Raw genomic sequence first — 55,157 nt, forward strand, 5'->3', positions numbered from 1 at the left:
CCACCTAGGCTATGTATTTGAGTATCTTGATATCTATCGTCCTGCCACTGCTAATAGGATTAAAGTCAGGCAGGCCCTGGTGTGCTGAATCCTGAAAGCCAGTGACTACTGTCCCACTACAGTTCAGTGACAAATCTTAAGAATTTGAAAATCTGTACTCTCTAAATGAATTTACATATTTCTGTAATTTCTTTCACAATTTACCACAATGAGCTTATTTTAAAAGGGTGCGCCGATGTTGTGAGAGCTGGGCTGGACTAAGCTAAGAGGAGGGAATCTTTTTAGGGCTTTTTCTGCACTGGGACCAGGCACTACAGCTGCCTGACCAGTTGTGCAAATCCACTGGGCTTAGAGAGACCAGGAACCTGGGAAGCTCAAGTTTGCCTCTCATCTGAGATTTCCGTTAGGGAACCCTAAAGAAAGTTAAAACTTTAATAAGAAACCACATATGATCCAAGACACCTATGCATAATTCATTGGCTTTTACAGTCCTTACCAACTAATCAATTAGCGGTTAAACAACAGTATGGGTTTGGTGTCAGATTTAATTCCTTCACATACCAGTTTTATGTCTTGGGGCAAGATCCTTAACTTTTCCAAGCCTAGTTTTCTACCCATAAACTAGAGACAATAAAACATGCCTGATCTGCCTCTGAGGTTGTGAAAAGTAAGCAAACAAGCATACAAATGCTTTTTTTATAAACTGTGAGGCACTGTAAAATTTTAATTATCTCTATCAGCATTCAACTTCACTTTCTAAATTAAGCTCAGTCTTAAATTTAGTAGTGAAATGAACTTAAAACTCTGCTCTGGGGAAGGTACATGTTACTAATGTCAATTTTAAAAATATAGACTACAAAACAAATTCCTGAAGTTACAATTATGTGCGTGAAAATAATTGTTCTTTTTAAAATATAGTTTCTTTCTCTTATCAAGCGAAAGCTTAAAAAAGAGCCACTGGGCCGAGGTGATTTTTACTCTCATATTTTAAGGAGCAATTTTTACTCAGTTGGTCCATCTAGAATAGAGCTACAGCCCAACTCGTTCTCAGTAGCCACTGCCCATCCTTCAAAGGGCACGCACACTTTGATGACAAAGAAAATCTCATTCTTTGGATCCTGTACTTGAATTTTCCACCAAAGAAACACTTATTAGTTGGTCCCACATTGTATGAAAACCTTCTTTGCTGCGATAAGCAAAGCTCTTCAACTTTCAATCACTTTGATCCAAAACGGATTTTACAGATTTGGCTGCCAGGACAGGTTGACGGATAGGCTGATCTCCATTAATGCACAGGAGCGAGGAATAGCCTGCCAGTGTAATCATTCTTAAATCCACATCTGCCAGCCTCCAGGGCATAATTAACATTATTTTATTTTATTTATAAAGCTGCAGTCTGTGCAACCCTGCCCTTGGGTGTTGGTAGAGAAAACGAGCATATTATAACAAATAAAATATTATGGAACAACAAGTTATAGCTTATACTAATTAAACATGAGAACCATAAAATAGCCTTATTGCCAGGCAGCTGGGAGAAGAGCAAAGTCCTTTAACCACTAAGACTGGGACACATTGAAAGAAGAGATTTTTCCTGAGCTATTCAAGAGACATGGGCATCGGTAGAGGGAAGAACTGGAGAACAGTGAGCTTTAGTAGGAGTAAATTACTCCCCAGCCAAGCTCACAAAGGGTTGCTGAGTAAGGTAATAAGCCAGTGCTGCCCCAAAGACCACAGCAGGGCAAGGTCATATTTGATTCCTAAGATGTGTAGTCCATCTTTAAATCACTCACTGAAGCTTTCCTATCAGTCTTATATGATGTTATCTTTTTCATTTTCCAAAATAAGCAGAACTATATATATATATATTTGAAACCAGAGCCTTGAGCATGCTAAGCAAGTACTCTATCATTAAGCCACACCTCCAGCACCCCATTCTTTTTTATTTTATTTTATTTTTTGTGTGTGTCTTTTTCCTTTTCATCGGTACCAGGGATAGAACTCACGACTGCCTGCTTGCAAGGCAGGCGCTTATGCCGCTGAGCTAAATCCCCAGCCCCTCCCATTCTTTTTTATTTTTTGACTCAATATTATTTTAAAACTTAAATACTACTTAACTGCTCCATGTATACAAATCATAACACTAAAAATACGTATTACAAATAAGTACACACACATATATAAAAGCCTATACACAGACTAATACATTATATGCATGCACTCACAAATATATCTGTGAACTTACAGGCCCTTCCACAGATGGAACAACATAGGGAAACTATTTACCTACAATCCCAAATACAGACCCAGTCTAGTAGGCTTCCTTAAAACAAGAGTATACTCTAATTTTTCTTTAAACTTCTACAGTTTTGCATTGCTATCAAAATATTTTTGGAAATTCTGTAATGTTTCTCCTTTTCCCTTGGCTTCTTATTTCTGGCAAGGACTAAGCCCCAAAATATCTTTCCTCTGGGACACTGAAATAACGGTCCCAAAGCAGCTGCTTGAGCTATAGCTATTCAGAGATTGGGGCCGAATTTCCAAGGAAGGCCGCTTGTAACTGAGTCAAAGCCCAGCCTCCCAAGACCTTCAGAGACCAGGTGTGTGTGTGGCTTTTGTCTTTCTGGATCCTCTCATTTTCGTTTGCAATTCTGTCTGTTGTTTCACTTCTCCTTCTTCTCTCTTGTTGTTTCTGCCCTAGCCCTTGTCTGGGTTTTATTTTAGATGTGCAGAAAGAAATCCTCCAGCCCCACCCTGGAACCTACTTCCCCAAAGCTCCCTTCCTGTCATGGCGCACAGTGCTGGATTCCTGTCATCCTCGACCACCTCCCTTGAGTTTAAGAGCAACTTCAGAGCACATCTGGCCGGTGAAAGAGGCCACCACCATCAACAAGTACATCTGCCTGGTGACCTGTACTGAGTCTGCCTGCAGACCAGCAAGGCTTGGGGTCCATTATGTGGCCCCCTGGGGCCTCTTCTGCACTGGAGCCTGAGCCACACACCTTGAGCTCAGCAGCTCTCAGCTAGAATCACCTGGGAATTTTTTCTACAAATACCTTTATCAAAAAATTGTTTTCCAAACAAAAACAAAAAAACCCCTTTGTTCAGGCCCATTGAGCTGAATCTCTGGGCCCTCGCTTGGGCGGTGCGATTTTTTTTTTTAACAGCTCCCAGATGACTCTATTGTGCAGCAGGGCTAAGAGCCACTGATGCAGATTCCGCTGTGGAAGTTATCCAACCCAAGCTCACTCCCTTCCTTCCAAGTACACCCCAGGAGATTCCTCTGCCTGTTCTCACACCAGAGGTTTCTGGGAGCCAGGAAATCAGGAGGCTTGGGAACACAGGGTGAGAAAGGAAGAGGGCTGAAAAGAGAGAGGTGCCAAGGTGGCAGAAGCAGTGTTCGGGGCTCTCCCTCCCCTTGCCACATGTGGACCGCACGCAGCTGGTGGACATAAGCCCACCTCCTTCTTCCGGGGCCTGACCTTGCAAGATGTCGGGGACACGGTGCTTGCAGTATCTTCTACCCTGGGATGAGAGAGGGAACAACAACACAAGTACTGGGGGCTCAGAAACTGAGATTGGGAAACTCTGGGCAGAAGACTAAGATCTCTGTGATTGCCTTTGTCCAGCCAGCAAAGGACAGTTTTAAAACTAAGTGACACTATGCTGCAAGGGGTGGGATACAATAACAAATATGATTTCACATGCAGAGGAGCTGGAGAGGCAGGCAGCTGCTCGCATATATGATGCAATCCGTTCCTGGTCACACCAAGGCCAGGGACTGTGCTGGCAGGACTTCTGCGAGTGTGTGCGTGTATGTGTGTGTGTATGTGTGTGTGTGTGAGAGAGAGAGAGAGAGAGAGACAGAGACAGAGACAGAGACAGAGACAGAGAGACAGACAGAGAGAGACTCAGACCTCCAAACCCCGATAATCCCAACTGCTCACCACAGAGCTAGGAAAGAGTAAGCAAGGCCCCACTTGGACCCCAGAACTCAGATACACAACCCCCCTCTGGGATTTAAACACCCCTGGTTGCTTAGGCAACTGGTGGGCCCTTCTGAAGTTTCTAGGCCAGTGGCCTGCTGGGAGAGGGGCCTGCCCGGCCGCTGAGCTTCTGCTCAGAGCTTCTTGGCCATCTGCCTGCCTTCCCCTGGCACGCTGGAGTTTCTGTTGTGCTCTTGGCTTGTTCCAAGCAGGGAATGTCTCCCTGCCTCCACCCCTCTTTCCGTCTGTCTCTCTCCCCAGATGTCTCAGGGCTTGTGGGAAAGCATGTTCTTACAGCCCAGCAGAGACTTTCAGAGACAGGCCTTCCCTTGCTGCTGTAGGAATCTGTTGCCCCTGAAACAGGAGGGGACCAACAGGAGAGTGGAGCTGCCCTGCCTTCTCTGATAGAGCAGCTGAGTGGCTCCGGGTTCCCCTTTGCACCACCAGGGGAATTCACAAGCATCTGGAACTCAGGCCCTTGCCCTGGGAACAGGCATGATGCAGGCAGGCGTGTGACATGGATGAGCTCCAGCTATGGAGGAGCAAGAGGCTTTCACATTCTCTTATGCAATGAAAATCCTCCTGTCACACAACCTCTGTTACCTGAAATTTTAGGTCTCTGTCTCTGTCTGTCTCTGTCTATCAGAAATTCAAACAAACTGAGCCTGGTGGTGCACACCTGTAATCCCAGCACTTGGGAGGCTGAGGCAGGAGGATCACTGAGAGTTCAAGGCCAGCCTCAACTGTATAGTGACACCCTGGTCCTAAAAAAAAGAAAGAAAGAAAAGAAAAAGTCAAGCAAAGACTTGAAGCAAGTGATATCCAATAAACAACCAACTTGCTGTGCCTCCCACCTCTCACCCCACTCCCTGCTGATCCATTGTGTGATCACTGCCACTCCTTGCTACACCCAAGGCAAGAACACAACTTCCAGGGATAAATGTGTGTACCTCTCAACTTTAAGAATAGTGTTTAATGAATTTGCACTCTGATCTAATATTCAGACCCAGCACTCCTGAAATACTGACTGTGGCATGGCTTTAAAACTCGCCGGGTGGGGGTGACGCTGGTGGCTGGGAGCAGGAATGCCCTACAGGCAGATCCTCCCACTGGAGGAGCTGGCAGGAAACTCCTAGCTGGAACAAATCCTCCTGCTGCAGGGGCTGCCTGCCACTCTCATTTTTAGAAACCAGAAAAACATGAAATGTAGAAAGGGTTCCAGTTCGACCCATCCCACCCAGGCCTGGCCTGAGGAAAACTAGGAAAGAGGCCAGGCAGGACAGGCCAGGCTCCCAGCGCTGTCCACTCCTGTGAAAGTCAAGGACCCTGCTCCCCAGCTCAGTACAGACTGAAGCAGCTCACAGCACACGCAAACTGAAATCTTTCTATACAGCTCAGCACAGAGGAAATCAGAATTATGTCAAGGAGTCAATATAATAATCATCCCAATAATAATAATGGCTCCAGAGATTCTTTTTATTATTTATTTTATTTTTTGAGTGTCTCACTACGCAGTTCAGGCTGGCCTGGAACACACGATGTAGCCCAGGCTGGCCTCGAACTCACAGTGATCCTCCTGCCTCAGCTCCCAAGTACGGAATCACAGGTGTGTGCCATCACACCTGATGACTGCTCCTGGGATTCTTGAACTACCTGTGCAACCTCAGGCAAATAATCTAACCTCTCTATTATAAAATGATGGTCTTTATATACTCTACCCTGGCCTCAGGCTTGTCATAAGCATCAGATGAGATCATGTGAAAGCTTTTGTGAAAATATAAAACTTGATTTGAAACCCATGTAACCTATTAATTCCAAAACAGATGCCACACCTAAAGTTTATGCCTGGTAGACAGTATCTTAGTTATCTGCTGATGACTAAATATGCAGGATTTGGTAGTATTTGCCATATTATATTTTTCTTAGGATATTCCCAAAATGCAACCAGGGATATATAAACAGGCTCACAGCAGATAACCAGTTATCACTGCATTTACCGCAGCCAGTGAGTGGCCACCTGGAGATGCAGTAGGGTCCCTAAAGGGTGCACTGCACAGCTCAGAATGGGTGGAGCAAATCTCAATTCAAATACATAAAACTCATATCTATTCTCATTGAATGCGGCTACTTCAATGATTTGTGAGCAGGCTATTCAATGAGTTCACAAAAACATTTCCCTCCAGCTCCAGCTGGCAAGATGTCAAGGCAAGAAAACACATTTTCTGTTCTCTCTCTTGCCCCTATCGGGGATGGATAACCCTAATTCTCACCACCCCATTTCCTTAGGCCATTCACAGCAATTGAATCGCTACCCATCCCAATGAGTCTTATGTAGACAATTTTAATGCACAGTAGCATCCATAATAGAACCATGTTGTGAAATTTCAGATTTACTTCTAATTCCGTCTTTGACAGACCAAATTGAAGCCACGGGTTATGCTCTGCTATGGCCATTTAACACTAGTGGGAAATCGAGGCGCCCTGTAGTTTGTGGGAGTTTCCTTCTCCCATTGGCCTCAGATCAGACCGAGGCATGTCTGCATCTATCTTGGTGGCTGTCGGTCCACAGGAAGGCCTTGTCTTTACTAGGAGAAGGGCATGGAGAGGACAGCTGGTGTTCCTGAGGTCCTGGAAATGCAGGAGATGAGAGGTGAGGACACTGTGTTTGTTCATTACGCACTGCAGTCAAGTACTATGCAGCTCAAAGGTGTTTCTCTAGATGCATAAAAAAGGCACAGACTCTACTCACTCATTCTTAAGTGACCAGGCATCCTCACAGTTACTTATAAATAAGATTATCTATTTACATTTTTTTGCAATATGTTTTCAGAGATGGTAGCAATATCACTATTAGTTATTATCTCTACTCTCATGACAAAACCCTGAGGTAATTATGATCTCTATAGATAAGAAGCTTAAAAAGATTAGGGAACCTGCCCAGTGTTCCACAGCTACTTTGTGGCCAGCAGATTCTGACCTACCCAGGCATTGTGGTACCCACCTGTAATACCAGCCCTCCAGAGGCTGAGGCAGGAGACTGGCTACCCAGTCTCAAAAAATAAAACAAAACAAAAAAAGCAAATTCCAACCCATGTGTATCTAATTCCTAAATCCAAGTCTTTGCTCTTTACCAGAACATTCACCTGCTTTCCTGAGTCAAGCAACCTTTGGGAAGAAGAGGGTTAAATTGAGTCCTGAAGGTAGAATATGACTTGGATTGCCTTGAATTGAGGCAGAAGGGCAGAGTGTACCCCAAATTGCCACGTTCATATCCCCAGGACCCCAAACACAGCCCACGACGTGAATGGATGGGTGGTGGGTAGGAAACAGCATATGAAGGTAGAGAGACAGTATCAGAACACAAGCCAGGGAAGCCGACAGGAGAAAGGGGAAGGGGAAAGGGACAGAGAAGCAGACTGCAGCACAGTGCTCATCCCATCAGGCAGGAGCCAGCGCGCTCCAAATCAGCAGAAATCACCACACAGGAGGACTGGCAGAAGTCTTCAGGGAGCAGCTTGACGTAGTTCTGTGAGCTGTTGGGAGTGAATTTCTCAAGCTGGATCTGCCCAGGCAAAGCTACAGTCAGCCTGGTGTCGATGTGCAGGTGAGGACAGGCAGAGGGACCAGAGTGAGAGAGGATGACCCTGGGGACTGCAGCAAGGACGCAGGAACAGGCTAGGCAGGGCATGGAGCTCCCGGTCAGAAGCAAGGGGAAGTGTCGAGTGTACAGTCAGGACTTAGTCAAAGGACAACACACATCTCTCGTGACTGAATCATTGACAGGAAGAGAAGAAGCGGCTCCTCTCATCTGCACAAGGGTACTCAGATGCAGAGATACTATGAAAATACTCAGTTCAGCTCTCCTGCACAAACAATTGCTTTTAAAAATCTTTAGACATGGTGATGCACGCCTACAATCCTAGTCTCGGAAGGCTGAAGCAGGAGGACTGCTGTGAGTTCGAGGTCAGCATGGACTACATAGTGAGACCTTGTTTCAAAAAAGCAGAACAAAGACAAAAAAAAAGAATCTCTGGTCATCAGGTCAAAGGAACTGGCTACTGGTCTGAGCAAGAAGATGGAAGTAATCTTCATGGGACTAAGAGGAAAAAAAGCTCCTCAAATTAGAGTAGTTCTTTTGCCAAACCTACATGATCCTCTTGCTAGTCAGACTCGTGAACCGAAAGGGGACCACTGCGTACGTTCTCCTTGGAAGAACCTCACAGTCGGTGGAGACCGGGTAGCCAGAAGCAAAAGCGTCTGAACAATGAGTTGGCTTTACTTTCTAGAAACAGGGAGAGCTCTGATCTTATGCCCTCTGCAAAGGTGAAAGGTGGCTCTTTGCATCTTCTAAAAAAAGGCTAAAACAAATGAGGTGTGATGGCACATGCTTGTAATCTCAGCCCTCTGGGAAGCTGAGGCAGGAGCATCACAAGTTGAAACCCTAGCCTGACCAACTTAGCACGATCCTAACTTAAAATAAAGAATAAGAAAACGGCTGGGGATTTAGTTCAGTGTAAATGCCCTGGGTTTAATCCCTTGTATCATACACACACACACACACACACACACACACACACACACACACAGGCACGCAAAATAGTAATAATAATAATGACCTATGAAGAGTGACTAGAATTCCAAATATTTGTGACTCAGCACCATTACTGTATCAGTACTATAACTATACTTTGGTCACTTATATCCACAAGGATTTTACCTTTAAGAAATGCACCTTAGGGGGCTGGGGATTTAGCTCAGCGGCATAAGCGCCTGCCTCACAAGCAGGCAGTTGTGAGTTCGATCCCAGGTACCAATAAAAAGGAAAAAGACAAAAAAAAGAAAGAAAGAAAGAAATGCACCTTAGGATGCCAAGAGGTTGATAGTATTTTTTATTTTATTTAATTAGTTAATTAAATTGTTTTTGGTGGGGAGGTCTCTTTGTGTAGTTCAGGCTGACCTGGAACTCACTAAGTAGCCCAGGCTGGCTTTAAACTCACAATGACCCTCCTGCCTCAGCCTCTGAGTTCTGGAAATAATGAACTCAGACCTGGCTGGGGTGGGTAGTATTCTACAAACAGTAGAGAGTTTGAAAGCCCCAGGCAGAGACTTTCATTCAGCCATTCAGCAAATATCAGACATCGTTTCTAGCACTAAAAAAAAATCTATCAGGTGAACAACACAAGCAATGCTGTCTTCATAGAGCTTCCTTTCTATTAGAGACAGCTAATAAATAATATAAAAGTAATATATAAATTCATAGGTTATAAGGGGATATGGGCCATGTAAAAAAGCAGTGGGTATCATGGGTGGGACAGTGTCACAATTTAAAATAAGGTAGCCAAAGCCTTATTGACATGGTGACACTGGGCAGGGAGCTGGAAGACACAAATGTGCTGCTCCTCAGTTACAATACAGGACCTGCACATAAAGTTTTCCTTAACAGTCAAGTCAAGGCAAAAGCAATGCATCAACTGGGCACAGGGCTGTGTGTTTGTAATGCCAGCACTTTAGGAAGCTAAGGCAGAAAGACTGAAAGTTCAAACCTGGCCTGGACAATTTAGTGAGACCTTGTCTCAAAATTAACAAATAAGGCCAGTATGATGGCACACGCCTATAATACTAGCACTTGAGGGTTGAGGCAGGTAGACTGCTGTGAGTTCAAGCCCTCCCTGTGAGTCAGTGCCATGCTCAGGCTGCTGTGGGGAGAGCCAGACGCCAGCCTTTTCCTGTCAGTTGATGCCTTTCTCAGACTGCAGAGGAGGAAAACAAGATGCAACGAGAAGCAAGACCTCCCTGCAAGTCAGCGCCATGTGTGGGCCACTGTGGTGAGAACGAGACACCAGCCCCTTCCAGCTGGTGGGCTGGAAGATAAGAAGAACCGAGGTGTCCCTCTTCCGCAGCTGTAAGTGACCAGCTGATCCAGAGAAACACAGGTTGTGATGATGGCTACTGAGGTGTATACAGCTTAATGCTTGTAGTGTTTAGAGTTTCACTGACTGCAGGGGTAAAGCCGGTGGTCTGACCATCTACTCAGTGGATAGCAATGTGCAATGTAGCATCTGTGGGGGATCTTCTTCTGAAGGTGGTAGCCATTGTTCATTCCCTATTATCTTGTTGAAGTCCTATATTCATTGTTTTGTTGGGTTGACTTTTATTCTGTTTTGTCTTGTTTGATTTTATTATATCCAATAGCACGGGCAGTTATTTCAAAGATAACAAGATATTTGGAGCCAGGGATTTAGCTCAGCAGCATAAGTGCTTTGCCTTGGAAGTGCATGGTGAGTTCGATCCCCAGTACCCATTAAAAAATAACAATAATAACAAGATACGTTATGGTAGCCATTTGGATTTATTTATCTTGTTTTGAAGTCTTTTATTTCATTCATTGTTTTGTTTTTATTGGTTCTATTTTGTTCTGTTTAATTTTTACTATATCTGAAGGTATGGGCAGCTATTTTGAAGACAAGAGACATTATGGTAACTATTGCTGACTTCCTATTACCTTGTTTTGAAATCCTGTATCATTTAAAATGTTTTGTTTTGATTGACTTTATTGTTTTATTTTGTTTGGTTTTATTCTTTTTAAAATAAAAATTTCAAAAAAATAAACTACATAGCAAGACTGTGTCTCAAAAAAACCAAAGCCAAACCAAAATAAAATGAAACAAAGCCTGAGGATATAGCTCAGTGTAAATGTCCTGAAATGGGTTCAATCTCTAGTCCTGCCAAAAGAAAAGAATAGTAAAGAGAAAAGAGAAGAGAGGCATTTGCTTATATCTGGTATAAGCAGAGCTGGGGAGGAAATGTCTTGTCACAAAGCTAATTAGAGACACATTCGCACACTTGCATTTTAATAACAAAAACAATTATAAATCTTACTTTTGCTGAGGCATAATGTGCTAAACTACTATCCTGTAAAGCCTTATTTTTGGAGACAGGGTCTCATAATGTAGTTAGGCTGGCCTCAAACTCATGGCAATCCTCCTGTCTCAGCCTCCCTAGTGCTGGGATAACAGACATGCATCTCCACGCCTGGCTTTAAATCCTTTCTATATGAGAAAGTTTCCCCTTGTTAAATTCTGATCCTACTTATTCATGTCTCTCTCCATGCACTATTCTCTCTCTGAAAACACAGTAACCACTGCTATCTTATCAAGATTAAAAACACAAACCAAATATTTGTACGGGATAATTCATAGCCACCAGCAAGTCTTAGCATTACTTTAGTAGTGTATGAGAGGAAGGGCTGCAGGTATCTCTGGGTTGGAGGGAATTTGGTTAGATTTTGAAAGATCCTGGGTTTGGTGGGCATCACAGAGGGAAAAAGAAAAAAAAGCTAATTTTAAAAGTTAAACTAAGAGCCAGGCGTGGTGGTTCATGCCTGTAATCCCAGCACTCGGGAGGCTGAAGCAGAAGGGTTACTCTGGGTTAGAGGCCAGCCTGGGCTACATAAACAAATTCAAGACAGCCTGAATTGTAAATTGAAATAAATAAATAAAAATTAATCTAAGTATTGTATGAAAGTTATCAAAATCCTCTTTTCCAGAAAAACAGTCAGCTGTCCTACTGCACCGCCATCAGCTTTTATCTCCCAGTTGATGTTATATTTATGACTTTTATCTGGAACAAAAAGAGGCTGGGGATTATGAATTAGATACATTTGACAGGTAACCAATGATAACAACTCACCTTGAAGTGCACATTGTGAAAATTGGAAGGCCTTGTTCCAGAGTCCAGATTATTAGAATATATTGATTTTTAAGACTTTGGAATCCCAAAAGTCTCTCACAGGTAGGAAGTGATCTTACTGGTGGACAGGTCAGGGGTGTGACTGGGAACAGAACCCACTTTGAGGAAGTTCCCCGCAGAGCTTCCCACATTCCTAAACTACAGCATGCATCTGACCAGCTGACGCATCAGCAAGTCCAGGACTCGCTTCTATCGCGTGGCTCCCCTGGGTCTGTCTCCTGCTACACAGCAGCTGGGTGCAAAGACACAGCCCCTCACCCTCCAGCCTTCTGCACCCGGCTGCCCCGATTGCTTCCCACTTCGCTCACCTAGCATGGCATGAGCTGCCCAGACCAGCATGTGCCGCCCCAGTGCCTAACAACTCATGCGACAGGAACTCCACTTCTGCTTTTGGGGATTTACTGACAATTGCATTATTTCCTTTTCTTCTCTTAAGCAATTCTGCTTGTGCAGAAAAACATGATCAACAAGTGACAAAACAGAAAAGTGATGGTAATAACCACACCAAACTTGGACAGAACCTCCTAGCAATGTGTGTTCTCGCAGAAGACTAGCAGAACAAAAACTATCTTCACAAAGAAACGGAAGCATGGCTTAACTTTTTTTTTTTAAAGAACTAAGAATCGAACTCAGGACTTTATACTCGCCCGGCAGGCGCATTGCTGCTGAGTTATAACCCCAGCGCAGCATAGTTTAATTGTGATTGAAACAGATAAGAAACAGTTCCTTTCTCAGGCAAAAATACCCCAGACTCCTGGGCACATTAAACACTGCAGTATCAGGTTAATGATATGTTAAATATGCTTGTTTCTTTCCCACGTCTTACAAGATCCTCGACTCCAGGCCTTGGTTTAGAGTAGGATTTCCCATCGAAGCACAGCAAGAATGGAAGCTTCCTCCCAGGCATTTTCTCCTTGACCTGTCCTCACTCTGGGTTCCATTCATGACTTTCTACAGCCCCTGAGCAAGCGTAGCTGTCCTGATAGCCTCCCCGTATGTGTAGATGAATTAATTGCAATGAGATGAAGTGACCAGAGCTAGAATTCAAGCCCTTGACTCCAGCTGATGTGTTTTTGCTCATCGTCACCCAAGCGATTCATGAAAGGCGGAATGACTGCCTGTTTTGTGGATCCCAACAATTCCTGGCTCCCCCAACTCCCCTCACTCCCTCAATGCCCAGGGAGACCTTTGTGCTGCTCTGGGGTGCATTCGTATCCAGCATCTCTTCTCTGTCCATTGCCAGAGCGCTGCCTCTCCGGCACAGGACTGATAGTCATGCTATTTAACTGGCTGTCCCTAGGCACCGGCCAATCAGAAAGAAAGCTGGCTTCCTGCTGGTCCACAAGGGTGCAGACAGTGAGGAGGTCAGAAGGGTCCAGTCTTCTGTAATTTGTGTACAGTATACAATACTTCCAATTTATTATTCACTTTACAAACACTCAGGGCCTACAATGGACAGAACTTGTGAGAAGAGCCAAGCCGATTTGTCCCACCTTACTTCCTCGTAAGGTAGGTAAGAAATGCTCATCAACAACTATAATAAAAATCAGAAAGTCATTTGTGTTTGAAGAGGAGTCGAGGAAAGTGAGTATGGGAATTGAAAAACAAAGGGTGGTAAATCAGAGAGGGCTTCCTGGAGGGGGCCTGGGGTGCCCGGGGCCCTCAGCTCTCTCCCACTATGTCTACAGCGGTCTGCATATCACTCGTTCCTCTCACAGCTTCCCGCCAACAGCCTCAGTTGAGCCGGTGCTGGGACCTAGGCGCACTCTGCCCACTGCATGTGTGCCCTCTGGGCCAGGAGCCAGGCAAGACCAAAGCTAGGCTGCAGCCAGCTGCCTCCGAGCATCCTGGGTTGCCCGCTGTACCCGGGTGGCCATCTGATCGTGTGGGCAGCGTTCAATGCCAGCTCCCCCCCAGCCCTCAGTGCAGTCCCTTACCCCTGGCAAGTGCCCGCTTGTTCTCTGGGGCTGGGAACAAAGTGGGGAGTGGCGGGCCTGCGAGTGGGCCCTGGACCTAGGAAGCCTTGCCTTGAGCAGGAGGGCTGGTCCTTCCCTACCTTTTGGCCACATCCTGTCCTCCCCCCCTTCCTGCCCTCCACTCCCCTTCTCCTCCCCTGTCCCAGGGGGCCACAGGACAAGGAACTCAGTTGAGGTTTGAGGTGGAAAAGATCTGAGAGGAACGGGAGCTGTGCAGCTGCTGCAGACAACGCTGACTGAGAGTAAAGGCTTTCCCTGAGGCCAGGGGCAATGGCATAAGCACCTGTGGCAAGAGTGAGTTTGATCCCTGGTACCAAAAAAACCACTGCTTTCACCATCACCTATACTGTGCAAGGGTCCCTTGTAATTTTAATTCAAGGACAGAAACAAAACCAGATGTGGTGGCACATGCCTAAAATCCTAGCACTCCAGAGTTCAAGGCCAGGCTGAACCACAAAATGAGACTTTGTCTCAAAACAAGACAAACAAATAAATAAATAAAATTTAAAAGGTCAGAAACTAGTGATGTGCTAGGTGGAGAGAGCATGGCTGAGGAGTTCCGATGATCTGCCCAACTCTCCTCCTTGTAAGATGAAGGCACAATTCCTATTTACCTACAACTGGTGATTTGACAGGGAGGCTCCTCAGGAGGTGAGTGAAAATCTGAACAGGCTTCTCTGCATCATGCAAGAAAGAGGTGTTCTGTGCTCCACGGCAGCCACCGCAGCCAGGATCACTCGCTGACCTCATGTCCTGCAGATTTCTGAGAACGGCGGACTCCTGTCCATCCTGCACGTGCACATCTGCCTTCTAATCTGCAACCTGGTTTCCTGAGAGAGCTCGCTGGCTTTAGAGCATCCTGTGTGTTCCTCCAGCCCCAGTCTTTGGACAAAGCCGCCGCCTATTGCAGCTTTTTGAACTGGAGTCTGGACTCATTTGCAGAGGCCCTGGATTCTGAAGAAGAATCTCTGTGTTTTTTGTTTTCTCTTTGAAGAGATTCTAAAGACTTTAACACGAACATCATTCACATCATCACCTTTTTACAGAGCACTCTGTTATTCATGTCAGTGGCTGGACAGGACCTGCATCTGTGACTGTGTTGGTCCAGTGAGCGCCTACTCTCATGTGTCACTCAGATGAAATGTTTGTCAAACTGAGACACACTCAAGTGTCTACAGATGCTCAAGTGTGTGAAACACTTTCCACCATAAATAATCTGACAGCTGGATTACACATCACTGTCTCGTAAATTTGGTCATGATGAATCGATCCTTTTCCGAGTCATCATAATCTTGAGTGAAGAAGCCCAGAACTTACTGGAACTGTAAAAGCTGAACCCTTTTATCCATCCTAGTATACTGTAAATTGGTGAAGTAGCCAGCCAGATAGTGTCCTCCTGAAAAGCTCACTTCTGTGTGATAATATATTACAATGAATCAGCCAGGTGAATCTTAAATTTGAAACAGAAGGGTTCTCTGATCCTGGGTAAGTTCCTTAATCTCTGCTCTCAACTTTGTAATATATGTGATATATGTCACTTACTGCTGTCAGTGGCATATATCACATATATTGACAGATATACATCATTGCACATTTGCATTTGCCCAAACCCCTAGAACATGCACCACCAGGAGGGGGCTCCTGGGAACCCTGGGCTTTGAGGATAACAGAGTGTCAATAGAGATTGTGCATGTATTGGGATGGGGTGTATGGGAAATCTCTCTACTTTCCTTTTGATTTTCTGTAACCTAAAACTACTCTAATAAAGTCTCAGAAGTTTCTTTAGGAAAACAATGCATCTAAGGGATTTCTCAAGTTTGAGTCACAGAAGCAGTAAGCATGCTTCTAGATACAAGGCACAGAAAATAAGATAACAGAGGGGATTCACTGGTTCATGTGATTGAAAATTCAGTAGTAGTTCAGCCTTGGGATTGCAATCCAGTGGCTCAGCACGAGTCTCAAAACCAGTTCCTTTCTGCCACTCTGCCCTGCCAAACACAGCACGGTCTCCACCCTCACTCTAGCTCTCCTCATGGGGATGGTATGGTTGCCAGAAACCTGCCAGCCCCACACTTCCTCTGTGAATGCTTCCTTCTATTCAGCATTCCCAGCACGAATTCCAAAGTTTATTCAGATTAGAATTCTCAGACCTATTACCCCATCACTATGGGAGGCCGAGGCAGGAGGATCACAAATTCAAGTCTAGCCAAATGCCAGGAAAGAAAAATAAGTACGTTAGGCCACATGTGGTGAAACAGATCCAAAATCCTATGACTTAGAAGATGAGGCAGAAGCATCACACAGTCAAGGCCAGCCTGAGCAGTTTAGGGCAATCCTATTTCAAAGTTTAAAAAAAAAAAAAAGCTGAGGATGTAGCTCAGTGGGTTAGAAGGGAGAACAGGGAGGGAAAGGAATAAGAGAGAAAGGAGGAAAGGAGAGGGGAAAGGGGCGAGGAAGGGAACAGGAGGAAGGGGAAGAGAGGGCGGAAAGGGGGAAGGAGGGAGGAGAGGAGTAGAAGGGGAGGGAAGTGGAGGAGAAGGGAGGGGAGGGAGAGTGGGGGAGGGGAGGGAGGTGGAGGGGGGAGATGAGGAGGAGAGGAGGGGAGGGGGAGGAAGTCAGACCTCCTTACTGCTCCACCCCCAAGCCCCCCCCCAGCGAAGCCCAGCCCCCTCGCGGTGCCCTCGCGGTGCCCTCGCTGGCTCGCTGACTCCGCCCACGCTGCTAACTTTAGCTCCGCCCTGCTGGCTCTCTCCCTGCCGCGCAGCCACCCCGGGCTCCTCACCGTTCCTGGAAACAGACCGCACGTGTTCCGCTGCTGGTCAGGGACTTCGTGCTGGCCGGCCCCTCTACTCTGCCGGAGGCGCTTTTCTAGACAGCCGGTTGGGAGCCGCGGTGCAGAGAACCCCGAGAAGGCGGCCTGCGGCGGCGGCCAGCTCTGCACTGCGGCCCGCCGTGCCTGCCCTCACCTCACCGCAGCCTGCTAGCTGCTTGCTCTAGGTATTGATTTACTGTTTTCCTCCAACTAGAATGTGAAGTTTGTTTGACTGATGTGTTCTCAGGCCTTAGTACTGTGTTTTTGTGCAAAGTGGCTACAAAAAAGAAAAAGAAAGAAAAGAAAAGAAGACTGGTGAATGAAAGAGTGAATGGAACTGGCTCCCGGCTGCAGATCTACATCTGAGTTCTTAGGACATGCGCAATGGCAAAGCTGCGAGCATTACAGAGCAGGAACAAGTGGGGTCCAAGTTTGGAACTTAAGTTGCTCTCCAAGAACTCCTTAAGGACCAACGGCTAATCAACAGGATTAGCGCCTGTGGTACTCATTTAACATGCTTATTCCTGTGCCACCACAGTCCAACCATAATCTCTAGGGAGAGAAGCCATAAATATGATTTTCTTTTTCGAGACAGGGCTTGCTGTGTAGCCCAGGCTGACCTCCAACTCGCTGACCTCTAACTCACAGCCTCCTGAGTGGTGGGATTGCTGACATTCACCATCCTGCCTGGCTTTCTGTCTTTTTCTTTCTATAAAAAAAAAAAAAAAAAAAAAAAGCAATGGTGGGGGGGGGTCCCCTATTCACTAGAACTGAGCATAGTGTGAGGACTGTATAAAGGCCTCAGGGGAACAACACAGCCTGAGATATAAACAGAATGTGGCTGAGCGAATCGGGATCTAGTGGAGGTATTAACACATCAGAAGAAAAGTCTTGGGGCTGGAATTTAGCTCAGCGGCATAAGCACCTGCCTTGTAAAGCAGGCAGTCGTGAGTTCGATCCCCGGTACCGATAAAAAGGACAAAATCTGGGGAGCTTTTTGCCCGGTACTGACCAAGAGATGACAAGGGCCAGGCAGCCCTGTGGTGCTCTACCCTGTGGAGCTGTCCTCTGAGCCAGCTGTGTGTTTGCACGGAGGGCTGGATGGCTGGGGCTCCCTGTCCCACAGTGCTGGGGGCTGGGAGTCTGGAATCCAGGTTTCGCAGCGGTGGCTCCTGAGGGCCCCAGGCAGCACTGGGCTCTCCGCCGGTCCCCTGGGTCCTGGAGGTGCTGCAATCCTTGGCATTCCTTGGCTTTCCCAATCTCTGCTTTCATCTTCACATGGTGTTCTTCCTCTGTGCATGTCTGTGTCCCAATTTCTCTCTTTATTAGGGCCACGCCCTACTCCAGTACAACCTCATGTTAGCTAATTACATCTGTGACAACTTTATTTCAAAATAAGGTCATATTCTAAAGTACTAAGGGTTAGGACTGGGAGGACACAGTTCCACCCCTACCACTGTCCATTTCTGTTTTGAGATTTTGAGATTGCCAAACAATTTTGGGGGGTATGGGTGTCTAGCTCAAGGGGAGAGTGCTTGCCCAGCATGTTCGAGGCCCTGGATTCAATCTCTAGCTCCAAAACAAAAGGACAAACAAAAACCCTGTGGTCATGTTGGCCATTTAATAATTAATCAACTTTCTGGTTACTAGACTGGTTCCCTGGGTGCCAAGGGCTCAGCAGTGCGAGTCCAGGAGAACATGCTGGAGAAGAGCGTCCCGCAGTGAGCAAGAGTCTGCTCACTCTCAAAGTCCGCAGTGAGTGAGGATGGCTCGAATCAGTTTGGAGAAGCTGGGCACTTTGATGCCGCAAGTTGTGAGAGCTACAAGACGGTGCTCATTCACCTATGAGGTCTTGCTGTGACTCGACTGTGTACTTCAAAAGTCCATGCATGGGAAATTTAATCCCAAAATTTATATGTTAATAGCAATGGAGCAGAGGCCTCCAGGAAGTTGTCTTGGTTATTTTCTCATCACTGAGACATGATACCCATCACTCACAACTCTAAGGCGGAAAGATTTATTTTGGCTCACAGTTTATAGAGGTTTCTGTCTGTAGTCAGCTGGCTCCTATGCAGGCTGACGTGGCAGAGGGCCTGGCAGAGGAGGACGGCTCATGGCATCACAGCGGGAAGCAAGAGAACCATACAGGGAAGAGGAGGAGATATTCTTCCAGGCCACACCCTCAGTAACCCACCCCTCCTCCAGCATCATGCCTAGCTATAAAGTCGCCAGTGCCCCTAATCCATGATGCACATCACACCCCCATGACCGGGTCTCCTCCCAAAAGCCCCACCATGAGGCTTTGGGTGTACATCCAGGACAGACACCGTCCCACAAGCGATAAGGATTAAATGAATCCACATGGATGGAGGCCCCAGGAAGGCGCTGGTGGCTTTATGCAAAGAGGAAAAGAGATCCTAGCTGGCACTCTGGTTGGTCTTGCACTGTCGTGCCCCCGCCATGTTGTGGTGCAGGACAAGGCCTTCGGATGCCAAGTAGATGCCAGCACCATGCTGGCAGACTCCTAGCCTTCAGAACCAGGAGACAATCAAGTACTGTTTCATGGGCCAGGATTGTAGCTCAGTGGCACAGAGCCTTCCTGACAATTGTGAGTTCTTGAGTTTGATTTCTGGTACCCCCTCCCACCAAAAAGACAAATACTGTTCCTCATCAATTACCCAGCATTAAGTGTTTTGTTATAGCAACAGAAATCAAACTAAGATACACTGCAGAATTGGTTGATTTTTTCCCTTGGACATTATGGATTCTCTGTAGAACTGCAAGAGGGTATATCACCTTAGAAGATTCAGAAAACTTCAGAAAAACAGAGAAGCCAGGAGACACCCTGCTTCCTCCCAGCCTCCACATCACACCTACTTTCAAGGGCCCAGGCCCAGCATCTTCAAAAAAGAAGCTGTCATAATATGTGACCTTATTAAAAGGGATTAGACTGCTGGGAGTGGGGGTGTACATGCATAATCCCAGGACTCAGGAGACTGAGGCAAGGAGGATCACGGTGTGTTCAAGGCGAGTCTGAACTGCATATAGAGACTCTGTCTCACTAATAATAGTAATAATAATAATAGAATAAAAATACTTGAGTCACAAGCAAAGATTCCTGGTATTTTACAACTGATGATCCATTCTTTCCCAGGCGTTCTGCAAAGGTGAAGTTCTGAGACCCAGGCTTAAAGACTTGGGTAAATAAAGCTGCCGACCCAGGGGAACATCTACCTGCTTTGACTGTGCTAACAGCACAGCCCCAGTTGATGCCTTTCATGTCTGGGAGCCTCCACCAAGAAGAAATGTCCTGATTTCAATTTATTTTATTTTTTAAACAAGAAGTTTATTTAAGCAACAAGACACTTGACTTAAAGGGAAAACTAGGAATCTGTTTTTTTAAAGAATAATTTGCCCTACATCTAACAGCTATGTACAAAAAAAGTTGCAAAATTGTCCTTGGTTTTACAATGATAAGTGAAAAACATTAAGATTCCCCAATCAAACAAGATATATAAGGATTTTTGTGTTGTTTTTTCTGTTAAAACAGTGGGAGCAAAATAACTTCACTGGAATATAAAGATAAGAGCTGATGACCATTCCACTAATGGAGAAAGGGGATTATTTTCACAGAACCAGTAATTCCTCACTTCATCTCCATTTAATGTCAATCAAAACACATTATTGGCCATTTAGTAAAATAAACTGCAATATGCTCATGCACATACATTAGATACTTTATGTATAATAAAGGAATGGGAAGGGGTGAATGAAAGACTAGAGAGAACTGGATGTGGTGGAACCAGATGGTGGTGTTCTTGTTGAGAATGTATGCTTGATCTGTAAGAATGGAGTTCTGGAGTAGAGTTGGTACAAGTTCCCTTTTTAGTAGACACCTCCTGTCTGCTGCTGGAACACATCAACTGTATCTTCATCTTTCAACTGTGCAGCTGTGCCTGTTTCATTGATTGGCTGTCCATCAAATCAGAATCTGGTCTGCCTCATTGATAAACCCTGTCGTCACAGTAGGCTGCCGTCAGTTTACTAAGTGATGTGTGTCTCTTAGTCCTAAAGTGAACTGCAGAACCATCCTGCCCGGCCACCTCCAAATTAATATGATCGTTGTTCTCGGTCTTGACTCCCTCCTTGGGGTGTTCATCGGCCACAGCAAGTTCCCAAGTCGTCTTACCTGCTGCTTCACATAGATTTCAGTTTAGATATTCTTGCTTACTATATCCTTTCCTAGCTCCATCAAGTATCTTTCAAGTTCTGTGTCCTTGAGAAAAATACAGGGGTAAGATTTAACTGGAGAGTCTTAGAAACTTCAAACATTGCCACAAACAGGGAAAAATGTTTACTTAGATTATCTTAGACTTTTTATCAATCCACAGGTTCGGTGATGGTTGCTTCAGCTATGTAATGTGAGCTTTGTGGGCCATTAGCATTGACTGTATGCTTGACAGCTTTAGATCCAGGTCAGGCATCTTTGAAACTCAACCCATAACAGCCAACGTCAGAGTGCAGTGAGATTCCCAAATTCTTGGGGTGGACCCAGAAATGTAATCTCGAGAAACTGAAATGCAGTAGAAGCTCTTAGCAGAGCACTGCCTAACACCTCTCCGGATTAACCTCGGATCTCTGTCCCTCTCTGACAGCCCCTCTCCCCGCCCCACCCACCCTGCCTGCTAGAAGGCTGCTCAGGAACATGGCGGTTTTCAAATTGGAGGTCCTTGGACAGATTTACTGGAGTGAAATAAATTCACTGGGTCATGACCAGCATTGTAAAAATGAAGCAACAGTACAGTTCAGCTGAGTCACTTGTTTAGACTCCGTTATTTGTTCTTAAGCATGTCTATGCCTATTACTTAAAACAATGAAATGTGAGCACCAAAAAAAAAAAAAAAAAAAAAAAAATCCCTCGAACCAAAAAACCTCAGATTAGGAAAATAAAGTTAAGTGCTTTGGGAAGACTATAAAAGGCCTCTAAAAAATAAACAAGAAAAACTGCTGACAAATGAAGTCATGGGCTAGAAAACTATAAGATTAGGAAAATAAACTTCAAAGGCAAACAGAACTGCATGCTGAGATTGTGGCTGTTTTCTCACTGTAGGAAAACAAAGCATAGAAACCATAAAGCTAGAGTGAGAAGGGTGGGGCTAATCTATGCCAAAAAGGGAATTTCAGATGACGACACACCGAACCTGACATCTACTGATGGGGAATGAATGTACAGTTATGTGGCTTATGCAAAAATAAAAATTTGGAGGAATGTTTGTTTTATAAATCTCAATCACACCTGATACAAAAACTAACATATTTGTAATACTTTTCTAGAGTAACTCGATAACACATACAAAATATGTATATACAGCATGTATTCCAGGTGTAGAAAAGATCAAAAGTATAAAGCAGGAAGGGAAAAATCACTCAAAACCCCACTACAGTGAGGTATCCACTGTAGCACAGGGTGCGTTCTCATCCGGTGGTTTTTACTTTACATAGAGCTACACGGCGGTGGGGGGCGCAAACCAAAGGCGCATGCGCCGCAGCTGGCACACGGAGCTGTCTCGATCCGCACACGAGCCAGGCCGGCCCAGCAGCCTTGCATCAGTTGTTTTTTTTTTTTTTTTTTTTTTTAAAGTAAAACTTCACTATTCAGATTTAATTGCAGTGCTGGTATTTGGTGATAAATGAGTGGGTTTTGGGTTGCAGTTTGGGCACTCGGTCTCTGAAAGGTTCAGAGACTTGTAAGCTTCTGCCTGGCTGTCCCGCCTGCAGGTATGTCCACAGAGGACCCTAGAGGGGGCGTGGGGATGAAAAGGAACAAGAGACACAAAGGGTGGAGACAAGATGAAGTCCAATTAAGTCTCGTTTATTCACGGAAGGAGAAACAAATATATAGGGTATCGATGAGGAGGAGGGATTTGGGTTCTGAGACAGCAGCCGGTAACTTAGCAACAGTGGCAAGACCAAAGGTTATAGGTCAATTCAAATTTCCCAGCACGGCTCATAAGGCGGGCTGACTAACATAATTGCTGAATAGGCCAAACAAGCTAGGTAGGCAAGGTGCTGCTTAACTACCAGACTTAACTCCTAGAGGGAGCTAAGGTGGTGCGGCCTGCAGATGTTAAGGTGGCAGCCAACTACAGGGCTTCCCACACCTGGCAAGTATGAAGTTGTGAGTTTGAAATCCAGTACCAAAAATAAAAGGAATATGACCTGTGTGCAATGTACTGAGCTAGTGGCTTTAAGTATATTTAGAAGTTTCTATGTTTGTGGGACATGGTGGTGAATATCTGTAATCACAGTTACTTGGGAGGCTGAAGCAGGAAGATCACAAATTGAAGGATATCTAGGGTGACTTTCTCCAAAAAAAAAATTAACTGGTCAGTAGTCGCATGTCCCTGAGTTCAATCCCTATCTCTGAAAGAAAAAGTGACTATGTTTAAAATATGTAAAGATAGATTGAGGAAACTATTTATATACAAAGGAAACATACTGTCAGGCAACCTCTTTGTAATGAGTTAGGAACAGGGAAAAACCGAGGGCAGCTTAGGAGAAAGAGGGCTCTTGACTCTGCTAGATAAGACTAGATGGTTTGAATGTATTTCCCAAAGTTCATGTATTGAAAACTTACTGCTCAATGCAACCATCTTGGGAGATTGAAAAACTCACTTTTCTTTGCTAGGACAAAATACCCAACACCTACAACTTACTTTGGCTCAAGGTTTCAGAGGGTTCAGTCCATAGCTGGCTGGTTCCAGGTAGAAAAGGCCCTGTGAAAGGGCATGGTGGGGGAACTGTGGCAGCCAGGAAGCAGAGAGAGGGGACTAGCTTGGAGACAAATACCATTCTGGTCACACTCCCAGTGGCCTGCCCCCTCAGGGCAGACTCCAGCTCCTAGGGGTATGCTCAGCTAGGCACTCAGCAGTATGTTAACCCACTGGTGAGCACAGTAGCCCCTTATGACTGATCCAGTCAGCTTCTGAAATACATCAGACTTTGGGGGACATTTGAGATACAAATCATAAGTGGAGCCATGTTGGGCGCAGGCGCTCAACATACCATACCCCACCTGGGACTAAGGACCACGTCAGCTTCCGCAATGCGTTACATCCCTCTCTAAACTAGCCACCTCGTGCTCACCTCGTGCTCACTCCGTATTCGCCCCGTGCTGACTCTGTGGCAACCCCTGATTGGCCACAGCTGGGTATAGTAGCCAGAGCCTGCGTCCCATTCCCGCCCTGCTTCCTTGTGGCAGCCTGTGATTGGTCACGGCCAAATATATAAACCAGAGCCCGCGTAAATAAAGCGGCAGTTCCTGTTACCCACAAGAACGTCCTCTGTCTCATTGGGGGGCTGCGCCGGTCAGAGCCATATCAAAGGTAGTTAGGTCATGAGAGTCCTGTCCTTATTAATGATTATTGTTCTCGTGGGAGAGTAGATTATCATAAAGAGTGGCTTTTCTGTCAGAGTGGGTCTACCCCTCTCTTGCTCCCTTATTCCCATCCTCTTTGCCTTTTGCCCTCTTCCCGGGGTTGGCACAGCATGTGGGCCCTTACCAGACACCTGCACCATGCTCCTGGTCTTTTCAGCCTCCAGGATCGTGAGTCAAATTTCTTTATAAATCATGAAGGCTCAAGAATACTGTCATAGCAACACAACACACGCTAAGATACTGGGTAGGCTCTACTTAAATAGTTTCATTCAGTCCTCTAGTCAAACTTGTGAGGGTATTATTTTTATCACTCCAATTTTACAGTCACACACAGTGTGGTAAGAAGGTTAAATAACATTCAGCAAGTCTTAAAACTAGTTAGTGAAAGTCTGCCTCCAGAGTCAGGCTCTCAGTGCAGCCTTCTAGGAGAAGCCCAAAGGCCCAAGGAGAACGCACAAAGAAAGGGGCATCCAGTCAAGTGTTAGTAGAACATGTCTGAGTTTGTACCCTGGAATTGGGAGTGGAGGGTAGGCGAGAAGGAGAACAAACACAGCGCGTATCTATTTTTAAGCACCCAGGGGCTCAGCTTGGGCAGGGCGGCACAGAAGGCCAGGCTGGTGTGGAGCGCTCCCATGGCTCGGTGCTGAGTGGCTGTCTTAGTCACTTTTCTCTCCGCTAGGGCAAAATACCTGACACTCACAGTTTAAGGGAGGGGAGGTTTATCTTGGCTCACATTTCAGCCCATAGTTGGCTGGCTCTGAGGCAAGAGGCAAGGCAGCTGGGCAGTGAAGTGAGGAGCAGGAAGGGAGTGAGCACTTGCTGGTCACCCCCGGTGACCAGCCTCTTCCCACCAGACCCCACTTCCTAATACAAGTCAGCCATAGCCGCATAACCCCATCACCCAGCCCCAAAACCTGCCTACAAACACATGCAGGGACATCTAGAGCCCCTGTCCTGTGGGCCCTGTCCTACTGAGCACCACCCAACTGTCCCCAGGAGTCCCCAGAGGGTAGTGAGGAATCTGCTGAACTGTGTGCACCCCAGCCCCATCATCCTCAGCTCTGCGGGCCCAGGCCACAATGCCCAAGACACCCTCTGACCTTCCTTTGACCTCTAGGGAGCTGCAGGCAGTGATGTCTGGGCCCCACACCCAGGTTTGCTGTTTGTAGACCCAAAATCTGCACAAACAGCATGTGGCATGAGTGGACAGGACCCTTCTGCATCTCACTCAGGACCAGGAAAGTGAGGCGTGCGTGGACCTAGCAGCTGTGCCTTCCTTGGGAGTCCTCAAGACTTCACTAGGAAGCCAGGCACAGTACACAGGCCTGTAATCCCTGTGAACAGGAGGCTGAGGCAGGAAGATCTGGAGTTCAGGCTAGTCTAGGCTACACAGAAATTTCAAGGACAGCCTGGACCAGGTAGCTCCAGCCCCACCTCAGAAAACCAGAAAGAAGAGAAGTCTTTGCTAGACAGCAGTAGAGTCACTGCGTCAGCTTGAGGGCAGGAGATTAGGACCCCAACACTCTATTTGACCAAAAAACTAAATACTGTGTGTGTGATGGGAGCGGGGTGGCAGGAACATCAGATCTGGAATAGATGATTTAAGCCCAGGCATCGCCTGGCCGACTCTGGGAGGCAGGCAGACAGAGCAGTCCCTGCACATTTCATGTCTAAAATGAAATAACAGTTCCTTCCCTCAGGGTCATTGTAAGGAGAAATTGAGATAATGCATGTGACAATGTAAACTACTAAATACCGTACAAATGCAGGTGTTAGCTCTTCAGAGATATAGGGTCCAACGAAGAAAAAGAAATGTGATAGTTTAATCCTAACTCCCCAACAAGACCACAGTGAAAGCTGCGTCTGCTGCTGCTGTTACAGCAGGGCCTTGGGAGAGACCCCCAGACTGTCGCCAACTGGGACATTTGCAGTCTAGCGTCATTTAAATAGAGTTGTGTCTGCACATCCGAGAGGAGGGGATGTTACAAATCCAAGATGAGGTGTCAAAATGAAAAAGGAGATGACCGGAAATCATCTAGTTAAAGCAAGTCAGGCAGATCTCTGTTGCTTTACTACAGAACTCCTTGGGTCTTAGGGGGTCACCGCTGCAGGACTGATCTTTCTTGGCCCTTGATGGCCAAGCCCACTCTTTATCTATGTGAGGGACACTGTCTCCTCTGCTTCCCAGTGCTTCCTGTCTTTGTCCACAGGGTCATCAGTAGCTCTCAGTCATGCTAGAGGCCCCCATCCACAGACACATTCAGATGTCAGGTGACAGCGGGTGCAGTGACTGTAACTGCACTTCTGTCCCCTTCTCCAGCCGCCAGCTCCTGTTCCTCTCTGTGTCTCTCCAGACAAGTAAACAGCACAGCCCACTTCACGGAGGAGCCTGCGCACCCTCCTCTCCCGCCCTCCTCTGCTTCAGCGTCAGGTCTCCTGTGTCCCTGCCCCAAGCCACATCCTGCCTGGTCTGTCACCTTCTACCCTCATCTGCCCACACAAACGGCTTGTATCAAAGTTTCTAACGTCTTTCCTTGGGTCAAACCCTCTCAATGGCTAATTTTCATTATTTTTCTGAACATTTAACATTGCTTACCAAACCCTCCTTTCCTGACATTATCCTCTCTCTGGGGTGCTGTTTCCCCTATTTCTCAGATTTTCCTCTCTTGGCCTCCTTTTTAGGGCTCCTTCCCCTTCCTTACTTTATTAAAAGTTAACCCCTTGCAGATGACCCACTTGTGCATCAACCAATGAAAGGACAAACTAGTAGACCTACATCGGCCATAAAAAAGAAAACAGTACAAATACAGAGGACAATGTGGAAACCTAAAAATATTATGAAATGTTTCTGGCTGTATAAATGAAATGTGAATGTGTATTCGTGGATGCAAAAGTGGAAAAAAAAGCCAGGCACCCGAGGCCACACATTATATCATCCCATTTACACCAGATGTCTGGATTAGCAAATCGGTACAGACAGAAACAGATCCGTGGTTGCTAGGGCTGAGCGAGGGATGGGGAGGTGAAGTCTTACACAATTTCCTGTTGGAGTGGTGAAGATATTCAAGAACTAGACAGGAGTGATAACTGTAAAACACTAAGTATATACTAAATGCTACTGAGCTGTGTACTTTTAAGACTGCATATGGTGATTGATTGTGTTTTTTCAGTACTGGAGATTGAACCTGGGCCTTCAATGAGATATATTTCTAGCCCCCACCCCGAACTTTTTTTTTTTAAGACAAGTTCTTACTAAGTAATTAACTTGCCCAGGTTGAGCTCATACTTGTGGTCCTCCTGCTTCAGCCTCCCGGAGTGCTGGGATTACAGGCATGCACCATCACATAAGCTAGTATGGTGATTCTTAGATGAATCTTACTACAGTACGAAATGTACGTTATTTTATTGAAAAAAAGCATGGATGAGGTCACCTGTGCCTGCTACTATCTTGTGGACCCTGGGACTCTCAACTCCATTTCTCAAGCCCTGCACCCTGAATTCCATGTCACCAGATCTAAGGAGCAGATATCTCCAAGAGGGTGACAGCTGCCTCCTGCTCATCATGTGAGTGACCAAGTGTGTCCCCTACCCTCAAATCCTGCACTTCCTCCATTATTCCTGCCCTTGTGTATGTAACTGCTACCTACGCCAGAAACCAGGGCCATCGTAAACCGCCCTTCCTCCTCCCCATGCAGGTCCAGTGGTCTCGGACATGTTATCTCCCTGGACCTCAGGGAGCTGCCCTGCTTAGCACTCTCGTCCAGATGCTGCATCAGTAGTAACTGCTTCCTCCTTCAGTCCTGAAGCTCCTGAATCCTCTGTGCAGCCACCAGCATGGCTGAGGCACAAATCTGTTCATGTCACTCCGGAGCTTCCCATTGTCGCTGGGAGTAGGTCAAAGCTTCCCTGTTTGTGTCTTCCGGTCCCCTGGGGCCTGGCCCTAACAGGCCCTTCCAGCCACAGTAGAACCTAACCTGTCCAGCTGGTGTCCGGGGATCTAGATGTTTGTCACTTAGCATCTTCATCTGCTTTAGGCCTGCCAAAGACAAAATAGCAACAGATTTAGTTCAAAGATCTTCATTGGCTTTTATTTGCCAGCCTAGAATTAGACAAAACTTCAGCCTAGTGCCTCAGTGAGCAGAACAAAGAAATTTGGTTTATAACAAAAACTAAGGGAAGCAGAATCAGAAAATGACATGCAGGATGGTTACTTCAAAGGCACTTTGCAGGACTAAAGCAGAGGGAACCTTTTACCATGCCAGCTAAAACTGGCTTATCAGGGAATTTCACTATCATTTCTCTCTGTTCTGATTTCTCAGAAAGTCAGGTAAGTATTTCGTTTCGGCTCGGTGATGAGGAACTTCAGCAGAAGTGGCTGTGATTTGTTTTGGCCATCTGAGCTTAGTGCAGGCACTCAGTCCAAACTAGTGGTCTCATCAGGTCTGGTGGCACATGCCTGGAATCCCAGAATGCAGGAGGCTGAAACAGGAGGATCACTGAGAGTATGAGATCAGCATACACTAAATAGCAAAGCTGTGTCTCAAAAAATATATATATCAGACATTGAAACCAGTGCCTGATAGAAATTTTATTCACCAGTCTTTGATGCTGAAAGACTTGCATCTTCTTGACTATGACAGTAACCAAGCCAGAGATTGTACTTATGGCTGTGCTTTCACACTGACAGTAAGAAAATCCCAACATTCTTGAAAGAAAGCCCAGTGGGAAGGAAAGCGTTCTCATGCCCTTCTGTCCTGCACTTAAGACAGAGCAAGAACTGCCTTCAGACATTTAGTTGTGATACACAGTGGAGAGGGCCACAAGTATTACTCAGGGGCAATAAATTGCCAATTTAATTACCTATTAATGTCCTGCAAACTGTAAGGCATTTGATAAATCTGAGAAAACATCTTCAAATTGTCAGCAGTCTCCCTGGTGTCCTAATTACCGGGTCACTAACTGTTTTGGTTCCATTTCTTTCTTCCACAAAATGGGTCCCTCGGCATTGGCTGATCACAGTTATCATTTTTAATAGCTAAATTTGATGGATTTACAAAGAGTTTCCCCAAAGCCACTGGCCATTCGGGCCTCATGCATCAGTGTGAGACAAATATAACTAAGTAATTTTGTCCGGGCCATTTGTCAACACCTCGGAGGAGAAGGTGTTGGAGGCGCAGGGCGGTGATCAAACTAGTGAGTCTGAATTCATCTATTCTTCCTTCTAAGGATAAAAATGCATGGCGTTCACCATTATTGCCTTTAAACATCATAGTTTTTTAAATCAAGAAAAATGAGATAGTTTAATTTGTATTACCATAATCCTTGGCTTACCGTTTTGAAGGTAGGGTAACACCAAAAGAGCCAGAGGTTTAGTGCACAATGGAAACAATGACAGCTAACCATCCACACGTCTTCCCACCTGCTGGACCCTGTTCTCGTGCTTAGTGTATCCTGACTCCTTCAGTCTCTAAAGCTCTATGGTGTAGCCATAGTTATTTCTCTCATTTTTTTTCCCTCAGAAGAAAACACCTCTAAATCATCAGTAGATGGGGAACTGAGGCACAGAGAGTGTTACTGAGGTTACACAGCCAGGCAGTCTGCACCCAGAGCTGGTGCCCTGGAAACCAGCTCCCCTCACCGGAAGCTGCAGGTCTCCACCATCACCAGCACGTCCATGCCGAGAACTGCAACAGATGACAGGCGTGCGGCTGCCTCCCCCGCCTCCACCTGTGATCCTTGCAGCCAACCCTTCTTCTGGAAGCACTTTTACTGTTATTCCTCATTTCAGAGAGAGAGCTTGGGCTTCCTAGAACAAACTGTCCAAATTCACAAACTCTGAAATGCAAGGGCCCTACTGGACTCTGCCACTGCAAGAGGTGCTCATGAGGCCAGGGTCTGCTGCAGGACCTAAGTGGCATAAGCAGCATCCAGCAGGTACACTTAGAAGGCCCCGGAGGCCCTTGGCAGAATGATCGGGCCTGGGCCTGGGGCAGCAGGGGCTGCAAAATACACACGGGGCCTGGAGTCATGCTGACAAGAAGTAAAGTAGTGTACAAACCAACACACACATTTACACAATGCAAAACACAGAAAAGGGAGGGGATCATGTGCAAAGATCATAGGATCAAGGCTGAAAAGCTCCCTGTGTCCAAAACTAGAATAATTTGAGTAATAAAATAATGACAGCATTGGATTAAAAAGAAAAACATACAAATCCATCAGTGCATGCTGATATAAATAATTAACTGAATAAAGAAATAAATACAAGACTAGGAGAGACAGAGTGCCCTTATGGAAGACTGTTCTTCTGATCTTAGGGAACATGAAATTGTTCTTTTTTTTTTTTTTTTTTTGGCACCAGGGATGGAACTCAAGACTGTGTGCTTGCCAGGCAGGTGCTTATGCCACTGAGCTGAAACCCCGGCCCTCTTATGTTCTTATGAAACAGCCCAAATACAAAAGTAGAAGAATGAAAAGATCAGAAAATCACCATTTGAGCCAGGCATGGTGGCACATGCCTGTAATCCCAGCATTCAGGAGCCAGAAACAGGATGATCACTGCGAGTTTGAGGCCAGCCTAGGCTACACAATGATTTCAAGAGTAGCCTGAACTGTACAGCAAAAAACCAAATAAATTTAATTTTTAAAAAAAGAAAATCATCACTTGACCTCCATAGTAATAACTGCCATAGGACAGGTTCACCGATGTCTGCTAAATGCAGTGGATAAAACTACCAGGAGAAACAGAACCTTTGTGTAGTCTGAAAGTACCTATTTAAAAATAGTAGTTAATAGCCTGGTGTGGTGGTCCATAGCTATAATCTAATACTTAAGAGGCTGAGCCAGGAGGCTCTCAAGTTGAAGGCCAGCCTGGGCTACATAATGAATTTAAGGCCAATCTTAATTACAAAGTGAGACCCTGTCTCAAAAAAATCCACAAATCCAAAAATATTACTGCGGTGGCTTGAATATCTAAAACTTCTTTGATACTAGGTCTTCCAGAGAAGGAAGGACATTCCTTCTCCTGCCCATCCCAAGTATGGGCTGAACTTAATGACTTACTTCTAACAGATAGAATATGTAAAAGTAAACTAATAACCTCAGAGTAGTGAAACGTGGCAGACACCACCTTAACCCAGTGACAAAGGTCAACATCAGCTGTCTGTTGTGGTGTCATACCCTACTGATACGGTATCGTGAAAAAGGGACATTCCCTGTCCTTCCCCCATGTGTTCAGGGACGTAAACACCACACAAACCCTAATGGAAAGGAAGGGTTTGATAGTCTACAAAATAACCAATCAGAACTTTCGCAAAGTGTCAAGAAACACAAGGAAACCTTGCAAAACTGCCACTGATGGGAGCTGACTAAGGAAGCCTGATGACAACAGCATATTCTGTGGCATCCTGGATTGGTTTCTGGTGCAGGAAGAAACATATGAGCGGGAAAACTGGTGAAATCTAAATGAAGTCTGTATGTTAGTTTGTCGTCTCCTGTCAGTGTTAATCTCTTAGTTTGTATCACTGAGCCCTGGTGATGCAATTAGAGCACATCAGGGGAAGGTGGGGAGGCTCTGAGGGACTCTGACGGCTTTCAGCAGGGACACCCAGAAGTGGTGGACGGCTGGCCTCTGTCACTGGCACTCTGACTGCCCCGGGCTTCCACTGCACCACAGAGTCAGGATTTTTCTCTATTAACGTTAGCAACCCTAGAGGAGGAAATTAGAAAAGCAGGTACTGACTGGGGTTAGGGAGTGGCCGAGCAAACACGGATAGAGGTCTGTTTGATGGTTACAGCTCAGAAAATCACTGGGGCGTTTCGGTTTCAGCAAAAAAATGTTGCTATTAACATGTATAAGTAAAGTAAATGTGACGCTAACCTCCAGAAGAACATCTTCTAAAGAGCAGGAAAAGAAAATAAAGCATTTTCTGACATTTAAAATAAACTCAGAAAAAAGTAAACTAAGAAAATCAGAATAAAATAAGGTTGTAGTAAATACGTCATAATGGGCTCATTAATTGTATCAAGCATCCAGCTCTCCTGTGAGATATTAATAAGAGGGAACGTTGGATGTAGGGTATACGGGAAGTCTCTATGCTATTTGCTTCTTTTTTTCTATGCTAAAATTAATTTTTTTTTTTGTCTTTTTGAGACAAGGTCTCTCTATGCAGTTCAGGCTGGACTTGAGCTCACTTTGTAGTCTAGGCTGGTCTCGAACTCACAACGATCCTCCTGCCTCAGCCTCCTGAGTACTGGCATTACAGGCATGAGCCACCACGCCCGGCTTGCTAAAATATTTTTGTTCTAAAAATAGCATATTCATAGCAAAAAATAAAAAAATTGCCCCCCCCCATGTAAAGTGCAGCACAGAGACTCCCTGACCGATGAGCAGAGCCGCACCCAAGGGACCGGTGAGTGGCCTGCAGAGAAGGCAGCGTGTGGCAGAAACAAGAGCCAATGATGACAGACATGAGGGGAGACACTGTCCTTACAGAAGAGCGGAGAAGGAGGGGAGTGGGCTGACAAAGGCAGTCCTGTGCCTGGGGCACTCTCCCTATTACGACCTCTCACCCAAGTCAGGACTTGGGCTTCTTAGCCTGTCTGCTGCCTTCCAGCACCTGCTGCCTTCTCCCTGACTGCGTGATCATGCGGGACACTCTGTCCCTCCGGACTGGCCCTCAGCTCTTTCCCAGCCTGCCTCTGGCTCCCCTCTAGGCCATGGGTCGCAAGGGGAGGAGCTCACTGGCTGTGTCTCTACAGCCCCACCGCACTGCCTCCCGGGAACCAGCCTTGCTCTTTACCCACTGGGACAGCAACTGAAACTGACCTGTTATGTGTATGGTCTGTTTTTTATCTCAATCTTTTTGGTTTTTTCTTTAACTTCTGAAAAGGGTAGGCATGATGGCACACATCTATAGTCTTATCTCTGGCAGGCTGAGGCAGGAGGGTTTCAAATTTGAACCTAGCCTGGTCAGTTCAAATCACAAGACTCTCTCAAAAAGTAAAAAAGGAGGCAAGGTTTGGTGACACGTACCTGAATTCCAGCACGTGGGAGGCTGAGGCATGAGGATCATCATGAGTTCAAGGCTAGCCTGAACTACACAGCAAGATCTTGTCTCGAAAAATAAATAAATAAGTAAATGAATTTTGAGACAGGTCTTACTAGATTACTAAGTTGCCCAGGGTTGACTCCAACTGACAGTCTTCCTGATTCAGCGTCCCAGAGAGCTGGGACTACAGGCGTGAGCCAGCCTGTCCAGCTATCGTCTATTTTTCTTCCTCTTTAAAACATGCTCTCCAGGAGGGCAGAGATTCTGTATGCTTCGCTCATTGCAGTGGCACCTCACACACTTTTGTTAAAGGAATCTACTGTTTCTGTATGGCTGTTGATAGCCATGTGCACACTTAAAATTGGTCTAGTGAAACTTAAAGACTGAATTTTAAATATAAATATGCACAGCCACTGGGGCTAGTGACCACAGTGCCATCTAACTGAATTCACTCGCTCTTAAAGTCCACTATGGCCTGCAGGGGTGGAGAAAGTTGCTCCAGGCTGAAGCAGCAGCAAAGTAACTGGCTTGTGGGGTGCACGTCCTGCATGGAAATGTTTGCATTATGTGCAATCAGAGTTGCCAGGTCCTTCCAACTGTGCAGCTTGTGAGAAAGAGCTCTGGCCCCTGGCCAAGGGAGTCTCCAGCTGCTGACCGACCCTGCCTGGAAAGTCAACTTGGAAGGGACACAAATGTCCTAATCCTCTTCCAAACCACTCTAAGTAGGTTTATCCAGTGACCTGTAAAACCAAATTAGTAAAGGGACACTTTAATTCCAGCTCGTTAGAGAGCTCCTGAAATCTTTGAGAAAGCCAGCACAGCAAATTCAGTGCAGGGGAGTCGTGAAATACATCCCATTTTCAAAAGTGAAATGTCTTTGCTTTTTCCTCTGGGTTCTCTTACCCACGTGATTCAGCAAGCAGAAGACCCTTTCTGGGGCAGCATTTGCAAAGATCCCCAGGGAAAATGAGAAGTGAGCTCTCAGAATGAGGAAAGCTACGGTGGCCCAGTGAGGTCAAGTGAGTTTTCTCTAAGTTCTGCCAAATCCAGTCCCAGCTCTGATCTGCTGACTCCAGCCAGAGACCATCTGCCCTGTTCTTCTTCCTACCTCTGGAGCTGGCTTATTGCACAATCTCAGGAAATAGTCCATATGAAATCCTGGCCCACAGAGTATACATGTTCTGGTTTTTATTCTGCAACTTTTTTATAATGCGTGTTTTCCTTTCCCATAATGTCATCTGGAAGCAATTCCTCCCAACAGCTGGATTTGCTTTCACAATTGGTAAACACATAAAATGGAAGGCCAAGGGAGATTCGAGACTCACCAGAGCAGCCTCGCCCCCTCCCGCTTGGCTCGCCTTCTGAGGCTTATCTTGGGTCTCCACACAGACTTCATCAAAACTGAGAATGTCTTCAAACAGGCGACCCACATTTCATTCCCTCCTTCAGAGGGTCAACATGTTCTTTGGGGGAGAAATTTTCAGAATACTTTACAGATAAAATTGATCAGATGCAGGCCAGATTGCCAGCTGCCAAGATCTATGTACTTCTCATGGAGGCCAGCAGAGCAGTGTCTTCCCAGTGTTCCCACCACCATACAATCAGGACCCCCAGGTCTCTGGGGGCCTCCCTGAGAGCAGCACCTTCCAGTGCCAACACCACCTGAGCCCACAAAGAGAAGACACAGACCAGAGGGCACTAAAAGGTCATCAGGAAAGACAGCTGGCCCCCAGGCATACTGCATATTCAAGCAGAAACACTGGCTGGGCTCTGGAAAGTGCCCAGACAAGAGCACAGCTGTCTTCACCTGCAGGGTCTTTGGGGACCACTGCTCTGGGAGCTCAGCAACATCACCAGATCTGGCCCTGTGTAAGCTGTAGTACAGCATGGGGGACAAAGCTCAGGCCCCAGGGTCCCCTTTTTGATCAAAGTTTCCAGTACACAGGAAACCAGCTGAGCACATGGCTGAACTCTCACAGGGCCAAGAACACCCAGGCCGGCTGCACAAACAAGCACAATGCCATGTGGTCCTCTTTGGGGTGGGTGGGAAGCTCTAAGTAGCCAGAGGGGCCTCCCAGAGCCACTGACCCTGGCCTGCAAAGCTCTCCAGGGAGAGATGGGCATCCTACCCACTGGACAAACAAAAGGGGCCAAGCCCCTGGGAGACCCCAAGGAAGATGACTGCCCTTCCTTCCTCAGCACGAGCCCCCTACATCTTTTTCTGTAGCTCCAGTGCCTCTCTCTCTCTCTCTCTCTCTCCCCTCCCCCATGACTCTGGCCTAGTAGAAGTTTTATCTTATTCAGGACCAGGGGAAAAAAAACATTTCCCAACCCTACCCCCCATTTTGTGGTCTCTTGCCTGGAATTTTGAAAATCCATGAGTTTCTGGTTTCAAGCCAGGGCTCATTCCTTCAAACCCTGGTCACTAATCTCTGGCCATCTGGGCTGCTAGGGAGGGGCCTGGAGGACACTCAGAGAGGCTCATCCAGCCTAGGGTGACACTCAGAGGGTGCCTAGGTAAGTGAAGCCATTGGCTGACACTGCACAGCCATCCTCCAGATGACAGGGACAAAAGAGGCAGCAGCCAAATGCTGGGTGTAGGGGCTGAGGATTTGGCTCAATGATGTAAGCACTTGCCTGATGAACTCAAGGTCATGAGTTTGATCCCCGGTACCAAAAACAAACAAACAAAAAAACAAATGCAGGGTGTAGACCTTGCTTGCTTCCTGATTCAAACAAACCAACTGTAAGGAGACATCTGGGGATAATCAGGAGATTTGAGGATTAGGAAGGTGCCTTACAAAAGATTAAGAATTATTAATTTTCATATGTGATTTTGTCATTATACAAGAAAATGTCTTTATCTTTTTGTTTGGTTGTTTAGCATTATGCCCTGTATCTAGATGTCCCCTCAAAGCCTCATGTAGTCCTAAGTGGGCCTTTTTCAGAGGAGATTGGATCTAGAGTACATGATTGATTCATAGTGTAATGCTAGGATCAAGGTGTGAGTGCTACCCACCTGGATAAGATAAACTATAAGGGATAGAAAGAGCTGTGGTTACTCCCCTCCTTACTTGCTTGTGCTATCTGCAGTGTGTAATGAACTGTGAGTTCTCTGAGATGCCCCTCTGCCCTGTACCACTCTGCCTTCAAACCAGCCAATTATGGATGGAAACCTCCACAGTATGAGCTAAATAAACTTTTTCTCCTTTAACTTTGTGTGATGGGTATTTTGTCTCAGCAATAAGAAAAGTAACTAAGACAGTTGGTTTTTGGTTTTTTGAAACAGGATCTCATTACATTGTCCAGACCAGCCCTGAACTCAGTATATATCCCAGGGCAGTCTCAAACTTTAGGATCATCCTGCCTCAGCCTCCTGAATACTGGAATCACAGGCTTTTTTTTTTTAACTCATGACCTCACGTTTGCCAAGCAGGCACTTACACCACTGAACTAAACCCCTGGCTCTAATCACAGGCATTTTGTCACCATACTGTTTTAAAGGTGTATATTAAAGCTAGGTGTGGTGGCTTACAGCAGTAATTCTAGCACTTGGGAGGCTGAAGCAGGAGGAACACTGTGAGTTTAAGGCCATCCGGGGCCACACAGTGAGTTCAAGCCTCAAGTACATACTGAGACCCTGTCTCCAAAACAAAACAAGACAAACAAACAACAACAACAACAAAACCACGCTGAATTTTAAAGCTGTATATTGAAGCATTTACAGGAAAATGTAGTGTCTGGGATTTATTTTTAAATACTTCAGAAAGCAAAGCAAAGCAAAACACAAAAGGAAAGAACACAAAAGAAAAAGGAAGGAAGGATAAAACAAAGAAAGAAGGGCCAGGGATCTAGCTCAGCGGCATAAGCTAAGGTGGTGAGTTATGCTCGGTACCAAAAAAAAGGAAAACGAAGTAAACATACCAAAGTGTTAATGGTTAAAAGTAGATGATGTGTCTATGGGATTCTTTATACTGGTCTCTCTACTTTTATCAAAGCTTTTTTTTTTATAGTAGAGTCTGAAATACAGAGAGAATCATCACAACTCATGGAGAATCAAATACTTATCTGTTTTTGTGCCTTGGTGGTGACTGAATCCTCCCAGGGACACAGTGGGGAAGGGACAAGGAGGGGATAGGACAAGTCCTGCAGTTCGGGCCTGCGGCTTCCTCCTGCACGGCCCTGGAGGCTGCGGGGTAGGACACGGACCGCGTGCTGCTGAGTGACACCCACGTGCAGCTCCCTATCGCAGCGCTGGCCGCTCCCGCAGCCTGGCCCGGGTTTCTGCGCTGTCCCATCTGTGTGCTGAGGGTCACCCAGCAGCGACTCCGTGCCAGGGTGCTCCCCCAGCACTGAGTGCAGAGCAGGGGAGACGCCCGTCCGTCCTGGGCGTAGGGACAGAACCTGGTGAAAAGAGCCAAAGCCAGGCCTGGTGCGTGCGTGCACGCACACACACGCACACTCACGTACACACACGCACACTCACGTACACTCACGTACATACACGTCCTCGCGCGCACGCGCGCACACGCACCAAGAACATTCGCGCGCTCCTTCTGGCCTGGCCTGAGCTAACTTCTATTTTCTCTTTCTGGCCCCTAACAGAGATTTGTGCTTTTCCCTTCTGCCTTGAAGCAGGCAGGCTTGCTTTTGCTTATGTTTTAGCTGTGTGCTCCGCTTGCTAACGGAAGGGCCACAGACCCCTTTCTGCCGTGTCACAGCCTCGCAGCGGCCAGCGCTCCGGGTGCACCGGCCGTGCATGTCGAGGCTGCCTCTGGGAGTCCTAATTGTCTTCACAGAGTTCCACGCCCAGGCCATTGGCTGTTCAGAACAGGCCACAGCTGTTCTTCCGTCCTTGACATCCTTCTGTCTGTCCCAGAACCTGTGTGGGACATCGCAGTGGCGTGGATTCTGCGTGACACTGTTCGCACGTCCCGGTGACCCTCGGCAAGCGCTCCTGCCCCCTTGGCGAACTCGCCAGATGTTTCATCTCCCCCTGCACCCGCAAGTAAAAGATGTGCAGGGCCGTGCTTCTGTCCTTTCCTGTGCTGACCACGGCGGCAGCCCTCCAGGGAGCCGAGGAATTAGTGTGTAGTGGATAGGGCCCAGGGAACTGCTTGCTGGTCTTGTGAGAGTGATGAGGACTCATAAGGAAAGAGTCCTCTTGCAGGAACAAAGGGTGAAGTTTTAAAATCCCAGTTATGCTTTCTGTCAGGTTTGATGTTCATACAGTTTTCCAACAGGGATCTCCAGCTTTGTTTTGTTTTGTTGTTTTCTTATAGGTTCCATCTTGTCTCAGTCATAAGATTAAAAAGAACTACAAGTCTTTGGATTCAGCTTCTGAACTTGGGAAGCTGAAGCAGGAGGATTGCAAGTTTGAGAAGAACCTAAGCAATTTAGCAAGAGCCTGTCACAAAAAGAAAAGAAAAGGCTGAGGATGTAACTTAGTGGTGGAGTATTTGCCTACCTTGTATAAAATCTCTGGTCCCCTACCAAAAAAAAAAAAAAAAAAAAAACTTTACAAAAGTTGAAAGTAACACCCAGCCCTAGGTAGAGCCCAGGTACCTTGTAGGCAGGAGCGTCTTCCGCCTTGTATGATGCTGTGGCTCAGCGCCTACCCCGGGGGCTGGCACATGGTGGATACCAAACCTCACTGCACACATGGACCAACTCTGCTGTGTGGCACCTGTGCCTGCCTGTCCCGTTCTATCCCATGTTACCACTGTGCATTTGACTCCAAGACTGAAAGTGTTTTGAAAGAAATGAATCTTCTCTCTTTAGAGTAGTTGCTTCATCCATAACTGTAATTCAATTCAGGTAAATTAGCAAATTTAGCTAATGACTAAACAACTTTAAAACAAAGTCCCAAACAGATCATGAGAAAAGCCACGGCCCATGCAGTAGAAACCGACAACTGCCGGAGCTCCCAGGAGGCCTGAAGCGCTGGGTGTCGGGGAGGTTTATTTTCTGCCCCACAAATCTGGCAAAAGAATTCTCTTGAGATTTAAGTCTCAGCAAAAGAGAGAAAGAAAAAAAGACCCAAAGGAGACATAGAGGGGAGGTCTTTTCCAAGGCCCACAGATTAAGGGTATTTAGATACCACTTAAGAAAAGGACCCGGTGCCAGCCGGACTTGTGCTTCAGTTTAACCAGGTTCCTGCAAACTTGCGCATGGAAGGAAGATCAGAAGCTCTGGCAATCGTTACTGAAGGAGATTCAGAGAAGTTAGGGCCCCTCCTGCTTCAAGAGAGAACAAGTCCCAGTCTTTTTTTTTTTTTTTTTTTTTTTTTTTGGTGTCAACTTCTATTGAAATGTGCTGTTGTCAAATCAAAAAAGGGATTGATTCAGAATTTTACAACTCTGATGAAAGTGAAATAAAAGCCGATCTGTATCATCTTAATCAAAGCATGTGCCACCTGAATCAGCTCCCTGGCTCGTCCCTTGGCCTTGGTGATGCTCATATGCTGGAGGTTAAGGGTTTGTTAAAGAAGAGGGGTTTTGATTAAGTGTCACATTTAGTGTGATGTGACATGCTCTTTATTATTGCAAGGGAAGATTGGGGGCCAGGGGAAGCTTTATAGCTAGCTCCCAATATAAATTAGGAGCCTTGGGGAATGGGTGCTTTGCAGTTGGCCTTGATCTTTCAAGGGCCCAAAGAACATTGCATGTGAGAGTGTGCACACACGTGTGTGCGTGGGGAGAGACAGCAGAGGAGCCAGCTTTCGAGTGCCTGCGCTAATGAATGGGCTAGTTACAACTCTCAGAGTTTGACTTGCAGTTGTAACACAAGGCTTCAGTTCTAAATTCGTTCGTGTTCATGAGGTACCTGGTGAAGGTCTGGCGCCTCTTTACGCCTTTGGAGTTTCAGCATTGCCACTGCACTGATCGGAAGTTGGAGAAGTGGGATTTGATGTCTGAGGCATCAACCAAGTTCTCTAGGAGCCGGTCCCTGCCCTTGGGGCCTGTTGGGGTGATGGTGGATAGGTGATCACAGTCTGGCCAGGAAAACGCTGGGCGTTTCCTGTTCCTTTTAGTCAAAGAACACAGCAGTAGAGGGACTTGCCAGGCCTCTGGGTCAGGCAAACATGTGCTAATAAAACTTAAAAATTCAAAATAAATAAATACCTTTCTAGCTCCCAGAGGTAGGGATGTTGAGGAACCTGGATCAGATGTCAGTGGGGGGAAGGACCTGAATAAAAGCTCGTTTTGGAGCAGCCTGAGGGTGGGATGGAAGGACTGTTAGTCCTGCCTAAGGACTCTCACGTCCAGGGAAGACAGGAGGACAGCTTTGCTTTACAACCTCCCAGCCTCAAGCTCTCTTACTACCCACTCCCCATTGGCACAGGCTTTAAATGTGTGCCTGTTCCACATTGTACATCACTGTTCTGCACTGTTCTGAGATATCCTATGTAAATTTGCTTTTTAACGTTATTTGGGAACAGTCAGGCATATTGGTGCAGGTCTCTGTAGGCCAGCACTCAGGAAGCTGTGGCAGGAAGATCACCTGAGGAGCTCAAGACCAGCCTGCGCAACACAGCAAGACCCTCCTCAAAAAATAAATAAAACGGGTGGTGGTGCACACCTGCAATCCCAGCACTCAGTGGCCGAGGCAGGAGGGTGGGAAATGCAGGGTCAGCCTTCGCTGAGCTTCTGTCTCAGTAGGAACAGAGCTTGGGATGCAGCTCAGAATGCTAGAGCATTCTGGACTTGATCCCAAGCACTGTCAATAAGTAAATAAAATTATTAGTCAGGCACAGTGGTGCACACCTGCAATCCCAGTACTCTGGAGTCTGAGGCAAGAAGGTCACTGTGAGTTCGAGGCCAGCCCAGGCTACACAGTGAGGCCAAGGTCAGCCTGAACTACACAGCGGGACCCTGTCTCCAAAAACCTAAAGAAAACAAGGAGAGTTTCTGACTATGCGTGACTTTGCAAAAAATCACGGTGAACACAGATGAAATTCGTTAGCAGGGGGTAATAATTTTTTTATTTGATTTTTTTGAGACTTTCTTTGGAGTTCAGGACTCACTATGTAGACCAGGCCAGTCTCAACCTCATGATATTCCTCCTGCCTCAGCCTCCCAGATGCTGGAATTATAGGTATGTGCTACCATGCCTGACTCAGAAATTTTGTTTGTTTGTTTGTTTTTGATACTGGGGACTGAACTCATGATTTTGCACTTGCCAGGCAGCCACTGTGCTGCTGAGCTTTATCCTTGGCCCAGAAACTCTTTGAGTATGAGAAAAATCTAAGCTCTAGTTTACTCTCAAATGTAATGAAATTTTTATAAACTCAAAAGCTAACAATTAAGGATGATGACATGATTTACATTTTGTAACCATCAAAATAAATATTTGTTAGCTTTAATTTTACACTGTTCATGTATTTGGAGCCCATCCTCTCCCAGCTCATCTCAGGCAGACCATAGCAGACCTGTAGTCCTAGCTGTGAGCCATTAGTTCACTGGGAACTAAGCCTGCCTCAGCCAGGATGGAGAGGAGAGGTCCTAAGAAAGAGAAGACAAAGTGATGGGATTTAGTGGAAAAAAAAATCAGATATTGTGTAATTTTTGGTGGCTAGTAGAAATCAAGACAGGAAGAGAAGAGAAGTTTGTTCTGGGTAGCTTATCTCCAAGATGCTTGAAGGAGCTTCAAGAGGCGGTCTGAGGGCTTTGGATGCCTGGGTCTGGGTGACCACCATACCCTGCAGCTATAAAAGGCCAGCAGTGTGTCCTCTTGACAACCTTACTGTCCCCTCCACATTGCTGATGAAACCGAGCTGCAGGAGGAACTTGTCTGCCTGAGTCTACCTCCCTCCCATCTGTGAGTGGTAGAGCCACTCAAATACTGCAGGTGTAAAGGAATGGGGAAGCTGAAAGCCCAGGGGTAAAGGTTAGAGGCCCTGGAGAGACGAGGTGAAGCTGCCTTAGTGACTTCTCTTATTGTTGAGACAAAATACCCAACACCCAAAGCTAAAGGGGGACAGGTTTATTTAGCTCACAGTCTGTAGCCACTTCAGCCCATAACTGCCTGGTGGTAAAGCAGGGTGGCTCCGCAGAAAAGAAGCAGTTCATGGCAGGCGAAGGCAGAGGGCAGTGAGCAGTGAAGCAGCAGCAAGTGACAGCACCAAAGTCCTCTGTCTGTCCCTCATATTTCCTTCAGGCCACATGCTCGTAGGGGACGTAGCACTCACACCCAGGGTAGACCTTCCCGTTATCCACCCCAGAACTAGGCCAAACCCATCAGTGGACCCATTTAGTAATCACACATCCCCGACCCCAGCCTCGCACACTTAGTCCCAGCATCACACACTCTAGATCCAGCCACCTCTGAGAAGCCCCTGTGTGACCACATGACGCTTTGGGGGGGCATCTAGCCACAGCCATAACAGGCTTCAGAGGGCAAGGCAAGTACCTTAAGAGCATCCATGAGGGAGAAGTAGCAAGAGAGTTCTGGGCCCTGGCTGCCTCCTGGGTGCTGCAAGGGAGCAAAGCACAGCTGTCAGTGTACCAAGGTGCCAAGGTGGCACTGAAGATTTGTTCGGCAAATGAGGTGGATAGCAGGGCTCCACCAGGGGCTATGGGAGCCCCTGACTAGAGTCAGGCTGAGAGCTATAATCCTTCTTCTGAAAAATGTCTATTCATTTCTGGTACCCATTTTTTGTTTGGCTCTTTTATTTTGGGGGAGTCTAATTTATATTCTTGATATATCCTAGATACTGGTCCTCTGTCCCAGGAATAACTGACAATTTTTTCCCCATTCTTCACTCTGTTGTTTCCTTCACTGCACCATTTTTTAAATACAATATAATCCCATTTGTTGATTCTTGATATTATTTATTGTGCAATTGGCATACTAATAAAATTTTTAAAATACAGTCCTGTCAGTGTCCCTCTTTGCACACCAGGCACCATGGTCCTGCCCCACCCCGGTCACATATGGGCCAGAGCAGCTCAGGGTCAGTGGTGAGGATGGGGTCAGGGCAGGGCGTGGGGATGTGAAGGCGGACTTTGAAGTTTGTCAAAGTCTTGTCTCACAGTTGTTTTGCTGGAAAGAGAGGACTGGAAGAAAGTGGCGTCTGGTTCTCACTAAACTGGAAAGGCCAGCTGACAGGAAGACAGAAGGAATGCGCTAAGTGGCTCCATCACCCAGCAGAGGACTTGCTAACTGAGCTGAAAGAGGAGAGGTTTATTTTGGCTCACAGTTCATGGAGGTTTCATCCACGGTCAGCTGGCTCCAAGGCAGGGCTGCATGGCAGAGGAGAAACAGCTCATGGCAAGGGGGTGGGGAGCAGAGAGGGACCAAGGAAGGAAGAGGGAGGTGGACCCAGGCCACGTCCCCATGGACCTCCTCCTCCAGCCAGGCCAGCATCACATTTAGCTATGACACCCCATTGTCCATCACCTCACAAAGCCCTACCTGCGAGCCCACAAGGTTTAAGGGTAATACGGACAGCTAAGTTAGACAGACATTGACATACAGTCAGGGAGGGACTGAGCTCTCATGGAAGTCAGCATATAAGATAGAATTGTGGCTGGAGATGGGTCTGAAGAAGACCAGGCCTCAGGATTAGGATGCAGTGGCCAGGCCTGCATGCCTCTGTACATACAGGATAAGCAGTAGCTTGGAATTATACTGTAATTAGCACCACCTGCTCCAGTATATCAGATAGGCATTATCTGCTCAGGGTGAGTGCAGGACCAGAGCATCTGGACCCATCCATTCCCCAAAATACCTTTATTCTGTCCACGAACCCTTGCTAAGCTACTTGTTTCCTGACCGGCGCAGCCCCCCAATGAGACAGGAGACGCTCTTGTGGGCGACAGTTAACTGCTGGTTTATTTACTCGGGCTCTGGTTTATATATTTGGCCGTGACCAATCACAGGCTGCCACGAGGAAGCAGGGCGGGAATGGGATGCAGGCTCTGGCCACTATATCCAGCTGTGGCCAATCAGGAGTTGCCACAGAGTAGGAGTGAGCACGAAGTGCGCACGGGTTGGCTAATTTAAAGAGGGACGTAGCGCATTGCGGAAGCTGGCGTGGTCCTTAGTCCCGGGTGGGGTATGGTATGTTGAGCGCCTGCGCCCAACAGTTTCCTTATTGGATCAGTACTAGCTAAGCAGCTATACTTGTAACCCTACAGGTTAACTATAGTTTGATTCACATTGTACCCATATTGTAACTTTGCTGTATAAATTACCCTGACACAGGGCCTCAGTGGCCACCCCATTCGGGACCCCTCCTGGAAATCTTCTTCTACTTATTTCCAGCAAAACTCTTTTAACTTTTTCCTTTGGTTCGCGACTTTATTCCTCGATGTTGTAGAACCACGAACTTGGCACATCTCACTGCTCAGGAGAGACATCTCAGTGTACACCCTAACAGGAGCCTTCTATATCAACCACAGAACAGAAGCCGCAGCCTGAGTCCCCTACATGGCACATCAGCTTCCCTGGGGTGACAGCTTTCGGTCAGCTCTGCAGAAAGGAGGAAATGAGGCAGGCAGTTTGAATAATGCTGGCTCCACCTGGCCTGGCCTGTGACCCTGCACCAACCCACAGACTGCTGAGGGCGTGGGCGCCTTCTGAGAGGGTGGGCGGGCTCCCAACACAGGACTCACTGTTGCAGCACCCTGCTCCACCAGAGCGACCCAGAAGTGTGTCCCCCCAGCCGTGTCATCCGGACATGGAGCGCAGCATCTCTCCCTTTGCTGCCTTCTGTCAGCTGACTCTGTGCAGGGCTGTTATTTATGCTGCTGCTGTTATGTTGGTGGTTGTGGCAGTGAGTGAGTGTGTGTGTGTGTGTGTGTGTGTGTGTGTGTGTGTGGCCCTGGGGATTGAGTCTGGGGATTGAGACTGCAGGAGCTACTTCCCCAGGGCTCACCCTGCCCCTTTATTTTGAGATGAAGTCTTGATTAAATGCTGGGCTTGAACTTCAGATCCTCCTGTTTTAGCCTCCCAAGGTGCCAGGATTACAGGCATGTGCTGCCATACCCAGCTGCTGCTGCTTCTTCTTCTTCTTCTTCTTCTTCTTCTTCTTCTTCTTCTTCTTCTTCTTCTTCTTCTTCTTCCTCCTCCTCCTCCTCTTTCTCCTCCTTCTCCTCTTCTTCTCCTTCCTCATCATATTCATAAGTGTACAGTGCCACACCCAGCTTTTTACTTATGTTGCATCTCCTGTTATTATTCACTTTAGTTTATTTTAATGATTCAATAAAATGTCATCAGGTGAGAGTTTCCAAATTTACTTAACCATTGCCCTATAGTTGCATATTTACATTGTTTTAGTGTTTTGCTACTATAAGTTTTTTCTTGTTATGAATGTTTTCTCAATGTATAGATGTACATAAATCTTCTTCAGCATTTAGGATCATTAACATAGTAAATCAGTGTGAATGTTTCTAAGGATTTTAAATTCATGTTGTTGAATTTCTGCTCCAAAAGGCTGCATTAATGTGTATTACGACTAGCAATGTCTGAAACTTTTTCAGGTTTATGATAACTTCAACTTTGTAGGCCATGATCCAAATGCATACATAGCACAGGTAGAAAGTGAGCTTTTTTATGTAAACATTATCATCCATTCAAATGACATACTCACCTTAAAGAAGTGAACACCTTGAGCCCAGCATGGTGGTGCATCCCTATCATTTCAGCATTTGGGAGGCTGAGGTAGGAGGGTTGCAAATTCCAGACCAGTCAATTAACAAGACCTTGTCTCAAGGAAAAAAAAGAAAAATTCTGAGATACAGCTCAATGCAAGGGGAGGGGTTCAATCCCAGGGCAGGGGTGGGGTCCAGATGGACCTGTGTAGTGTACCACCCAAATCAAGAAACCTTACGACCACGCTCACAGCCTCTTTCCCCCTCCTCCGCCCACCCAAGGGTCATCACTATTTGACCTCACAGCAGAGATTAGCTTTGGAAAGTGGCTTTGTTACAATTTTCATTTCCTGGATTACAAGGTGAGCCACCTGTTTCTCCAAGTCTTAGTGGGTGAGTTTAGTTCCTCTTTGCTCCATTGTCTTTCAAGTTCTTTGTCCAGGAAATGGTTCACTCTTAAGTAACTGCTTAACGTCAAGTTTGACTATCCCGACACTGTTCACAAGTGGAGAAGCATGCCACAGGGTGTGCATGTGCCCGCACACTCTTGAGGCCTCTCCTGACCAAATGCCTTCCTCTTAGGTCTGCAGAGACCACAGGCCGCTCTGAGCAACACCTGGTGAGGGCACTGTTTTCGGCGCTAGGGCTGAAACTAAGCAGATTTTGCTGTCCTCTCAGGGTGTACGAGAATTACAGAAATAGGTCACTGAACCTCTTTAAAAATAGAATTGACACATTTGGGGAAAGCATTTTTTCTGCTGAGGTAGCACACAGGACAAGATAGCATGAGCTCTGGAGGGTAGATGCATGTAGACATTTGGAATTAAAAATAAACATTTCGAATGATGGGCTAGGGATTTAGCTCAGCGGCATAAGCGCCTGCCTTGCAAGCAGGCAGTCGTGAGTTCGATTCCCGGTACCGATAAAAAGGAAAAAGACAAAAAAAAAAAAAAAAATTGGAACGATAATGACAGAAAACATAAGAAAGATCTCTAAACATCATCGCTTGGACAGTCTACATGTAGTTAACCTGCTTCAATTCCAGGCAGGGGTGTTGTGCATGTGCATGTGTGTGTGCATGTGTGTGTGTGTGTGCTGGGCATGGAAACCAGGGTCTGGTACGTGCTACACAAATGCCCTACCACCAAACCACAGACACAGCCCCTTATGCGTGAAGTCTAGTGTGGGTTATTCTGAGACATAGGTGATTGCTTGCTAAGCCCTGCTCAGCCACACTTGGCAATACCTTGGCAGAAAGGAGAGGGCCACATCATCAGTTATGGGCAGTATTTTCTCCCTTCCCAAAACTGTGCTTTCCTGTGTCACTGGCCCTGCTTTCTCCCCTCCTCTGTTACAACACAGCCCGTCAGCCCATCCTGGACTCTTATCCAGAGCAATGCAGCAATACTGCAGGGCAGCAGGGTAAATAAGGTAAGTCTCGGCAACTGTGAGCAGTCCAGCTCTTCCAAAGTCTGAAAGACCTGGGGGGTCTGACCCCAGCATCCTTGGCCCAGGGCTCCCCAGAGGTGTCTGAGGCACAAGAATGGAGAATAGGTTGAAGGACTTGGCTATTCCTGGAGTAGGAGGTACGAGGAACCAGGGTGGAGCAGAGCTTGGATTGAGCAGACTGAGTTTGAGGAAGGCCTGACAATAGGGACAGAGGGACAGGGCTGTCACTACCCAGGTATCCAAGCGGTGGTCTTGGGAAGGGAGTAGGAAGGACAAAAGGACAGAGGGACAGATGTGAGATATTTTTTGGTAGAATACACCAGCTGATACCTAAATGAGAAAGCACCAATCAGCAGAAGACTCTGGGATAGAACATTCTAGTAAAATAAAAGAGCTTCTGCAAAGACCCTGGGGTAGGAACAATCTTGGTACGTATGAGGAATAGAAAGAAGACCATCGTGGAATGACCACAAGAGTTCTGCATGGCTGAACAGTGTTTCGATACATCTGCTGAGTTGTCTTTGCAGTAATCCTATCTGCGAGTTTCATCTCGGGTTTCTCGGTGCTGCGCATCCTCCCCACATCTCTTTGCTCTTTCTCTCCAGACCAAAACTACACACAGAAGTGGTATCTTGTAGCCAAAGACTCCACCTGGGTTTGAGGAGGAACTAGACCCAGCTCAGCCCTTCCAGAAGCAAACTGGGGCAGAGGCTCTGAGGTGGCCTGGCCTTCTTGTTTCTTGTGTGCTTTACTACTTCGAGCCATAAACTGTCAGCAGCTAAGATATGAAAAATACACACGTGTAATTCTGTATCCAACTGAGGAGGCCTGGTGACTAGGAAAGCCCTTCTCCTAGGATCCACACCCCAGGACACCTTTTCATTCAGCCTGTGAGCCTTTTGCGACAGAGAGGATACAAGGTGGAATCACCCTATAAACAGCAAATCAGCCTTTAAAGTACAAGTTCTTATGACCATTACATCTTCCAGACAGACATAGCCATGAGTGACAAAACCCAGCCATATCACAGGATTGGTTGTGTGTGCGTGTGTATTTTTTTTTTATATCGGGGATCGAACTCATGACTGAGTGCTTGCCAGGCAGGTGCTTACACCACTGAGCTAAATCCCTGGCCCCTCTGTGTGTGTAATTTTATTGGTATATTTTATTTTTCTTTTTTTTCAGATTTATCTACTTCATTTTTATTTGTATTTTACTGGTACATTTTAGTGATCACATTCATCATAGTGATCACATGCATCGTAGAGAATTTGTACCTGTACATGATATATCTTACTGCTTCTTTTTTCCCCCATTCTCATCCCTTCCCTTTGACCCTCCCCCCCTTCTTATTTATACAAGCTTTGTTTCCATTTTTTTCCTTCTATTCCTGTCTTGATTACTTTTCTTTCATTGCTGAGACAAAATACTTGACACCCAAAATGAAGGAAAGCAAGGTTTATTTAGCTTACAGTTTGTGGAGGTTTCAGTCCATAATCAGTTGGTTTCAAGGCAGGGTGGTGTCGCTAAGGGGCAAACCATCTATGGTGGCGGCAAGCAACAAGACTGAAAAGGTCAAAAGGATCAAAAACAGAAGAGCATGACTCCTTCCCTTCCTTCTACTGTATGCTGGCTCCCTGCCCAGGCAGGTGCAGCACTCACACTGCCAGTCCCTAGCCAACAACGCAATCACAAACACTAGACTCAGCCGTCTTCGAAAGGTACCTCCCCACCATGACTGCATGAGGCTTTGGGGCACCATTTAAACACAAACCATAACAATTCCCCCTTTTTTAGTCCCTTCTTTCCTTTCCTCCTCCCTTTCCCTGCCTCCCCTTCTCATTTGAACATTTTCTCTCATTTCCCAATAGGATATATTTTTTGTCTTTACTTAAACTTTCAGTTTCTCACACCAGACAAATAATGTAATACTTAAACATGTGTCTGATTTATTTCACTTAAGATTATGGTCTCCAGGTACATCCATTTAGCTAGGAATATTTCAAGTTCATCCTTATTTATGGCAGAGCAGGTCTCCACTGTATAAAAAAAAACACATCTTCCATATCCATTCATCCATTGATGGGCATTTGGGCTGTTTCCAAGAGTGAGCTGTTACAAACTGCTGCTGTAAACATGGGTGTGAATACATCACTGTTGTATGATGCCTTTAATTGTTTCAGGAAGATACCAAGATGAATAGCTGGGTTGAATGGAACCTCTAGTTTTAATTTTTTTTCTGTTACCAGGGATCAAACTCACGACCTCACGCTTGCCAGGCAGGTGCTTATGCTGCTGAGCTAAATCTCTGGCCCTTCTCGTTTTAATTTTTTGAGGACTCTTCATACTGATTTCCACAATGATTGCACCAGTTTGCCCTTGCATCAACAGTGAAGAAGGGTTCCTTTTTCCCCGCAGCCCTGCCAGTATTTGTTATTAGTTGAATTCTTAATAGTAGCCATTCCTTCTGTGGTGAGGTGGAATTCTAGCATTTTTAAAATTTGTATTTCTCAAATAACTAGCGATGTTGAACATTTTTTCAAATGTGGCATTTATTTGCATTTCTGCTTCTTATTCTGAGAAGTGTCTATTCATTTCAGACAGCTATTTTTTGAGTGATTCTTTAGATTTGACAGATTTTTTAAAAGTTCTTTATATATTCTAGACATTAGTCTATTGTCTAAGGGCCAGCTGTCAAAAAAAATTTTCCCCCTATAGATAATTCAAGATAGGTCTTGTCTTATGTGTTAGAAAAGGTCAGATTTGTAGTGGAGGTGAATCATGGAATAGTGAAACATACATAGACAGGACACTTTCTTCTCATGGGTTATCTCTTTTGATGGTTCCTTTTGTTATGGAAAAGCTTTTTAATAAGATGAGACCCCACTTGTTGGTTGTTTTGTGATACTTCTTGTGCAATCCAGGTTTTATTTATAAAGTCTTAGCCTACACCAGTGTTTTCAAGAGTTCTCCCTATTCCATCTTACTGCAGATTTAATGTTTCTGTTTTAATATTTAGATTATTGATCCACCTTGATTTTAGTTAGTGCATGGTGAATTTTAATCTTCAGCATGTGGAAAGCCAGGGTCCAATTTTAATCTTCAGCATGTGGAAAGCCAGTTTTTCCAGCACCATTTATTTAAAAGGCTGTCTTTCTTCTAGTGAGGATGTTTCGCAGTTGCCTCCTTTGTCAAAGATAAGGTGGCTGAGTGCATTTGGAGTTGTTTCTACATATTCTAATCTGTTCTGTTGATCCTTGGGTTTGGTTTGTTGTTGTTGTTTTTGCCAACACCATATTGTTTTTATCATAATAGCTTTGTAGTATAATCTTAAGTAAGGGATTGTGATGCCTCCTGCATTGGCTTTGTTGCCTAGATGTGTTTTTGCTATTCTAGGCCTCTTTTGGTTCCAAATACAATTTAGTCTTGTTTTTGCTAATTCTGTGATATACTACTGGTATTTTGATCATGATCACATTAAATCTAACGATTTTGGGAGTATGGTCATTTTCACTATATTGATTCTTCCTACCCATGAACAGGGGATCTCTTTCTATTTCCAGATAACCTCTTGGCTCCCCTTTTCAGAATATCTACATTGGTTTTTATTGTGCAGCACATGTAGCTCATTTTGTCCCATTGAAATCCATGGCGCACAGGAGGAGGGGCAGGCATTACTGTCCCAGTCTACAGATGAGATAATGAAGAGGCGAGTTAAGCACCAGGTCTCCAATAATGGGGCCAGTTGGCAGCAGCACTAGAAAAGAACCGAGGTCTTGTCATTCCCAAGTCCAGGCTCCCGAGAAGCATGAGTCAGGGCAGTGAGCGCTGTGACTTCCTTTTCACTGCAGGCTCCCATTTTTACTCCAGGGCACGGAGACATTCACACACAGGCTGCCACTGTGCACACGCACACCTGGCCCCTTGGGCTTCCTAATGGGAAACCCAGGGAAGAAAGGGTGTTTTCTAACTGAGGAAGAAGCACACACCCCGCCTGCTAAAGAGAAGATTGCGTAGGGAGGAACTTTCTGCTAGAGTTTCATCTTGGCCAATTACCCCTAGAGTCATTTCCTTTCCCCTTCTGAAGATTTACCACACTTCTTCCTGCAGTTCTTCCAAAAGGACCCAGGAGCAACACCACCTAGTGGCCCAGCCTCCACCTCACACCCGACCCGAGGGGCCACCTCCCTGTAAACTGGACCTGTACTTCTTGCCATCCACCAGGATAAACTCTAAATAGATCAGAAAGCCTGGTGAAGCCCCACACATGTTAGAAGAAACACGAGTGGATTTATTTCTGTCCTGGTTGTGGGAAAGTCTTTCTACAATTCCAACTCTGGATGCAAGAAGGGCAGCTATGGGTACCTGTTCCTCTAGCTGAGACATGGAGACATGGGCAGTTTTTGTCTTCCCCCAGGAAGAGCTAAGTGACCCCAGCCAGCATTCCTTCCCCCGAAAGAGGAAACATAGAAAATCAACTGGCTGGGTCCACTTTCCCCTTACCTTCTCGGCCGAAGAGAAAGGTCTTACTACCGTGCCTCAACAGACACTGGCTGTCAGGGTTTTCCTCATGACATCCCACCCTGTGTCCTCCTGGGTGTACTCTTACCTTGTTTTTCCCTCTTTAATCAACCCCAGCTTGTTCTGCAGACCCAGTTTCTCCTTTACTCTTCACTTTTACTTTTTCAAATAAACTTTATTGTTGATTTTTGCTCATTTCAATAACAAAAAATCAAACATCAAACAGACACTGCCTGGCTCAGTAACCACTTCTGTGAAAAGAGAAAGAAAGAGAGAGAGAGAGAGAGAGAGAGAGAGAGAGAGAGAGAGAGAGAGAAGGAAGGGGAGGGGAGGGGAGGGGAGGGGAAGGGAAGGTGAAAGGGAAGGGAAGGGAAGGGAAGGAAAGGAAAGGAAAGGAAAGGAAAGGAAAGGAAAGGAAAGGAAAGGAAAGGAAAGGAAAGGAAAGGAAACAAAATGTGGAGGGGAGATGCTTAAGACACAAGAGATAAGGAAACCAGTCCAAGACCAACCCAACTCCCAAATAAATGATTTCTAATAAGAATAAATTCTATAGGTTCAATAGAAAAGCATTAATCAATTCAACATAAATTGAAAAAAAAAAAACTGCTACAACAAAAGAACACTGGCCAGGTATAGTGGCACACACATGTAATGTCCCCATTTGGGAAGCCGAGGTAGGAGGCCCTGAGTTTTAGAGCAGCCTTTACTACACAGTGAGATCCTGTTTCAACAAAAAGCGAAACAAAATAAGCAAACAAAAAGAAACAAAAGAACTATGTGAGAAAATGCTTCAACATTATCACAGATATAGGTTAATTTGTAATATTAGGAATATAAGATGTATTTAAATATTGAGGAAAAAGATCACAACTTGACCGGAAATTGGGCAAAAAGTGTGAACAGATGTTTCACACAAGCATATACAGAACTATGAGTAGATAGAAAGGTATTCAGTTTTATTACATTATAAAGATAAATTAAAACTACAGAGATACCAGTTCATCGAACTTTCAACATGTCAAAAGTTTGACAATTCACTCTGCTAGCAAAGCTGGAGGGAGGGAAGGGACTGTCTCATGAAGAGTGGTAGGGTTGTAAACTGGTACAGCCTCTGAGGGGTGTGGGGTAGAAATATTTAACAAAACTCCATATGCATTTCCCCTTGGATCCAACAATCCCAAATCCATAAACTTACTCCGAAAGAACTCTTCCATAAATAAAAAGCAACACGTCTCTAAGGTTACTCTCTGACACACTACTTACAATAGCACGATGTGAGAGACAGTTTAAATGCTTTAACAGAATACTAATTGAATAAACTGTGATGCATGCACACAATGGAGTCCCATACCACTGGGAAAGGCTGTAAAAAGCCTGAAGAATTTATCTATGATATAATAACTGGGGGGGGGGGGCACCAAAGTAGTAATGAGTGCATATAGTATGCTACTTATTGAATAAGCCAAAAACTAATTTAAAAATGATTGCCTGTGGGGTGCTGGTAGGAATGGATGGAAGAAATAGGACAGGAGCGACTTCGGAGCAAGCTGTTTCATACAGTTTTGACTTCTGTACCATGTTAAAAAGTTTCCATATTTAAAAGAATTTAAGTTTTAAAGGATTTGAAAAAAGAAAACGCTAAAACTAAATGCAAATAGGAACAAATGACTTAACTGTATATGAAACTGATAATGGAACCCAAAGGGGGGAAACAGGAACGAAAGTCCGAGCCAGCACAGTATTCCCACTACGTCCCGTTTGCGGGACGCACAGACGTAAGGACGTCGCAGCGGGGACTCCGGAAGCACGTTGGATGCACGGCAGCCTGGAGCCAGCGATGAAATGGATCAGTGCTGGGATGCAGGGTTCCCTGTGCAGAGGAAGCAACTTCAGATCTGGAATGGGAAATTGAAGAAGCTTGAAGTTGGATTTGAATCAGACGAAATCTCTTTATTAAAGATTATTTTTTAAAGAAATGCATTCCCTTGCCCTGCCCACTAAAAGGGTCTCTACAAGTAGTGCCAGCCCAGGAGCAAGGAGCAACCCGGTGGCCAAAGCGTCTCTTCTGAATGCCATGCCCCACACAAAGAAACTTTGGAGAATCCATGGCTGAGGCCTGGGCTGGGCCCGTAAAAACAGGCGGTGAGCGGGCAGTCAGAGACTGATGGGGCTGAGGGGAGGCACAGACATCACTTCAAAGGCGCTTACACCAACCAAATTAGAGACAGTCTACTTATTAAAAACAATTTTGGTGTTTTTTTTTTTTGTTTTTTGTTTTTTGCGTTTTTAAAGTTTTATCAGCACCTTTGAGATACAGATCGTGATAACATTCATCCTAGGGACTTTGTAGCTGTATATGATATATTTGGCTTTTTTTCCCATTCCTTTCAACCCCCCTACTCTCCTTATTTACAAAAGCTTTGCTTCCATTTTTTCCATCCTATTTTTTTTTTTTTTTCATGACCCTTCTTCCCTCTCCTTTCTCAAAAACGATTTTTTGTTGCTTTTGTTTGGGTCTGGCTTGGTAGCTCAGGCTGGCCTCAAACAGAAAACAGGCCTCAATCTTGCTGCCTCAGCCTCCCAAGTGCTAGGATTACAGATGTGTGCCACCACACCTGGCTTCAAAAATAAATTATTATAGGACTGAACGTGTACCTTGGAGACACAGCACTAGTCTAGCTCATAGGAGGCCCGTGGTTTGCTTCCCGCCACCTCCAGTAAGTAAATAAGCTATTGTAGTGAATTGTAGCACTCCAATAGCAGTAGGCAGGCTCAGAAGAGTCCCTTCTAAGATGCTCCTCGGGATCCATTTGTAAGAGACTCCCCATGTGACAGCAGGCATCTCTCAGAGCAAGCCTGCAGTAGAGCTCCCCAAATGAAGAACAGTTCTTTTGTAACCCAATCTCAGAAGTGACATTCCAGAGCTTCTGAGTTATTCCACTCCTTACTAAGTGCAGCCTGCACTTGAAGGGAATACTAGCGGGTGGGGACTTCTTGGGGCCGGTCATAGTTACTTTTTACTCCTTGCGGAGACAAAATACCTAATGACCAAAATTGGAAAAGGAAAGGTTTATTTCTTACAATTTTTGGAGGTTTCAGTCCATACTCAGTTGGCTCCAAGGCAAGCTGGCATGGCAGGGCCACAGTTCATGGCGGCTGCAAACAGCATAGCTGAAACAGGCAAAAGAGTAGGACACATCTTCCTGCCATTACATCACATCCTGGGTCTACCCCTAGGCTGGTGTAGCACTCCCACCCCCAATCCAAGCGTTAAGACAATGAACCAATCACAAATGCACAATGCAAATGCATGAGGCCTGGGAGCCACCGACATAAACCATGACAGGGCCACTTGAAGGCTGCCAAGCATAGCCACGTAGTAACAGCACCAATCAGGGAGCAAATCCATGGGACATGTCTCCTGAGATGACTCAGTGTCACCCATGCAAGCACTGTCAGGTGTGGAGTAGGGGCAGAGGGAACGAACAGACAAATTGAGACTGTGAAACTCTGTAAGAAAACGATCCCAACACTGAGGAGGCAGGATTGCTGTGAGTTCGAGGCCAGCCTGAGCTACGGAGTG

The 55,157-nt window shown here is 46.0% G+C and overlaps 3 long non-coding RNA genes and 1 pseudogene across 4 annotated transcripts; 1 reads left to right on the forward strand and 3 right to left on the reverse strand.

Annotated features, from left to right (window-relative positions):
• Positions 1 to 6,308: 6,308 nt before the first annotated feature.
• LOC134478311 (uncharacterized) lies at positions 6,309 to 16,614 on the reverse strand. 2 transcript variants are annotated; one of them, XR_010050872.1, is made up of 2 exons: positions 16,491 to 16,614; positions 6,309 to 6,611 (listed from the first exon to the last, which is right to left on the reverse strand). It is a non-coding gene; the product is annotated as an uncharacterized LOC134478311 (long non-coding RNA). The 2 variants fall into 2 exon arrangements; XR_010050873.1 differs by lacking the exon at positions 16,491 to 16,614 and adding an exon at positions 7,127 to 7,697.
• On the forward strand, positions 16,568 to 20,243 carry LOC134478310 (uncharacterized). Its single transcript, XR_010050871.1, has 2 exons — positions 16,568 to 16,705; positions 18,171 to 20,243. It is a non-coding gene; the product is annotated as an uncharacterized LOC134478310 (long non-coding RNA).
• A 162-nt stretch (positions 20,244 to 20,405) lies between these two features.
• Positions 20,406 to 24,592, reverse strand: LOC100729029 (small ubiquitin-related modifier 2-like; annotated as a pseudogene).
• Positions 24,593 to 26,872: 2,280 nt separating this feature from the next.
• Positions 26,873 to 33,099, reverse strand: LOC134478312 (uncharacterized). Its single transcript, XR_010050874.1, has 2 exons — positions 32,993 to 33,099; positions 26,873 to 27,994 (listed from the first exon to the last, which is right to left on the reverse strand). It is a non-coding gene; the product is annotated as an uncharacterized LOC134478312 (long non-coding RNA).
• Positions 33,100 to 55,157: the final 22,058 nt, after the last annotated feature.

The sequence above is a fragment of the Cavia porcellus genome, unplaced genomic scaffold (assembly GCF_034190915.1).
Source record: "Cavia porcellus strain 051 isolate PalLab524CR breed Dunkin Hartley unplaced genomic scaffold, mCavPor4.1 scaffold_12, whole genome shotgun sequence".
Classification (NCBI taxonomy): Eukaryota; Metazoa; Chordata; class Mammalia; order Rodentia; family Caviidae; genus Cavia; species Cavia porcellus.